This window comes from Tachypleus tridentatus, unplaced genomic scaffold (assembly GCF_004210375.1).
Source record: "Tachypleus tridentatus isolate NWPU-2018 unplaced genomic scaffold, ASM421037v1 Hic_cluster_2, whole genome shotgun sequence".
In the NCBI taxonomy this organism is placed as follows: domain Eukaryota; kingdom Metazoa; phylum Arthropoda; class Merostomata; order Xiphosura; family Limulidae; genus Tachypleus; species Tachypleus tridentatus.
Genome location: NW_027467782.1, coordinates 27996809 through 28053219, shown reverse-complemented (window position 1 = coordinate 28053219; position 56411 = coordinate 27996809). Strand labels below are relative to the sequence as shown.

Here is a 56411-nt window from a genome sequence, read left to right as displayed (position 1 = left end):
GTAGGTGTATAAGCACAATCCAGTCCAGTTATGACTGAATAGAACTATTGTCAATGCCTAAGGGTGGGTTACTAGAGACCAAAAGGCTGGTAGTTGAGTGTTCCAAAGAAAATGAGAAGTTTTAGCTCTGATAATAAATTCTATCTTTTTTGCTTTAGAGAAATAGTATCTGACTGTGCTGTGATGCTGCTACTAGTAGCAAGATGTCCAAGTAATGGTGTGTGCACAGGCCCAGGGTATGGGGTTAATTAAAAAAGATTTGTAAACTTTAATAGTCAATAGCAAGAAAAAAATGAAAATTGTTAATCATTTTATTTTTATGTATATTTATAAAAGTAACTAAAGTGTAAAAATAAGTATCCTTTTAGTTTAGTTTAGGCAAAATAAGTAATAATAATATTTTTTCATGAGCAAGCAACTCACGAGTAAATTTAATTTATTAATGTAACGTGAGCTGCATGTTTCCCAGGTGATTAACATCTTATAATGGTGGGATAATGGTTTAGTTATAAGTAGATTTATTCTGCTATGAGCTTAAAACTTCTTGGGATAAAAGAATGTAGGTTTATGTTACAATTTGAAGTCATTCTGGAAAGAAAAGATGGGTGCTTTTTTGGTTGTTTTTTTTCTGGTGCTTACGAGATAGCTAATATTGACTGATTCCATTTTGAGATAGGGTAAAGAAAATAACATGAACTATAAACTGTAAACATATGGAACCAGTGTGAGTTTAAAGGGCAGAGAGATGACCTGCAGCACCAAACCCTTGTGCACAAAACATAGATAGTAGCAGGATGACTTCACCATGGAAATGTGTAGATAGGCATTAGCAACATTAAACATGGTCAACAACATTCCCAACAAAAAAAACACCAATATAGAATGAGGAATGACTCCACCGTGAACTGTGGAAGATTTAGGAATTGATTTAAATGAAAAGACTGATGACAATATGGGCACAACAAATATACAGAAATAAACCTTAGTAAGAACTGAAACAACTCTCTCAATCACTCCAATGACCAACACATCTCTGATAACCATGGATGGAATGAAGTTAAAACATTTGAGGACTTGCAGGAAGTGAAATACTATAAGATGATGAAAAAATGGTAGTGGATATGAGAAATGAATGATCAATTCTGATGCAAGGGCCTGTAGTACCCATGGATCTGTGGTAAAGGTTTTCTACATGTACAAAAATTAATGTAGATGAGTCCCCACAGGACACAAAGGAATACAGTAGTCATTTACACTGCTGGCAATACTCCAATCAATTGAACATGGAACCCTGTAGATAAGGGCATAAAATATTGTAAGTAATGATGAAACAAGGGGTTGTTGTTAGGGTCAGGACAACATTGGAACTAGACCTCCTGTAAGAGCTGAGGAAAGTCAAGCAACCAACAACTAAGACGAATGCAGATTGGTGACATAAGCCCTTGAATATGAAGGGTCTGGAATCCCTGCAAAAATCAAGAGTTTGAGAAAAAGGACTCATATAACACATGGAGGTTGTCAGTAAGTAGACAAATGCCCTCTAATATGTTTCAATGAAATACCAGCCACGAAATTCAGGAAAGTGTTGAAGTCGACAACTGAAATGAGGAGAAAAAAAAGTGTCCATACAGTAAATATTACAGTGTTAGTTAAGGTCAAACAAATCCTACAAAACTGTGATATATTCAGATTAAGCATAAACTTCTTTATGGAACTTAACATTTTCAGGAGCTGATCTATTCTCTGAGAGTCTAAACGTGTATCTACCTCATGATAATGAGTTAAACGTGCTGTTCTGACAAACATGGCAGACAAGACATAGCTGTCCCTTTACAAAACTGAGCAATAAACATCTCTTATATGAGCCTCAGTATCAGGGAATGGAGGGAGGACTAAGTACTCACCAAACTGAGCAGTAAACATCTCTATATGAGCCTCAGTATTAGGGAATGGAGGGAGGACTAAGTACTCACCTTCAGACCTTTCCACCCCCAAGGAAAACCCACCAAGTAATGACAAAAACATGACACACTGAATGAACTAAGTAAAGAAAAGAAGTTGGTAAAAGGTGATCAAAATTAGCCTCATTAGAAGCAAACAGATGAAAGGAAGGCACAAGAAAAAGCAAATCTAAATTCTCTCCAGAATGTCCAGGATCACCTAAAAGTTCAGCATCACAGTCCCCTGGAGACCACCACATCAAACCTATGTTTCCACCTTACTACAGATAAGGTCATGGACAGCCTCAACTAAGAGCGACTCCTTTCCCAATTTGGGAGCAATGTTATATATCAGAGGTGAGATAGGAGAGGCCTAATTTGTTTCCATGCTGGATACATTAATTCATGAATTCAAGCTGTAAACGTACATACCAAACAATTTTTTTTTTTACTTCACGAAAGTCAAATATATAACCTGAAAAAATGCATAAAATATCTTCAACAACTGTACTACATGCACCTGTTACAAAATGCTTATATACAGTTTTAAAACAGAGATCACATTGATGTAGGTGAAAAGTGTGATGAGACAGATTTAAAGGTGAAATAAAACACTGGAGCAAGGGAGAAAAAAATCAGACCTATACTTAGATGGACAAAGGAAAAGAAACCATAGCAGCTGAATAATAACTGTAAGGTAAGAAGATATAAATATATTTTGGAAATTTTATTTTTGATGTAATGCAACTCACATTTGAACTAATTGTTTCTTTTTTAAGAGGTATAAGATACTAATACTGCACTGATGTGGTTCTAATTTGAGATAACAATCATATGCATAAATAAAATTTATTTATTTACTATTAGTTCAAAAAATGCAAGTTGACAGAAAACTGTTATAACTAAACACTAAAATTTGCCAGTAAAGTGCCAAAATAAATAGACTGCTGTAACATTTTTGTTAATTACAAATTCATCATTATAATCTTCACAAAACTCAGATTCAAAGTAAATATTACAGTTTAGAAATACCAAATGTTATGGTGTTTGATGAGAAAACATTTTTACTGCCTCAAATATAAAAATTTTTCACTTCAAGGTTAAATTCTTAATGCTTTTAAGTTCCAGAATCTTGTACTTCAAATGTATACATTTAGAACATACAATGTTCATAATTTAACAGTTTCAAAGTTTAAAAAAAGTGACATTTATAAATTAATAATTTTCAAATTTACTACATTATAACATAATAGTTCAAAAATTTTAAATCACAGCAAAATCCTGGAGCTTCCAATTTCACAATTTTGGCATTTCAAAATATTAAAAGAGGTACTTTAAATAATTTCATCAAAAGTTTTACAAACTAAGAACAGTATCTGCTTTAATAATTACAAAAAATATTACCACTGAGATTTATATTTACTTTATTCCAGTGCCACTTAGACTTTTCCACAAATGTCTCAGGTATGTTTAATACTGAAGCTTCTAGCAGACAACTATAAGCCCTCTGTTGATGACCACTTCTAAAAAACACAGGTTGAAAATACTATTCTGAAAATTAATGGACATGATTCATTGTACAGTTAATGGGTTCTAATCATAATGTATGCAATATAATAGTGCAATTAATTATTACATAATTAATATAATTATGCAATATAATTATTACACAGATACTTCTTAGTTTTTAATAACAGTTAAATCTAATGAGATAATTTAATTACAACTCATTCTTAAATAAATTCTTCACTTAGTGTATGGTACTAATTCTACAGTTATCAGATGAATTACTATCAAATATAATATTTATGCTAATGATTCAAATCTAGTACCAGTTCTGGACTTTAGCAGTGAACTTGAATACAAGCTATTAATATGCACAAGATTAGTTGATGAACACATGAAAGCTTCAAGCATGTCAAGAACTTGAAGTGGCTATAAAAATACACGAGTTAAAACAAAGAGCATTTATTATCATAAAAAAAACAAACCTAGATACAGCACTTACAGATTCCTGTGCTAACAAACTTCCAAAACAAGCACTGAGAAACTAATGTCCCCATAAATTAAATCAATTATAGAAAGCATGGTGTCCTGAGACTCGTTGTTGAATGTTTATGCAAAGCTACACAAGAGCCATCTGCACTAGCCTTCTCTAATTTTGAGTGATGAATTATATAGAAAGCAATTAGTCAATACCATCCACCACTAACCTTTGTCAGACTGAATAGTGGGACAGACTGTCACAATATATAATGTTCCCACAGCTGAGAGGGCAAACATGTTCAGTAATGAGGTTCAATCCTGTAATCTGTAGATTACGAGCTGAAAAACCTAATTATCAAGTTTCAGATGTAATTTCTACATGACAGTTGCATGAAAGAGCCTTCTGTAATGGAGACTGTGCTGTCAGAATATTGTCAAGATGTACAATCGTAAGACAGAACACAACTATGTGGCAACATGAGCTGCAGCACTCCAACAAAATCATTGACTCATTCTCTGTGTTTGAATATTTTTAATAGGGGTATACAAGTTTAGATTGATTGATATCCTAGGTAGATTATGTATGATATCAGTAGTAACCAGATGTATACATTTATTTGTATTACCTTTTGTTATATGGGGTTCAAGTCCTATTATTTTAGCATTACTCTAAGAAGAAAACTATATGTCAGAGATTTCTCTAAAACACATATACAGGATATGTACACAATATTAAGTCAGAAAAGCATTTAGAAGCCAAAAAACAACTGTAATTAATTTGCATCAAATCACCTAACAGAGAGAGATCATATACAGCATCTTCTGTGGATTCCAATATGCTGTAGAAACATCAAGACTAAAAAAACACTAGAATTCAGAAATATAAGAGATACACAGTAACTGGTAAAAGTAATCTATTATAAAAGCCCACCATGCCACAGAATAATTCCACCTTAAAGTTCAGAAAACTGCTAGTGGGGTAATTGTCAAATTATCAATACAATATCATTTTCATATTCAAACCCAGTTCTGCACAAGAACCATATCAATCCACACATACAAAATGTTATCCTCATCACCTCTTATGCCGGACTTACAGTCCCCTGAAACATGTATGTTGTATTTATTCACTTATGTACAGAAAATGTGAGATAGAAGAACATAATCAAATATCTATCAGATCAACTGAAACAAGCTTTAGTTTCATTACATCCATCAGTAGGCCTCCATATTTCTGTAAAGTTTGAGGTCTGTACCCTCACGATTTTGGACATTTTGCTACTCTGGTATCAAGCTAATCCCTAAAAATTAAGCTACTTCATAAATAATCTATTCTAGACAAAGTTCAATGGTTCTTACAATATTCTGAGTAATGGCACACATTTAAATCTCCATTATCATACTGTTGACAAAAAGAGAAATAAAAGCAATGCCAGATGGTAAACAAAATTATTTTTGAAACAGTATGATTTGGTTTGTAATGTCCTCTTTTGTTTGATCATTCCTGTATAAAACTTATGGACCTTACCTATGAAGATAGAATCATTTTAAATATGAAGTTTTCTTTCAAAACTTATAACTGGGTTACAAATAATACATGTCTTTTAACTTGACATAATTTTAGGCTAAAGTGACAATGCATAATTAAAATATATATGTAAAAACGGCTGGTATGGGCAGAGAAAAACTCTATGTAGCAGGTTTTCTCACCATCATGGATCATAAATTATTTCTTTAACATTTTACTATGTGACACTAACAACAGAATCAAAAAGTCAGATTTTGATGAGAAATACTCCCCCAACTTAACTCAGTAAACTGGATTACGAATTTGTTTTTTTTAAAACTGCATTTAGTTTAAATTTTCATCAGAAGCTTACAACCAAGGTGTGCTACTTGTATAAATTGTGAGACTAATATATAACTTTACTGTGATTATAAATTAAAATATTTTAATAAACATTAATGATTCTGTTAATGTGAACAAAGTGTTAGAAGAAAATGATACCCCATAAACACATTATATAATATTCTCTCTGTGAGAATGTACATAAAAGCTCAATAATGTCTTACAAAGAATTAGAAATGAGTAATAACTTCTACATGCATGCACTGACAGGTTTAGGAACTTATCAATGTGATATCTTCAGTATTAGTGGTGCAGGAAGGAGAGAAATAGGTGGAGTGCTTGACTAGACACGCAAAATGTACAACGAGGAATTTAAAGTATAAGAAGCTGCTAAAAGTGTTTCCCCCTGCTGTCAAAGTCAGCTAAGTCTGTAAAGATTTAGGGCATGTCCTCACCAGAAAATTGATATAATAATTTACAGTTGCTATGCATGTAAAATATGTAAAAGTGGGGATGTTACAACACCTCAGGTCTGATGCCTCTGAAATACTCCATACACATTTCAGAGAAATGTATGTTACTATATGATATTAATGAAAGAATAGATCAGATTAATAATTGACTGAAAAGTTAAAGGAACAGTACAGATGAGGTGATTACAAGAATTTATTTGCAGTGTAATAAAACCTACTTTCTGGCAAGTTTTGCACTTTGTAACCAGCAAGTTACGATTTCGTAATCAATCTTTTTGGTCTGCTCAGGAATGTGGTTCTTGGCTATTGTAAGGAGAACCGGTACAGATTAAGAAGAGGTTCCTGATAATGAAGTGAGGACTGTAAAACAAAGAAAAAAAAAAAAAAAACACTCATGAATACAAAATATTATTTCTAATTCAAGATCTCCTCTACTAGGTACTGTTTAAAGGGAAGTTAAATACAATTAACAAACATTTATAATCATAAAATATAATTCATCTAAATTTTAGCCTTTAAAATAAAGAATTAAGTAAAAATAGACAAATATTATATGAAAACCAATGAAACAGTTGTTATAATTAAAATGGTATATCTTTAAGTTTGGGTCATGGTATTTCAGTAAATTTCATTTCTATATTACTTTTAATTATTTCTAGAGAGACAAACAGAACTATAAGTGCCTGTTCAAGGTTAGATTAATAAAATTTTAATCTTTGTTTTAATGTAGACTTTGATTATTAGTATACTAATTATTTTAAAACGTTTGTGTATATGATCATTAAATGATTCTTTATTATTTATATTGTATAATCTGCTTTAAACAATTTATGTTTTTAAACTCAGAAATGTGTTCTCGTACCTAAAAAATGTACAATATCAAAGATATAAATGTTGAAGTTCTTATCATTAGAGTAGTTGCTCCCGATATATAATGAGACACTTTTTTTTTAAAACAAGAATGATAAGTGCTTTCTATTTTTCTCTTCACATCTCATTTGGTATCTTTAAAGCTTTAAAGAAATAATCAGTAATGTATACAAACTATAAGTTAAATTATCAATATCATTAGATAAAAAAATCATTCCTAGCTTTTGAGACTGCAGTTTTATATATTCTATTTGCAATAAAAGTAAAACCTGAAACACATACTTGAACCAATTTTCTTCTTCCTCTTCACTCTTCTAAGAGTGGAGTTCAATCTACTGACTGAGGAGTAGCTTCCTTGAAATGAAGGGCAGAGACCTGTAAAAACTTAGACTGCTTTCTCCATATCTGTCAACATGTGTAGTCTGGAAGAAAAAACAAACACATACTCCCTAAAATCTTAACAAACTACATTTCAGTGTCTGACGAATACAGAAAAACTAGTATATATATATATAAAAAGTAAACTAACAAAAGAAAAACACAACTGAGATAGAGAATCATGTTAAATATCTTTCTAAACCATTTAAACATTTTTTAGCATGAAAAAGAAAACACAGCTGAAAGCAGCATAATAAAAAACATACTTCTAATTCACTGTTACTAAGATAAAAGAATAATATCTGATGATATGATGATACCCCCAAATATAATGTAACATTTCCATGCAACTAGACATGGAAACAATTACATGGATGGCTGGTTGATTTGGTGTTCTAGCAACCAGGCTATGTGCACCAAACATCTGGTTAAAAGTTAAAAGTAAAGTAAAATTATTAAAATTCATTAAAGGAAATTAAAATAAAGCAAAACAAAGTTACATTTTTGAATTAAAAACACAAATAGCATTAAATCCAACTTTTACATCTAGTCTACAGCAGTAAGAAAAAAAAAACTACAGTAATACAAGTTGTGAAGGACTTTTTACAGCATAATTATAATTATCATAACTTGCCAGAATGACCAACAGGTAGTTAAAAAAGTAGCATCAGTCACCTGAAGTTGGTCTTTCCATTCCTGGTTTCAAGTTATTGGATGTTATGGCCATTTTCTAATTTTAGATCGAACTAGATGTACTTTGATTCTTAAAAGTGAATCACATCAAAAAAATGTCAAATATATAAAGTAAAAAACAAACAAACTTAAATAGCATTAAAAAGATTAATAGACTTTAAACAACTAAAAACATTTCAAAGGTGGACAATGTCACCATTGCCAATAACAATGTCTAACAAATAAACCTTGGGACAAAACATGTTTAAAATGGTGCCATAATTAAGTCGTAATGACACCGAAACAGTAAAATGTGGCTTAATGTAACAGACAATACATTGGTTCATCAGTCCCAGATAAAAGAAAACGATGAATTAAAAAACTGTGACCAATGTGTAGTCTAGTTAGGACATTTTCCTCTTTCCATTTTTTGGTCCTTAAGAAAGCAAGATAGCCAAAGTCCAATAGCACGTTTTATTTAGAAAAGCTTGTTTTCACGTTGCTCACTCCAAGTCGACTGCTAACTGGCATGAAGCTGAGCCTTGAATACAGGACCATAGTCCACGTATGGAACAGAAACAGCAGTGATAGAGCCAGAGCAGACAGATTTATCTGCAGTGTCACCAAGCTCGTTCCTGCAAATACCAATGTGGCCCAGTATCTAGAAACACTGGACAGAAGTAGATGTTAAAGAGAAATGGGCCAGTCGATTTTGAATATCAGTAAGAACTAAGATGAAACAATTCAAGGACCAGTAGAGAACTAAGCGAGTCAGTATAAATAGTACAATTTGAGTACTGCTTAGCTTCTGTGTGATACAGGACAAGAGAAATGACATACAGTTCAGCAGTGAACACAGAAACTGTAGAGAGGATTCTGTGCACAACCACCAAACCATGGCTGAGCCCACAGAGTCACCTGATTTTGAACCATCTGGAATGGAAGGGTGGTTTGAAAGATGTTCTGCAAATAACATACAGTATTTCCAATCAGGAGTGTCTGCTTTTCTCAGATGACTTAAAGAAAGGTTACATCTTGGGACTGTAATAAGCCATGGTAGGATGAGCTGACCAGTGGATACAGCAAATGTTATCAAGGATAGACCCAATTCATCCAACTGTACTTGGATACAAAGGCCAAAAGGAGCAATGGCTGACTGTCTGTTTTACAAAAGCATGGCCCACTGAGGAAGGAAAACATAATCCCAGGTGGAATGTTATGGTAAGGACTGAAGTTTTGAAGAATACAGTAAAGACAGTTGCAAACGGCAGAGGTGCAAAGAAGGTTCATGAGATTCTACGTATAAGCTATGAACAGGGAAGTGCTGAAAGCCCTGGTGCAGAGCTGAAGTCCCTGATGATGATCTTGAAGGCCAAGGTGCTGGCAGAGCCATAGACCAGTGATCCATACTCCAGTTTTGAACAAGTAATAGCCTGATATATCTTTAGCAAAGAACATTGATCCACTTCCCAAGATGTGAAAGAGTGGACATGGAGGATGTTCAGTGCTCTTGTACATTTGACCTGTAGCTGTTTGATGTGTGGTATGAAGCTTAGCTTACAGTCAAAGATAAGCCCAAAGAACTTTGTTTCAGGGACCACAGTAAGCACAACTTCACCAATATTGAGTTCAGGATCAGGGTGAATACCCCATTGGTGGCAAAAGTGCATACAAACAGTTTTAGAGAGAGAGAATTAAAACTGTTTGCAGTGATTCACTTCAGAAAACAATTGAGGGCAGTTTGTAGCTGTCGCTCAATATACTGCATGTTTGATGATTGACATGAAATGTGAAAGTCATTGACAAAGAGACCGTATGCAACAGTAAGAGGGAGTAGTTCAGTGATGGCATTAATCTTTATACTGAAAAATGTGTCACTCAAAACACAGCCCTGAAGAACTCCAAGTTCCTGTAGATAAAAACTGGAATGTGTTGAACCCACATGAACTTGGAATCACCTGTCCATTAAAAATTTTTTAATAAACATGGGTAAATGGCTAAGTAACCCATATATATGGAGGTCTAGCGAAATGCCATACCTCCATGTTGTGTCACAAGCCTTCTCAATATCAAAGAATATTGATACAAGATTTTGTCATTTGAGAAAAGCTTCTCTGATTAATGTTTCAGGTCGAATCAAGTGGTCCATGGTGGAGCACTGTCGTTAGAACACACACTGGGTGGGCGAAAGGAGGTTATTGTCTTCAAGGAACCAAACAAGACGAGCTTTAACTATCCTCTCTAAGGTGTTACAGAGACATTTCATCAAAGCAATTGGATGGTAGTTTGAAGGAATCTTCGGATCCTTCCCAGGCTTAGAGAAAGATAGGAATATAGCTCAGTGCCAGGCATCAGGAAAACATTCTCCTGCCACATCTGGTTGAAAACAATCAGAAAAACAGCAAGAGAAGCAGGAGAGAGATAGCACAGCATTTCATAGAGCACATCATCAGGTCCAACCGAATGTACTGACAGACTGATGAAGAGCCAGTGTAAGGGGACGATTATAGTCACAGAGACAATCAGCTCAAAGGAAAGAAGTAATCACTCTGCCCAACTGGTGATATGTTGATTGTGAACTTAATCCAAGAGTCCTTCTGGCTTTGACATATTACCCACCAAGCATGTGCAGGGCCTGTTGGAAAGCGATGCGATTCGAGAATGTGGGATACCTATGAAAAGTATCCCACGTCCATTTTTGAGTCTTCTGTGCCATGTGGCAGGCAAGATTCCACCACAGATGATGATATTGTGGAAAACATGTCAAGGCTTCAGGAATACTTTGAGCAGCTTTCTGTACAATACAGTCAGTTATTGCTGTCACACAGTCGTCTATTGATGGCATACAGATGATGGCAGGATCAAGTTCTGTAAGAACAGTGAAAGAGAGCAAGTTTGCTTGATCCTTTTTCCATTGGTGCACATGGGTTGGGTGGCATTGACCACAGCCAGTCTCTCTCAAAATTGTAGAAAAATTATCACTGCTGCATGGGTTATTGTCAACCCTCCACGAAAAGTGGGAGAATAGTGAAGGGGAGTAAATGGAGAGATCAAAAGCAGTAAAGAACTGACTAGATGCATGAAAATAAGTATAAGAACCACTATTGAAGAGAGAAAAGTTGTGATCTGAGAGCATACACTCTATGGGTGACCCTCCCATCAATATCAGCACTTCCTCAGAGGGACGATTTCCATTAAAGCCCCCAGCATTAAAATGGAGATGGCAACTGTTTAATGAGAGCATCAAGGTCTGATTGATCATAGGTCTCTCTAGTCAACAGGTAGAGAGAACAAACAGTGATGGTACGACACAAAGAAACACAAATGGCTACAGCCTCAAGGGTGTGTTGAGTAACAAAGACAGGGTAAGCACATGCTGATCAACCAACAGTGCTACCCCTCCATGCACTTGTCCATCACACAGCCTGTCATTTCTGTACAAAGAAAACTGCTGAAAGGTGATTGTATCAGCAAGTTTCAGAAAGATTTCCTGTAAGGAAAGACATACAGGATGGTAGAAAGAAATAAGTGTTTTGATGTCACCCAGATTAGAATGTAAACTTCAACAGTTCCATTGTATCAAGGTGGCTACTTTTATTTACGTGTAGGCAAATTGGGTGCAGACCATGTTTTATTTCTTTATTGTCTTTATTCGAGGGAGGTTTACCAACCTCAATGGATCCTACCCTGGGTTGATTGGGCAAGTCTTTGTTGTTAGAAGAGGATTCCAGTGACTTAGGGTGCAAACAAATGATCATTTTGCACCTTGGGAAAGGAGAAGAAAGTGTAACCAAAACCAAAGGAAGCAGATATTGGGGTTTGCTGAAATTAATGTTAGAGACAAAGATGGGTGTTGACATTGATTCATTAACTTTTTTAACCATGGATGTCAGAAGACTTTCTGTTTGTTTTGAGAATGATTCTTTTGGAGGTACAGAGAGATCTGTCTGTACTCCCACTGTAGTAGTGGAATGAAGTGCATCAGCATAAGTCCAACATAAAGTGGTAGATAGCAATTTTCAAGCCTCAGGGCAAGTAATATTTTGAATCGTCTTTAAACACTGTACCTTTTATTCCTTCCAACCATTTAGGGCAAGAATAAAAGTAAGATGGGTGAGAGCCATTGCAAGTGATGCAACAAGGGTCTGTTTCATACTCATAGACACCATAATCCTTGCCACTGCAACGAGCACATGTAAAGGAACCAAGACATGATGTCTCCAGTGATCAAATGGCTGACACTGGAACTATCCGAGAGGGTTTGGAATGTATGGCCGTACCTTGCAGTTAAAATAACCTGCCTTGTTGGTAGCAGGTGGATGCTGTGATGTAAATGTTAAAATGAGGACATTGATCGGCATCATAATTCCATCTTTGGGAGTGGAGATACACCTTACTGAAGAAACTCCTTGTGGTGGGAGAAACCAGTGGGAATCTCTGACTCAGGATGTTCTTCAACTCCTTTTATCAACAAAAACTTCTTGTTACGAATTCAAAGTTGAATGAGGCATAACCTCAATAGGTATATTGCCTTGGAATGTAAAAGGAATTCACTGTGCTCGAGATGTGGATATTTCTACCAATATGTCACAAGAGCGAATCCTTCTGACCAACTTTGGAGAGCCAGTGAGACCTTCTGGTCCCTTCTGAATGAAAAAGGGAGACATTTGCCCTAAAGGTTTGTCTGAAAGAAAATGTAGTATAATAAAAGAAGGTACAGAAGTTACAAATGTTAAAGATTGCTGCTCAGAATCTTCAAAATGTGATTGTTTACTCATAAACTGTTTTTCACTATTTTGGTTAACTTTTTATTTGGATGGTCCATAATAAAAAAAGAATTTTTCGGTGTCCACTGTCCCCACCCACCATAAAGCCCTATGAGTGGATGCATTACAATGCCAAACAAGAACACTGCAGCAACACCAGGGTTTCATGAGCACTATACCCAAACACCAGCATCAGGTACAATGTCCACAACACCTGCTGAGAACATCCAACACTGGTACTTGGTTAACCCTAGGCCAAGTAAACCAGCCAACTGACCCAAGGGGAGCAACCCAGGGATTGCCCATCTACAGAAATTCAAGGCCACAGTGGTATGTTAAGGTTGGACCCCTCAACCATCAGGATCTTCTCCTCCTCTTCATGGGTCACCATGCACAACACACATGTTGGTGGATCTTTAGATCCCAAAAGAGGTAAACTAAAAGAACAGAACCTCCCCTGGGAGGTCCCCTCACAAATCACAGGAATCCAGAATGAGGGGAACAACTACCTGAAGAAATCCACAATGGTAAATATTATTCATCATGTAACTACACATGAAAACAATTACTTCAAGATATCCACAATGATATGTGCCTTTCTCCTTGTAATTAGACATTAAAACAATTACTTCAAAGATATCCACAATGATATGTACCATTCTCCATGTAATTAGACATTAAAACAATTACTTCAAAGATATCCACAATGATATGAACCTTTCTGATGTAAGAACATTAAAACAATTACTTCAAAGATCTTCCATGTAAATGATTTGTACTCGTTCTCCATGTAACGTTTTAGACATAAAACAATTACTTCAAAGATATCCACAATGATATGTACCATTCTCCATGTAATTAGACATTAAAACAATTACTTCAAAAATATCCACAATGATATGTACCATTCTCCATGTAATTAGACATTAAAACAATTACTTCAAAGATATCCACAATGATATGTACCATTCTCCATGTAATTAGACATTAAAACAATTACTTCAAAAATATCCACAATGATATGTACCATTCTCCATGTAATTAGACATTAAAACAATTACTTCAAAGATATCCACAATGATATGTACCATTCTCCATGTAATTAGACATTAAAACAATTACTTCAAGATATCCACAATATGTACCATTCTCCATGTAATTAGACATTAAAACAATTACTTCAAAAATATCCAGTGATATCTTCCATTCTCCATGTAATTATACATTAAAACAATTACTTCAAAGATGTAATTATATATGGTGAACCTGATGATGACCGAAGAAGGTCGAAACGTTGTTCTCTCTTCCATGTAAAATATTTTCTCAACCCAAAGGAGACGTTTTTGCATAAAAATTACTTAAAGATATCCACAATGATATGTACCAATTCTCTATGTAATTAGACACTAAAACGATTACTTCAAAGATATCCGCAATGATATGTACCATTCTCCATGTAATTAGACATTAAAACAATTACTTCAAAATATCCACAATAATATGTACCATTATCGATGTAATTAGACATTAAAACAATTACTTCAAAGATATCCACAATGATGTGCCTTTCTCCATGCAATCAGACACTAAAACAATTACTTCAAAAATATCCACAATGATATGTACCAATTCTCTATGTAATTAGACACTAAAACGATTACTTCAAAGATATCCGCAATGATATGTACCATTCTCCATGTAATTAGACATTAAAACAAGTACTTCAAAATATCCACAATAATATGTACCATTATCCATGTAATTAGACATTAAAACAATTACTTCAAATATATCCACAATGATATGTACCATTATCCATGTAATTAGACATTAAAACAATTACTTCAAAGATATCGACAATACATACCATTCTCCATGTAATTATACATTAAAACAATAACTTCAAAGATATCCACAATGATATGTGCCATTCTCCATGTAATTAGACATTAAAACAATTACTTCAAAAATATCCACAATGATATCTACCATTCTCCATGTAATTAGACATCAAAACAATTACTTCAAAGATATCCACAATGATATATACCATTATCCATGTAATTAGACATTAAAACAATTACTTCAAAGATATCCACAATGATATGTGCCATTCTCAATGTAATCAGACACTAAAACAATTACTTCAAAAATATCCACAATGATATGTACCATTATCCATGCAATTAGACATTATAACAATTACTTTAAAAATATCCACAATGATATGTACCATTCTCCATTAAGTAGACACTAAAACGATTACTTCAAAGATATCCGCAATGATATGTACCATTCTCCATGTAATTAGACATTAAAACAATTACTTCAAAATATCCACAATAATATGTACCATTATCGATGTAATTAGACATTAAAACAATTACTTCAAAGATACCCACAATGATGTGCCTTTCTCCATGCAATCAGACACTAAAACAATTACTTCAAAAATATCCACAATGATATGTACCAATTCTCTATGTAATTAGACATTAAAACAATTACTTCAAAGATATCCGCAATGATATGTACCATTCTCCATGTAATTAGACATTAAAACAAGTACTTCAAAATATCCACAATAATATGTACCATTATCCATGTAATTAGACATTAAAACAATTACTTCAAATATATCCACAATGATATGTACCATTATCCATGTAATTAGACATTAAAACAATTACTTCAAAGATATCGACAATACATACCATTCTCCATGTAATTATACATTAAAACAATAACTTCAAAGATATCCACAATGATATGTGCCATTCTCCATGTAATTAGACATTAAAACAATTACTTCAAAAGATATCCACAATGATATGTACCATTCTCCATGTAATTAGACATTAAAACAATTACTTCAAAGATATCCACAATGATATGTACCATTATCCATGCAATTAGACATTAAAACAATTACATCAAAGATATCCACAATGATATGTACCATTATTCAGGCAATTAGACATTAAAACAATTACTTCAAAGATATCGACAATACATACCATTCTCCATGTAATTATACATTAAAACAATGTGCCATTCTCTATGTAATCAGACACTAAAACAAATACTTCAAAGATATCCAAAATGATATGTACCATTCTCCATGTAGTTAGAGATTAAAACAATTACATCAAAGATATCCACAATGATATGTACCATTATCCATGCAATTAGACATTAAAACAATTACTTCAAAAATATCCACAATGATATGTACCATTCTCCATGTAATTAGACATTAAAACAATTACTTCAAAGATATCCACAATGATATGTACCATTATCCATGCAATTAGACATTAAAACAATTACATCAAAGATATCCACAATGATATGTACCATTATTCCAGGCAATTAGACATTAAAACAATTACTTCAAAGATATCGACAATACATACCATTCTCCATGTAATTATACATTAAAACAATAACTTCAAAGATATCCACAATGATATGTGCCATTCTCCATGTAATTAGACATTAAAACAATTACTTCAAAGATATCCACAATGATATGTACCATTATCCATGCAATTAGACATTAAAACAATTACTTCAAAAATATCCACAATGATATCTACCATTCTCCATGTAATTAGACACCAAAACAATTACTTCAAAGATATCCACAATGATATATACCATTCTCCATGTAATTAGACACTAAAACAATTACTTCAAAAATATCCACAATGATATGTGCCATTATCCATGCAATTAGACATTATAACAATTACTTTAAAAATATCCACAATGATATGTACCATTCTCCATTAATTAGACATTAAAACAATAACTTCAAAGATATCCACAATGATATGTGCCATTCTCCATGTAATTAGACATTAAAACAATTACTTCAAAGATATGCACAATGATATGTACCATTCTCCATGTAATTATACATTAAAACAATAACTTCAAAGATATGTACCATTCTCCATGTAATTAGACATTAAAACAATTACTTCAAAGATATCCACAATGATATGTACCATTCTCCATGTAATTAGACATTAAAACAATTACTTCAAAGATATCCACAATGATATGTACCATTATCCATGCAATTAGACATTAAAACAATTACATCAAAGATATCCACAATGATATGTACCATTATCCAGGCAAAAAAAACAAAAAAACATCGTGTATGATGTAACAATCTGAAGAAACTCAAGGATCTGTTCAGAAAGACACTGAGCAGTGAGATCTGTGACTCAAGAAGTGTTTGGCCACCATACTGACATTTGGAACTTCTTGAATAGTCTGTATGGAAGGAGTTCATCACCCAAATGAATCATCAACCACTTGCAAAGATCCAGAAGTATAAAACTGACTGTGCAATAATCATGAGTTAGGTATTGTACCCCAAGAACTTCTGGTCCCACATTGAATCCAACAAGAGGACTGCAAATGTTGGTGCAAGACTGTATGAGTAGACTTTTTGGATGAACTGGAAACAGTCTTTGTATATAGTACAAAAAATAATTGTAAATACGTTTCTTAAAGAGAAGCTTATTGTTATATCCACACAAGTGTTTAAGTTTAATGTAAGTGTTATTACTTAAGTAGTATAAGAGAGAGTGTTCAATTTAATTATTTTTAGTAGCAGTAGTTTATAATTACTTTTCTGTGTATGAATCACAGACTGTGATTTATACTTGCTGTACTATTGCATTATTTTGCTTGAAACTTCAAAATTTTTCTCATTGTTTTGATTGAATATTATTTTATCACAATAACTCATAATGTGAAGAATGTTTAAGACCTCTGTGAGGTTATAAATGTGTGTCAAAAATGTAGTTTGGGTTAGTTTGATTGAACAGATAGATCTAGCCTGTGTGATTGTGAGTTTAGCCATAAAAAGCATATATTGGTGATTTCTAACTTGAAATTATCACAAACTATATTGTAACAACATAGAAGACAAGAATTAATTTGTTTTGTGAATTGGATTCTAAAGTAACTGGACCAGGCTATGTGGATTTTGATGAAAGAAGATAAGTATTTAATGCTCTAGATACAACTGTGCTAGCAAATAATGAAAAAAAACATTTGTTTATACATTTTAATTGTTTTAATACATTATTACCTGAAACAAGAGAACTGTATGCTGTTTGTTTGTTATTGAAATTTGTTGCCAAGTCCCAGACACCAACTACAAAGAATCCAGCCCATATATACATATATATATTTATATATACAATAAACTAAAACACCCTGACAACAAACAAGGTAAACAGATGCAAATCTCTATGTCACCTGTTCCAAATAAATAGCTAGATTTAAAATAAAAGCCATAACTAGGATAAACAAATGCACATACTTATTTTAATCTGTTTCAAATAAATAGCTAAATTTAAACTAAGAACTATTACTATGATACAGATACACATACTTATTTTCATCCCTTTCAAATAAATGACTAGATTTCAACTATATACAACAACTACAATAAGTAGATGTACATAGTTCTTTAAAGGGAGCCATTTTCTTTTCCCATGATGTAGATTTAGTTTGAATATTCATACAGTGTAGATAATATATATACATACATACAATAACAATTACAAAATATGATACTTTTGTTGATATTATATTTTCTTGACTAATAAGTAATAGCAAAAAAAGACGATTTGTTTTTAAAATTACAAAATAGTTTTCCACTACAGTTTATGGAATCAATGAAATGGACAATCTTAGCTTAACTTTTACTATGTAAGAGAACTCATAATTTTTCAAACTGTGTGACTTAAAAAGGACATGAACTCAAGTGTTCTTGTTTTAATATATATTATTTATTATTTGAATGTTTACTCACACAATAATATTCCAAACATAACTCATAAACAACTTGATATATCTTATATATGAGTTCTGATCAAAAAGATTTCTTCTGTTACAGGTGCCAGTACAGAGGCAGTAAGCTTTACTGAGGTGTGTACAAAGTACAAATAGTGATCTACCTCACGGATAAACCACTTATCCAGACCTTATACCCGTGTTCAAAGACAGAAGCATCTCTTGCTTCTGTTGAAATATAAATGGACAGAAAATAAAAGCAACATGTTTGCATCAAATTTTGCATCATGAAATTGCTGACAAACTGAACATTTCCTCTGCATTATGTCATGTGATTTTAACTGAAAAACTCTGCATGTGTCAAGTGTCTGCAAAATTTTTCCAAGGCTGTTGATGGTTGACCAAAAGTTTCACCATCAACAAGTGTGTGAGGATCTGAAAAGAAGGCCAGAAATTGATCCAAATTTCATCAACATCATTATCACTGGTTATTGAGTCATGGGTACACAGTTATGACCCTGAAACGGAATTTCAGTCACCCCAGTGGAAATCTCCATCATCACCACTTCCAAAAAAACATGACAGTCTTGATCAAATGTAAAGACAATGTTGATCGTGTTTTTGATGTTCAAGGTATTGTTCATCATGAATGCCTGCCTAATGGCCAGACAGTTAACCAAGCATTTTATAAAAAGGTCCTAATTTGCTTGAAGGAAGAAATTAGAAGAAACTGCTGCGAGCTGTGGAAAATGATTATTGGTTTCTCTGTCACGACAATGCACCTTCACATAGTGCTGTATCTGTTCAAGAACGTTTGGCAGAAAGAAACATTCCTGTGATACCACACTCCCTGTAATCTCCCAATCTTGCCACATGTGATTTTGTTCTGTTCCCAAAAATCAAAATTAAGTTGAAAGGAAGGTGATTTGATGACATTCCAACCATCCACAATTATGTGAAAGCAGAACTTAGTCACACAAAGTTGAAGGCTTTCGAAAATGGCAGGAACATTAGGACAAGTGTGTATTAGCTGAAGGGATTACTTTGAACGGGATATAATATAATACTGATGTATGTACATTGTTCTGTGCAATAAAAGTGAAGTCTTAGAACTTTTTGACCATACATCATATATTGCAAATAGTGGTCTCTGTTCAATCATTTGCCTGTCTCCAGTTTGAAAAGTTGCACAAAGAAACAAAACTCAACATTTACTTTTGAAATTACAGAAGAACATACATGGATAATGTTGATGCCAAATTTTATTTCACAAACAGGATATTCTACATTAAATGTTAGAAAGTAATCATACTGTCATTCAAATTTCAAAATGTAACATAACTTAAAGAATAAAAATGTACATTTACCATATGTTATTGCTGAGCACCACTTAGGATGACTAAAATGCTCAACAATTACTTTTGCAGTGTGTGGTACAAATATGTTAGAGGCTTGACACTGAGTGAAACCAAGAGTGCAACACAATAAACATTTTCTTAAAGTCTACAATATAATTTAAATTGAAAGATCCAATGGGTCATTTAGGTTGGGGCTAGAAGAGGCTCAGCCCTAGGGCTTATGGTCTTAATGTAGGCCCATTGTAGGACCCTCAAAGATTATTAGCCACTATGCACATACAACCTTTAATCCATCACTGGAAAGATCAACATAAACGTTCTTATTATGTGAGATAAGTATGTTTGTTTGTTGTAAATAAGCTAACTTTAAAATTTACTTTCTTAATTAGTAATTTTTACAACTACTAATTAAGAAACAAGGGCACTTGGCAAAAAAAGTGTCATCCATAAGTTACTACATATTAAACTTGTTATATAAATGACTATATATTAGTTATTAAAAGTTTCTCATACCTTTTCTTTAACAGAAAGAAGAATTTTTCCAACTGCAACTCCCCAGTTATCAGAAGAAATCTGCTAAAAATTTGATAAATAAAAAACGGAGTTACAAAACTGTACTAAGGTACAGGTAACATGGAACAATTAGCAGGCAAAAATATACACATTCTTAGAATGAACTTCATTTATTACCTTTTAACTGAAACTATATTGACTATTAAAATACACATAGCTGCACCAATTATTAATCTTTTGTATTTTCTCCCTTGTTTATAATGCCTTAAAGTGTTCTGCAGAATCAAGCAATTTTCACTTTTCAAAGTTAAATGTAAAATAATAAAAAATAAACTTTTCTAGAAAGTTCATCATTGAACCACTGTCCTTTTTAGTTGGGAAATTACAGCTCCACAATGATTTACAGATACCAATCAAGAAAGAGACTACCTAAATGGCACCTAAAGATACAGTTATGGTTGGACCTATGTTAAAGAGTTACCATTAAGATAACTGATCACCAAATTGTTTCATAGTTCCTCATGTTAAATAAACATCTGGTACCACTGGAATCTGTGGTAATTAACCTGAACAGAAAATAGAGAGAGAAGACAAAGAGGGAATCAGAAAAATTTTGTCAGCAGTTATTTAAAATGTAAGCAGTGATCTGTCATCGCACTCACAAATGGTCCCTATATTAAACAGAGAGACGACTGGGTACTTACTGTCTTGCAAAACAACACATTCTTCTTGTGAAACTTAAAGTCTTATACAAGAAGTTCAAGAACAGAGATGGAAGCCACACAACAAGCTGTTTTCTGGATTATGGAAAACAATGAACTGCAAATAGAAAGTTCCATGACATAATATCTGATAACAATTTCCAGGCAGTACTGTATAAAGTTAAAATTTTCCAACACCATAAATGTACTTGTAATAAAACTTAGATCCTCTCACATAACAATTTTTCTTTTCAGGTCATACTGCCCTCCACATGCACAATTTGTTACTCTCCACTAGCCTTGAGACTCATACCTCAATTCACATTTCCACATGCTATTGATGAACTGTAGTATAAAAATGAGCATGAGACAACTTTCCACCAATAGGGGTGTGATGTACTATCCTAGCACAGCTGGCATAATCTATAATAATTATTCAATTATCACTTTAAATTACTCAATTAAAGATGTACTGGAAGTAAACAAGAAGGGTGGGAAGTGTGACAGAGGTAAGTACCTATACGAAATACATTTTCAACATTGGAAAACCTTAACATTCAATACAATATCTTACCTACCCTCACATTAGAGCTTAAATCCCACACTAAAACAGTGGAGAAACCAAAACAAAAGCAACTTAGGTGAACTCCCTTCAGAAAGTGCCTGAAGAAAACAATTGGAGCACAATACCCTATACTACAAAAGCATAGGAACACACATGCAGGTATAGTCTTCACCTGTAGTGAAGATACGTGTCACCAAGAAAACAAGTCCAGTATGGAAAATGGATATGCTTGATGGTGTAGTAGCTAGGTGCAATAGAAAGTACATGGTAGGTTAACTCTAGTCCAAAACCAGGTAGTATTGAATACATGTCTTCTAGTCTACAGAAGGAGAAGGGTCCCAAAAATCTTCACTTCAATGGCAGGAAGCAGAAAGGAAAAGCAACATTTTTCTGGCAACTTAGTTACGACAAATGTTTGAAGACCCAGTACACAACTAAGAAAAGGCCACCTGAGAACTTAACACCTGGGAAATGGTAAAAAAAAGGGAATGCAAACATGGTGGGTCAACTCCAGTCATAAACCATGTAGTGTCAGGAATTTCTGTCTGGTCCATGGTAGGTGTATGGTCCCAACCATTCATACTTGGGAGGCCGTATGCTGACTGGTTATATGTGACTCAAACACAAGACTGCATGAGAACTGATATTCAAGTGATAGTAAAATGTGGAAAAAGTTAGCCAGGAGTAAAATGCATGAGGCAGACTTGTTTAACAGAAAACCATACAATATTGGGAATTTTTCATCCATTGCTCAGTAGTAAAAGGATACACACTATATGCACTAGCAGAGCACCACCACCCTACTCTCTACTGATTGAAAGTTGTCATGCACTTGACGAAGCCTTCATGGTCCACCACTCCAGCAGTTAGAAACTGGTAAGTTGCAAGAACTTCCATACTGCACTGAAAGGGAGATATACCATGTAGAATACAGAGAAATGAAACACTTTACAATATTTTAGTAAAACTACACAGGCAGATGAAAACATATGAGAACAAAATAGGGGTGGGGTTAAAGGACTTAAGTAACAAGGGCATTATGCTCCTAACAAATGGTAGCAACAAATCAACCAAATATGAAAGGATAATGCTGAAGAAGATAAACACACAACTGTTGAAAAGATAAGTAAAAGAGCATGCACCAAAACACCAATGTAAGATTGAGATTTCTACAGAAATAAGGTGAATGAAACAAACTTGAGGAAACTAAATTGTACAAAAGAATAAAAAAGGTTTAGGTAGTTTCAAGCCAGCATTGGTACATGATTAGGATGCAGGTAATAATAAAAAAAACTGACAAAATTCCTTCCATCTCAAACAAGAAACATAACTGGAGATATGTCGTGTACAAAAGAAAGGCAGAGGCTTCATGAACTTGTCCACCACTTGCTGTACAAAAGCTGTCACATCTGCCAACAGACAAACCCAATGCTTATAAACTGCCCAGTCATGAAATGATGATTGTATACTTCAGAATGGAGGAAGTCAGCTGTGCTAGAAAAGTGTGTTACTCTCTTACTGTTGGAGGGTTGTTGCATACTTATTTGCATGGAAACATGAATCTGGACAGAAGTCTCAAGGCTAGTGATAAGCAAAATTTATACAAAGAGAGTGTAACGCAACTCTAGGAAAGCAATTATGTTAGTATAGGAAAGGTATCATATCAGTAATTCAGTATTTTCCCATATGGATGACAGAAATAAAGAAATTGTATAGTAAGACCATCCTCTGTCACTGTGTGCCATACCACATAGGGGTAAAAGTAAATGAGACAGTTAACAAGCTCCGCCATATCCACTCAATTCTAATGAAAGAATATGGCTCCACGTGCATTAATATGGCAAAAGTGACAACCATAGAAAGTATTCCTCACAACATTCAGAAGAAAGGAAACTGTATGATACAGCAGTAAAACTAAAATATGAGCTTGTCAACAGGACAGTAAATAAACAGAAGTCGATTGGTAAAGTAAGTAAAGGATTCCTCCTCTACTTGCTGCCAGACAGCCAACTCTACAAGAAGGGTCATTAAACCTGGTATTATTAGCAAGTGCTATTCTAAACAAATTTCTAATAAAAAAAACAAACAAGATTCACTGTTATTTATATTACAGTACTACATCTCTAGTGAAAAGACTTTCAGTGAAACCACGAATTTCCAGTGAAGTGGCAGTAATGAGTTTTTCAATGTGTTGTATAAAACATTATTAATTGAAACTTTAATCAATAAAAGTTTGAATATAAAAATGACAAACTTTAATCTTACTACTTGTAAAACAATGTTTTATTCATTTCTGTAAATTGTACAAATTATAGTTTATTTTATCATGATGCAATTTTATTATACATGTTGCAGGCACAATAGTTTTTTTATATTTTTTTTCCATAGTAAGAGATAAATAAACACTCACTGTTTTAACAAATCAAACTGATATGTCTCTTGGGACAGTTTCTTTAGATAAATGAGGACTTACAATGCTCTTCTGTATCAGAAGAACAATTAAACTAGTACAGAAGTATGAATAGAGAAGACATTTATGTGCAGAAGTATGAATAAAGAAGACATTTATGTACAAAAGTATGAATAAAGAAGACATTTATGTACAGAAGTATAAATAAAGAAGACATTTATGTACAGAAGTATGAATAACGAAGACATTTATGTACAAAGTATGAATAACGAAGACATTTATGTACAAAAGTATGAATAAAGAAGACATTTATGTGCAGAAGTATGAATAAAGAAGACATTTATGTGCAGAAGTATAAATAAAGAAGACATTTATGCACAGAAGTATAAATAAAGAAGACATTTATGCACAGAAGTATAAATAAAGAAGACATTTATGCACAGAAGTATAAATAAAGAAGACATTTATGCTCAAACAGTTGTGCCAATGAATGTAGCTAACAAATCATCCTAGCCACTACATTAATTTAAAATTTGAAAATACTTTTAATCTTATCGTACTTACCAATTTTAGGAACTCAGAAAGGCCGTCCCAGTCTGCTAACTTCCATGCTGATTCTACACGAAATGGATTTATCTCATTTGACCATTCTGGTCTATAAAAATAATGCAACAAAGAAAATTTATCTAAACTTTCACATTTTTCACCAGAAAATGTCGAAGTTTATTTAAGTTAGTGCTAGTACAAAGCATTATGAATATAAGAAAATAATTATAATTAACAAATGAATCTTATTTCCTGTCAGGTGTATAGCTAGACAAATTATAAAAAGAAGAAATACCCATGTTTAAGAAAGCAACTCTATCTCCTGTTGGATGAAAATAACTTAAAAAGTGTGCATAAAACAAACAAACACAAACCTCTCATTTAGAAGACCAGTAGCTTAGGTAAGTGCTGTGTTTGACTGATCTAAACCCATCAAGCATCAAAGAAGACCCTGATGGTGACTAATTGTGTCTGATTTAACTTTTACAGCTCTTTCATAACAGGAAAATGCATCTTGTAGTTGACCTATCAAACATGATAACAGAATTTGAAATTCAGCAATTTGATCTTGATGAAACTTTGTAGAATTGATAGCTACTGCCTGTTGTGGAGACACAAGTGTAGAGGACAACGTTTCGAAAGTCTTCTGCTTTTTGTCTTTAAGACTAAAGGCGGAAGACTTTTGAAATGTCATCCTCTACACTTGTGTCTTCACAACAAGCAGTAGCCGTCCATTCCACCAAGTTTCATCATGAGTATTCTGCCTAAACAATCTATCAAACAATTTGATCTTATATTTAAGTACTTCAAGCAATAAAACAACAAATTTATTTTTAACAATAGTAAGAGTTCTAAAGGTTACACCTAATGAATCATTTAAAATTTAGATATAATGATGACAGATTTTGTTTATATATATCCACAAGACCAAGGAGAAAAACTTGCTATTTAAATAATTGTTAATTAGAATGTTCCAGAAGTTATCTGAAATACATGTGAAATGATATCTTCACTTGTCTTTGGTGACTTCATGTATTCTTGTTTTATCACAAGGTTAAAATAGCAATGTGGGGATTAACAAAATTAACAAAAGTCAAATAGCTTAAGATAAGAGCACCCATGTATCTATACACATATATGAATTTATGAACTAAAAACAAAGAGACCACTATATAAGAATTACCAAATATATCAACATGTAATTTTTTACTTTAAATACATCTTACTATTAAAAACAGAACAAATACATTCATTTCATAAATTATCAGTAGTAATATTAAAGCAATGTAAAGTAAAAATGAGGTATAGTCTGAAAATAAAATAATAATTTTAAAACACTAAAAAACAATGAAATTTGGTTTGAATGTCCAACTGGACTTTCAAAATGAGCTGTAGTTTCAAAGCATTACAAAAGATTCAAGTAAATTTGATCTAAGTGTGAAACTGTAACTCTGGTGCCAAAACAATGGTACAAGGCTTCAATTTTAATGTCAAAATGACAATTATGACTTGTCTGAAGCTTCAAGCTTTATTGTCAAAACAATAAAGCTGGTTGAAAGATCTAACTTTTGATGCATAACACTCTGATAAATTTTGTTTTAAATTAAATTTGAAACACTACACAGTATAAGAAAATTATATATGTAAAAACTGTTGGTATGGGTAGAAAAAGCATTATGTGGAACAGCGAACAATGTTTCAACCTTCTTCAGTCATCGTTGTACATAGAGCTTTCTCTACTCATACCAGCCGTTTTTACATATATATTTTTCTCTACAAGTGGGTTTTGTCGTCATCACAGAGTAAAATAAAATTGTTTACAACAAAATAAAATAACAGAGAAATTCAGCCTAAATATGAAATTGTAGCTTCAAAACTAATACAATACTTGATTTCAGAATGACATAGAAGAAACATTCCCACACTAGCAGTACCATTACAGCAGAAAGAAATGTTTGGTTAGTAAAGAAAATATGAATTCATGTGCCTGCAAAACTTTGTTGATGAGAACTTAGCTCATAAACAGCAGCAAGAGAAGTATTTCAAAGACACTGAAATTATTCAAGATGCCAGTTTTCCAGACCTTTTGTTGGATGTGAGCAAGAATATACATTTCATATTTAAGACACAAAAAACTGGTTGTTACAGCCCAATTACATAATGAATAACTAAACACATTAAAAATATAAAGTGCACAAAACCTCTCTTTAGTGCACACAATGAAGGATGGAATAACAGGGGTATGTATAAACAGTTATTAATAAAGATACACACTTAAACAAGATGTTTTCTGATTTCACGTACAGAAGTACCATTTGATAATCACAATGATCCCCTTGTCGGAGTCTCATTAGATTGACTGTGGATTTTCTTTGGCAGAAGAGAACCTGTCAAGTTAGTGAATTAAAATTAGGTCACTATATCATAATCAGGAGCAAGTAAATCAGAAAAACCAAAATATAAAAGATGTTAAGATAACAAAGCCTCAGCAAATGTTTCCCTGATGCTAGAGATTCTACACCAGCCTTAGAATGTTGGCTTTCTATTATTTACACATAATGTGGTATTAAACATCACAGATAACTACTGGCAATTTCTGAAACAAGAGGATGTGATATGTCACATTGGGTCTGATTTACAAATTTACAATTTCTGGGATGTGTAACCAAATGAGATCGAAGACTATAAAAGTTATGCTTTGTGTGAGTGATTACAACATTATAAGAAATTATGTTAACTTTCATAGCTCTTGATGCAATGGAAAATGAGTAAGAGAAGAGGGTATTACCTACTGAGCAAATGTCAATTCTCACACTATGATGCTTGTTCTGAAAAAGACAAACCGATCACCAAAGTATTACTTACTTGGCATGACACAAGATCTTAGTGTCTCACAATCAAAATTTAATTAATTTGTTATAACAATTAGAATAGCATAAACATCTCAGCTAATAATGCATATTATAACAGTATACAAGTTTTAAGTTCTTAATTCTAAAGGCAATATTTAAAAAAAACAGGATTTGTCAAAGATACTTCATAAGCTGTAGCTAAAATTAGCATGTAAGCATATTTCTTTGATGGAATTAAAACATTTCCATCATCTTTATGTCCATCACCAATAATCCTCTTTAGATTACTTGTACCTACATTGCCAAAGCTCCCAATGTTCTGTAAGGCAACAACAGAAATAAACTGTAAAACATTGCTTCACTGCTTTAGCAAAAATCAGTTTGTTTATTTTTAGAGCCAGTTTTCATGTGTAACTACCACAACTAAGCATTGCATAAAAGTACTGCAACTTGAATGGCTTCAACAATAATGTTAATTAATTATTTCTTTCTATTGGCATTATCAAGATCTGAAATCAACTGTACCCCATTTTGCTTTTATACTTTACTAGAGTTTTGAATGCTGACAAAGTATGTCCATCCACAGCAAACAGGTAAGCTGTTTAAGAAGTTTTCAATATGCCTCTTTAGCTTGTACACCCAGAGTTAAGTTATCTGAGGATGAAGAGAGATGCTGAAAGCAAAAAGATCATCATCAGTAATACCAGTGTTGTCATGAAGACTTCTCATCATCTTTGGACAACTTTTTAAAACATTAAAAGCACAAGTGTATAATTGTATAAATTTTATGTTGGATACAATGTAATAGAATAGATTAATAAAATAGCATAGCTTGAATTAATAAAATAAATGGATAGTATATCTGTGTAAAAGAAAATCATAGTGATTGAGAAAACAGAAATTCACCAAAAATAACTAGGTTATAGACTTACCAGTTTATAAAAAACAACAAAAATCAATTAGTGTGTGTGTGTGTATGTTTTCTTACAGCAACGCCACATCTGGCTATCTGCTGAGTCTACCGAGGGGAATTGAACCCCTGATTTTAGCATTGTAAATCTATAAACTTAGTGCTGTACCAACTGGAAACAAATCAATTAGTAGATAATACTATACACAGGATAAAATTTAATTATGTTTAAGTTAGTACTCAGTAAATAAAGACCACAAAATCAGTTCTCTAATTACCTTAGTATATGCTAATTTGAATTACTAACAAATAACCAAATTTAAAAGTTCACAGATAACTCAAAAATCAGATAAAACACATATATTAAACACATCATGACACACAAAAATCGATGTTTAGGTGTCTTTTTAAATAACGTATAATATGAAAATTTAAATATTAACATACAGTTTGATACCAAACTTAAGAAGATAAAGTTATAAAATAGTAGTTCAATAAAATTTTGAATGTAAGTTGACAAGTGCAATGATGTGGCCTTTGACCCATGACCCATCTGGAAAGGGTTAACAGTTACATACATAAAGAAATATTTAATTTTACATACCAGTTGCTTCATGACCTAGAATCAAATCATGAAGTGTGGGGTCTTCTTGACGAGATGCTGCTACTCCTGCCACTCCATCTGGTTCATCAAGGAGGATGTACAGTTTCTAAGACAAAAAAATAGATGCATACTGATCACAACTGAAAAAAGTAGTAACAAAAAACAATGCATTCATCCTATATATAAATAAAAACATTTTTTGCATTTGAATATTGAATATTCTTAGATTCCTTATTCTTATAAAGAGTGATTCTGAAGTTCATTAACAGATAAGGAGAGGCACAGGATCAGAAATAAGGTACACTGAGTCTGCCCTGTGACAGTACCACTGAAATAATGGGAAATTTTGTTGATATGAACCAAATAACCAAATTATCAGGAGAAAAGGTGTAGACAATAAAAAATAAAAACATTTTAACATGAGTACTCTGAAAATATTCTTTGAGAGCTATAATTTTATGTATATGTGCATGTAAAGTTGTACTACAGAAGATGTAAGTCTGACAGTAGCAAAAGTTATAGCACAAATCTGAGTTTGAGGTACAAGCCCAGAATTTTATTATACAATTAGCTCATTGAAAGATTGTAAGTATTAAACTTTACACAGTTTGGTTTCTTTTCATCTCATGAATATTGCAACTTCACATAACACACACTGCAGATTCACACTTAAAATCTGTTTCAATGCAAAATTACCAAAATCTATTGTTTTCCTTAAACTATTATTTTGTCATTTGAAATCAAACAGAATATTCTGGCATGTGATGTAATCTTAGTAGTATTAATATTTCATTATACAAAATTACAAGAGATATCATTTCAAAATTATTTACCTGCAAGAAAGGCAACTGTAGCCGTGATGATTCTTGGTTATTCTTGATTGATAATTCTAAATACATTAAAGCCCGAGCATAAGCTTGACAAACAAAGGAGCTAAAAGGTCTTCTGGAACACTCTTCAGGAAGTCATAAACAGACTTATAGTTGGGATCATTATGTGGGTCCACTAGAGAAATAACAACTTTGTCAATTCATGCATTAGCAAAAGCAAATCACAAAAAACGAAAAATACATTGTCTTTACATGTAAAACATTTATTATAGATTAAGGAAAGTTGGTGCATTCATTCTATGCATGAGCTTATGAACATACAGAACCACAACAGTCATCATGAGGTCTTAGTAATGGGTCACATCTCAATAACTGTGAATAATTCTATTTAACAACAGAACCAAAACAGCCATCTTGAGGTCCTAGTAGCAGATTACATCTCAACAACTAAGAATCGTTTTTATTCTGTCAAGAACAAAACCCATAGGACCTCCATTAGGTCACCAATAATCACAAACCATGTCTTATTATGTAAAGAATAGAATCACTCTATTTTCTACACTCCAGCTGTGGGGTCTGTCACTTAACTAGCTTTGTAACTATCATTAAAAAATTAGGAAATAAATAATTTTTTTTTTTAGTGCTATGATGATGACATATTGTAATATGAAAATACAAATGTTTAGTTTAAGTAGACTAAGTCTCATAATGCTACATGTTACATATATATTTATTATGTTACTGACCTTCCAGTCATGCCTAGCTAGCATTGTGCAACTTGCATTGATCTGATGCTCTCATATTACATATCCAGTAACATAAAACTGACCTTTAGTCCTTTTCTGTCTTGGCTGTGTTTTAGTGGACTAGTATTTTGTAATATACAGACACATTTAAATTATTATACATTATATATATGTATATACATTATGACTATTTAGAAATAAATTATTAAACATTTCAGCTGGGTGCCTTCAGGGTCAACCACCTCAGCAATTTGGAACTGGAGTTGTAAGGATGCCCATACTCCACTTGAAGCAAGGAAGGTGACAATGTAGTGGTGAAATCCAAAGCAGTATCACCACATAACCACAAAATCTTATTTTGAAAAATCAGACCATACTGAGTTATTAATTCTAGGAATGATTAGGATGGACAACAAACCCCTTCTGTTTTCCCATTCAGTCCAAGGGTGATACAGTCTGGGATGGGCTTGGTTATGAAACACAAAATATCATGAAAATCATGAACCTATATGTGATTTTGTGGAACACCCCATCTCAATGGTGAATGTGTGAAACCATGGAAGATAAATTGAACACATCATGGAAGTACAGTGTGGATTTAAAGTTTAAAAAAATCCTGGTGTCTGACCACAGAACAGGATCAAAATAATGAGGAATGAAAAGAAGACCTGTGAAAAGAAAAAGGAAAGTATAAATAGAAACTTAACAGTCAGTCACACAGAATTATGAAGAATGGCTACAGGTGGAAGATGAAACCCCAAACAAAGAGGAAACTGCAATATAATGGAAGACTTAGAATGGATAACAAAGGCAAGCAAGGGAAAAGTGAAATTGTCAGATCTGATAGGAGTATACCTAGAACAAATTCCAAGAGAAATAGACCAACTGAAACAAAAGATGGACCTAACTGGCAAAAAAAGTAGGTAAAAGATCATGAACAGAGGAGGATTGCCAGAGGATAAAGAAAACGTATCCTGGTAGGAAGCAGTATGTCAACAAAGAGCTCTCACTGAGTACAGAAGCCTACACGGATAGTCAAGGGGAAAGATGGAAAATGGAAGAAAAGGAGGAATCACCATCTCTAGCTGCTAACAATAATGCCATATCCCCAAAAGTGATAGAACCTTGTGAGCAGTAAATACAACCTTAAAAAAGAAAAAGCTCTTCCAAACCTAAGCACTGTCAAATGAGAAGTGATAGTTCAGTAGAGGGAGTGTAGAAGGAACCACATATGTCAAATGAGTATGTCACACGACGATTCGGATGAGAAACGCATTGAAATCTTACAATTCAAAGTGAGGAGCAGAAGGTTTGTAGCATGTGTAAAGTTCACATATGTGAGAAAAGATAATCATTATGTTGGAATTTCATATTTTTTAGACCTAAATACAGCTTACTTACTAAGCTTGATAAATTATAGTGGAATTCTACAGTACTGATATTGTAACTTATGACTATTTTGTTTATTTAAACTGTATATTTGTTACCTGTAAATAACAGTATTGTAAATACGTATATAATGTATAAAAATTGAAATGTGACTGTATTTTGTACAATCCTTTTCTACTACAACACAGTCAAAACAGGTCACTCTGTGGATAGTAAAAATTAGTTCCATATAACTTAATACAGTAATGTGACACACGCGACTGCTTCACTGTAGCTTCTGTATTGTTAGGCATGCATGGATGAAAGGTTGTTATAATAAAAATAATAAATATATATGAATGTTTAATGTTATAAGATTTAAGCTATTTAGTCTAAACATTTGTGTTTTCATGTTATACTCTGTTGTCATCCCAGAATGAAAAGGGCAAAATTTATATATATATACACACACACACACACATATTTTGTTTTTTGGTTACAAAATCAGTAAAATCAACCAAACCTACACAGAGATTCATTAGTAAAAATAAAGGGCAAAACATAATGTTTTTCCTTAATAAACATTGATAAGTTTTTTGAATGTTATATTTGGTATGTGAAAGTTGAAAATTTTCTGATGCATGAAAGTATTTTTCATCTCAAAATGTTGGATAAGAAACATGCAAAAAAGAAAAAAAGGCAAAAGGAAAGCTTACGACTTCATAAAAAAAAACAATATTTTGCATAACAAATCTTGTAATATTTATTGATAATATACCAAGTTCCATCAAGATATATTTATTAATTTAAAAGTAATAGCTTGAAAATTGTATCAAACACAAAATGATTATAAAGCCAGTCCCAGAGACTAAGCCTGTGTTAAAAAAAAGTCACATATACAATCAACATAGATTCGTTATACAGTACAGTTCTTGAATTATGTGTACACCAAAGGTCTCCTCAAGAATAATTACTTCTTGTTACAAACTTTAGATATTGGCACTTTATTAACAACCCTATAATCTCGAGTGTGTCTAATATTTTCAATATCTACAAATACATGAAGCTCAACAGGTCTTTCACTCACAATAATGAAAAGTCCAAAGCAATATTGCAACTTTATCAATGGGTGCTTCAAAACACAGGATACAAACATTCTCAGTCTACAAATAATTTTATTTCAACACATTAAGTCTATTTGTAAGTAATGAATGAGCTTATAAAAGTGAAACCTGTTAGTCCTAAAATTATGCAGATGTAGCTTAACACTGTTTCAGTGAAGAAATTCCTTCACTTTTAGAAGTATTTTCTCTTCTCTAAATACATTTCACTTAGAAGTGACATTTCTATATTTTTTTACTGAAGGAAACACTGACTGATGGAATCTCAAATCACAGGTAATCAATAAATAGATTAAATTCTATAAATATGCAGGTTCATCATTTGAACTCGTTACATTTTAAGGAACCTTAGAACAATAGATTTGTGACAGAGAACGTAATCATCCATGTAGAAACATTCCTTTATTTCAGGGTAGAGGAAATTTGAATAAAATAGTCTTTGAGCCAGGTGACTTGTTAACATATTGACTGTGAGAATCTTTCAATCAGTGCCTTCTGTTGGTAATTACTTTTGGCATCAAAATAACCTTTCACATACTCTCCTTAGTTCAAGTACTAAATATTACAGCTCTTCAATGCTATTTTTTCAAATTATGAACTTTATGATAAGTCAACTAACTTTGTATTAATCTTGGATATCAAAAAACTTAACTGTACCTCCCATTGTCAATGGCTCCCAGTTCACCAATGCATTCAGCCAAGGCTAATCGAATTATAGGATCTGTTTCTCTACACCTTGAAATAATCTATAAAATATAACAAAATCAGCCAAAGGAAAGAGCAACAATTCAAATAAAGTACAAACAACACACTGGCTGCCTCAATGTTATAAATTTGTTATTACAGCTGTGCCATTTGCATTATAAAGCAATTAGGCTTAAGTAATTTTATTCTGTGGTTTTATCTGATAGTATTTGACTATCTTAGACTGTCAGTATATATATTTATACCATGACCTGCTATGTGGCCCATGATCTGCCAGCAGGTCACACTGAAATTCATCATATATTTTATACAACGGTTCAACTAATTCACCGTTATTTTCTTTTTATATTGGAATGTCTAAATGAAAAACATTTTTATATTGGAATGTTTAAATGAATATATGAAAAAATTTACTTCTAAATCATGTTACAGATTAACACCTCAACAGATAGTGATGAGTCATTTAGTTATTTTTCTGATATGAATAGTTAAGTGCCAACTAGTCCTGACTCTAATAAATCCACTATGTCAGATGATCATTGCCAACTCTCAATTATGCCAGATGCCTGTAGTCAACTGGAATCTACTAGTCAAAATGACAATACTGACAATGAAAGTAATGATGCCATACTCCCAGCCAATGCTTGGCATAAAGTGGATGGAACTCATTGCAAAAACTTTCCTTTCAGTAGTAGCCCAAACATATTAGGAATAATCCATTCAAAAGATATAGAGAGAACATTATAAGTGGTAAAAGATGAGGCATTCCTGATGTGTCATATGGCATTGGAAACAACTTTAGACTACGACAAGGAGGCAAATTACAACTGAAACTGGCAGGTGGTGTGACCCACGAGCTGGTTACATGGCACGCGTCAATACAAATTAGGTGTGACCTACCAGCAAGTCACACAACAGCTAATGTATTAAAATCTATTCAGCATAACATTTGATTTTGCATCCTTTAACTTTTGTAATTATTTAAATCTTAAAATTACAAATAACTATGAATGAAGATGTTAAAATTCATTCAAATTCAACATCTGATAACAGAACATATGTCTTAATACAGATATTATGAATAAAAAAAGTTAAATTTGCAAAATAATAATTTTAATGAGACTTAAAATGGAATATCTGAATTTTACAACTTGCAATAAACATGTAAATCAGGTCAGTAGATAAAAGATTAAATTTCAAAATAGTTTAGTGAAGTTAAAGACTATTAAAATTTACAAAAGTAATCTCAAGCTTTAGCAAAAAAAGAAAAACAACCAAAATACAGATAATCAATAGATGCATATTATTTGGTAACTCTTCAAATATTTAACGTATACATACATTCTAACTGCAAAACATTCTATAAACAGTATTATAAATAACAATTACACTAACTACATGAAATTACTTACTACAGACATCAACTGTGATATAAGTGGATCTGCTGATTCTTGCTCCAATAGATACTGCAGAAGTTCACTCTGAAACAAAACATCTCAATTTGTTTTTAATAATTATATTACATATTACTTGTCTTAACAATTTATAATCATATTTTATTTTCAAAGCTCTATGCAAAATTTTTCCATTTATTTCCTTATTTATTTTGTATTTATTGCAAAATCCATCTCTTAAATGAAATAATATTATAGCTTTAAACTATCATACTTTTTTTAACGTGAATACACCTTTACTCAGCCATAAAATTTTGGTACATGTTCTTTGTACTTGACATTCTAGACAAATGTGACATAGGCAGCCATTTTATTTGGAGTAGCCTGTTTCTGTATATGATCAGTATAATAAGCATGCCTTTAATATTTTCCATTGCCTTTGGCATACAAATTATCTTCAAAGATTCGCATAATGGACAATTTTAGTTCTCCTTTATTAATAATGAGAAAGGTTTCCTGATTTTAGTGATCATAATTATGGGAAGTCTAACATAGTTTGAACTCAATAGTTTCAAGTGAAGACAGTTTTGTTAGAATAATTTCTGTTATTATAATCAGCAACTGAATTTGTTTACTCAACCAATTGTTTTTCATGCTGTTGATTGCTGAGAAAACTTGAGCCTATTTTATACTTATGGTAGTAATACACTGCATAGTTTTATTTAATTAAATAATGCACCAAATAACATGCAAAAAGCAGACTACTTCCCTAACAAATTCATCCATGCTAGTTGTTAAGTTTCTCATAGAAACACTGCTTGTACTCTGTGTGAAACTGATCCTTCTCTATTCAGAATATAATACATTATTTGATAAACAAAAACCTTGACTTTCTACTTGTTATAGGTAATATATAATTAAATGTAAGAAAAACTATTAACAAACAGGATGTGACAGGTGGGTCTGATTTTCTATTTGATAGCTCTGTAACCAAACAAAACTGAATGCCATAATAGTTATGGTTTATCTAAACAATGACAATTTTATAGTGAGTAGTTCAAACTTACTTTAGCACTTTTCGAGGGCCAGTGGATACAATACATGAAAGATGGGTTTTGGATAAAATATGCCATGTGCATCACACTAGGAGGAATTTTGAATTATTTCTAAATATTGCCTTGTAGAATTAAAACTTAAAACTATTAAAATACAGATTATTAAATAAACTTTTATAATATACTAACTAGTATAACATAAGCAAAAAATATTTTAAAAGTTAAACTACATTAAAGGGTACCTGGGATGAGAGGGTTAATTAGAGTATTTATTGCATGATAACATATAACAGTATGTATGAAACATTCTAGAATACTGGCAGGTACATGTTTGACTTGTTTTAATATATTATTTTAAAATAAGCGGACTTTGTGCTGTTTGTCTATTGTTGAAATTTATCACCAGCAAGTTACAATTACTTATTGTAAAAATATCCTACCAGAATAATACAGTAGTAGGTGTAAACAACAACAGGAAAAGTATGCCTGTAAATGCACAGCTGTAGTGGTGATCACATGTTCCTCTGATATGTTATTGCTCCTAAAAGATACAGAAACACAAGATAAGCAAACTGGCAGAACAGTATATGGAAGTTCATGGAAAGGGTAAAACTGGCAAGTCCAAGAATAACCATTCAAAGGCAAAACCAATGTTGATTGACCATAATCATGATGGCATCAAAGCTGATATGTCAAAAGAAAATGAAACAAGAGATACATTACTTGTTATAAAACAGGACACACTGCATATGAGTGCAAGCCTGTCACCAGTAACCAACTGCAAAAATCTCAATAAAAAGCAGCTGGAACTACCTAGAAATATGGTACTCACAAGAAAAAAAAAAGGGTGACTTTCACCATGCGTGCTGCTGTCAGAAGAAACAGAAAGCAAACAGCTCAGAATATTCATCACAAGAAGGAAATGCTATCATCATGATCAAACAGTGCATCACTGATAGTCAGCTCAAGTTAGTAAATATTTCAGCAGTGCCAGGAGTGATTAGAGAATCTGATAAACATCGAAAGATATCAACAAATTACAGCATGCCAAAAGTTGAAGACAATGTTATTGACATGAAAGTAAAATTCTACAAGAAACATGGTGCAGCATTGATAACCAGCCTAGTATCTAATTACCAGGTCATGGGAAAGGTATATTTGTGGGTGCTGATTGATAGTATAGTGAGAAATTTCCACATATCGAGAATAAAGATGGACATTCCATACTACTTGGGAGACCTTGAGTCAATGTATATGACGGCACCCATCTAGAACTTGGTAATCAGCAATATATTTGGCAGAAAAGGTTTACAAGAATGAGGCAGAAAGGAGACTTATGAGGTATTGTGCAGTCACCAAAAGAGCTCAAGAAAAGCAGAGCAAGCAAGACATCAAGCTTCTGCAAGTATCAACAGATGAAGCCCTATATGTAGGTCTGTGAGAACTGAAGGAAGCATAAAAGAAACTTTGGGACAATGTCAAGAAGAAAGTTAAACATAAGACCAGAAGGGTATGCTGTATTAGAACTATCAAAAGAGCTCTACTGGGGAATTTAAAGAGAACCACAGTACCAAAAGAGTACTACATTCAAGTGATGAAGTTGGCTCATGATATGATTGTGTGAGAAAATTTAGGAGCAGAAAAAGTGGCAGAAAAATCACCAACAACTTTCATTTGGTGAGGGTCATCAGAGATGTGACCAGTTTCTACAGGTCATTTGACATCTAACATAGGACAGTAACAAGTAGAAAGGTAGCCAAGATTCCACAGGGTGAAATGTCTCTCACAAGATAGCTATTCAACAGAGTAACTGTGAATGTTATTGGACCACCTGTGCCTGGCAAAGGAAACTGGTATCTTAGGTTTATGTTAGTGGATATAAAGGGAAAATCTCTTAGTAGGAATCTATTACAGTCCACCAGATGAAACTGAAGAAATTAAAGAAAACCTTTATGGCAAGATTAAGATTCCAGCTGTTAATGAAGTCATAATTATAAGTGATCTTAACTTCATACATTGAGAAGTACTAGAATCAAACCATGAGGGAGAAAGGATCCTGGAAAATGTTCAATATAATTTCTTCACCAAATGGTCAAGAAACTTACTTGAAATAATGCTATTTTAGATTTACTGTTAACTTCAAATACAGAAGTGGTTGAGAAGATAAAAATTTGGGAACATCCAGGTAAAGTGATTTTGCAATATTAACTTTGGTGTTTTTCTGCATTTGGAAATTGGTAATAATGATATTTTGACTCCTACTTTCAAAAGCAACTTTTAAGGAATGCAACAAGAATTACTTGTTGTGTATTGGGCAGTTGAGCCATTTGGGGACATTGAGCAAATATAAAAATTTCTTTAGAAAATTTTACAATATTCAAAATAAATATGTTTCATACAGAAAGAAAAGAGCAGATGCAAGTAAAAAAAACCATGTTAGCTGACAAAGGATAAAACAGATAAAATTAAAGAAAAGCATCACAAATATAAGGAATTTAAACTGATTGTTATTATAGAAGATCAAGAAGGTCAAATAGGTAATCAGGACATCAAAAGAATGTAAAATAATTTTTGCTTAAAACATAAAATTGACAGTAAATACATTAGAGACAGACAAAATGTAAGGATGATGATCGGACCCTTGAGGGATGACAAAGGAAGACTTGTATCTGATTATTATGAAATGGCTAAGTTATTAAATTCTGCTTTTTCTTCAGTTTGTACTAATGAAGACTTAAGCAGTATTCCTCATCTTGAATAACTGATAGACAGAAACAAAGATAAACAACTCAGTAACTTTCAATTTCTCAGGGAGTGTACTGAAAGGCAGTCATCCTTTGGAAAGTTAATAAACATTGATAGCCCTTCATAACCCAGCAAGTACTTTTGGTACAAAAACATCTAACTCACTCACTAAATCAAAAGAATTTTTTTTAAATACATAAATTATTATCTATCTTTAAACTCTGTCTGACACACTTTTATTTCCCACCTTCTTACTACCAAATTTTAGGTCACAGCCCATGTGCTAAGAAACCCTGTATCATCTCAGACTGGGAACATTATCAGTCATGCCTCTGTTCTAGTACCAAATTTCTTTAAAATAAAAATCATAGGTTGTTGCTTGAATTTTAGACAATCCTGCCAGGTGGAGAAAGTGAAGCAGTCAAGTTGATGATGATGCTTTTAGCACAGATAAGGCCTGAAATTATGAAGTCTTACCTCTCATGCTTTTACTTCCTCCAAGGTATGACCGAGATGAAATACCAGGGAAAGGTAAGGTGCCTAATCTGATGAGAAGACACCTAGAAGAAATTACTGGAAGAAGATGATAAAAAAATACCAACTGAACTAAAGCTGAACCCAACTGGTCAGGAAGGTCATAAACACAAGATGTCTGCCAAGGAATGAAAAGGTACTAGGGAAGGAAGTTGTGTGGGCAACATAACAATAAAGAGCATGGAAAGGACAAAACAGATTATCCAAACCTGACTGATAATATAAAGATGGGAAATAGAAAGAAGTGAAATTGGTGAAAAGAAAAATTAATCTTCTGAAATGCAGAAGTTTTGGGAAGGAAAACAGATTCAAGAAAAAAAGAATACATGTGTAATGATAAAGAGTATGTGAAATTTCAACAGTAAATAAATCTGACAAATAATGTCAGCATGCTAAAAGGAGAAGTAAAATAGATTTAATCAATAAAACAACATATTGACATCCCAATCCAGAAGAATAGCATGCCATGGTGGATGACATATCTGAAAGGAATTTGACAAGAAGGAAATCACAGGAAAGGTAAGAAATTTATGGTACTGGATAAATAAAAGTGAGGGATAAGGAAGCCAATAACCCACAATCAAGGAGACAGAAGGCCCCTGATCAAACAGCCAAGTGAGGAAATTTGTAATATAAGAAATAGCAAAACCTCTAACACAATGATCAATAGTGGAAGAGATTTCACTTATGCTGATAAACATCCCTAGAGGAATGAAAAATGGAACAAACTAAAAAAAAAAACCTTTTGGGATAAACCAGATCAACTAACCAAGGACTGAATATAAATCAGCCATAAAGATATAACCTATGGAAGACTGGATGAAACACCAGTGATCAAGGTAAACATAGAAGGGATTTAGAAGAAAGGAAGAGATAATGGAGGGTAAACTGAAGCTGGAACAGCTACAGAAACTATGACTGTGTCAGCTAAGAAGGAGCAATCATAAGAACTTGACACATAGTGGTAAGGATGATTGAAATCACCTATGAAAAAGATGCATGGAAGGATAAACATACAAGTTTTGTTGGTCCAATCTTCACAAAAATGGCAATAGGATGAGGAAACAGAAAACAAAACAGAGGTAATTTGGTACTGATGGATATGCAGATGCATTCAGGTGAGGAGTATCCCACTGATGGCATATCCAATGGTAAGCAAGAAGATCAAAAGACCACACTATTGGATAAACTTTTTTTGTAAATGTTGGGTGAATGGTTTGACCACCCAATAATAGACATATGGGGCCAAAGCTAACTTGAAGGGCAGAGTGTGAAATTTATAAACTACTCTGTCATGAATAATCCAAAGATAATACTTCAAATGAAGAGATACCAAGATATGCAGGTAAGCATTAGTAATATCTACCTTGGCCATCCACAAACCCACAGAAAATTCTTAAGTAATCAAGGCAGAGGCAATCTCTTGAAAAAAAAACAAACCTCAGGATCAATTTGGATTACCTGAGAAAGGAGGTGGATGGTAGACAAGCACTGCAGGAGAGTCAATAGGATATGAAGAATAGAAAACAAATTGTGGGATAAACATGATCTGCCTCCACGCTTATTCTAATTGTTCAGAATTTATAAATGAACATTCAGCCTGATAGTAGACCAAGGAGGTATCACGTAACAAAGAAGGATAGAGAACATGAAATCAGGTAAATGGATAAAATAGAACATGCCCAAAAAATAATGTTGAAAAAAGCCATATTAGGTCTAGCTGATTCTGCAACAGGGACAAAGGATTTGTGTGTTTGGAGTTAAGCAGAAAGCTACACAGTGTTCCATCTGTGCTCTGATAACCACAGGTATCACAAAATGGTTTCTATGAGTGTAGGTCCACAGACATACTGTTGTGACACTGGAAGGCAGGGGTGAAGGAAGACCAAGCTAAATCATATAAGAAAAAGGCTGTCAAAATCCTCATCAACCTGAAAAGGTTTGACATGTTCAGGAAGAATAAGGGTAGGATGAGGAGAAGCAAGTTAATTCACTCAATGAACAGTTTCATGGCAGATGATAGTTGACAAATCCAAAGATATATATATATCTATTAAAGGATTAGATACTGTAGCATGAACTATAACATCCTATGATTATTAGAGTGAATATGTACCTAAACGATAACCTCCTGTAAGTATTAAAGGAGTGAATATGTATCCTAAATGATAACCTCCTGTGTGTATTAAAGGGTGAATACTGTAACCTAAACTACACCTCCTGTGTGTATTAAAGGAGTGAATACTGTAACCTAAACTACACCTCCTGTGTATTAAAGGAGTGAATACTGTAGCCTAAACTACACCTCCTGTGTGTATTAAAGAAGTGAATACTGTAACCTAAACTACACCTCCTGTGTGTATTAGAGGAGTGAATACTGTAACCTAAAATACACCTCCTGTGAGTATTAGAGGAGTGAATATGTAGTCAAGACTATAACATTTTGTGTGTTTCATAACATTATCATTGCAATATCTATAAAAGATGACAATGTTCCTATTATGATTTTCGTTAATAATTATTCAACATCATATAATGTATTGTGAAAAGAACATTCAGGACTGAAATGTGTTTTAAATATTTTTCAAGTTATAATGCATTGCTTTTATCATAGTGCTTACCAAATTGCTAATTCAATTTAGAAAGACAAAAGTTTACTATATAATTGGTACACAAACAAGTGAATAAAGTTATAAATCTTAACTATCTCAACTTAATCGTTTTAAATGTTGAGAAAACTTACTTGATGTGAGCAGAGAAGCTGTTTCACTTTCGCAGTGCATGGAAGCATACTTCCAGGTTTTCATGACTGACACCTTTCAGTGAATGGCTTAGTAATGAATGAAAATCTGCTTGCCTATAACAGAAAGAATAGCTAAACATAAGATAATGTTTCATACTGAAGTATTATATATTTATTTATTGAAAGATTTAGTAATGCAAGTTTTTAACTTATGGAAATTAATTGGTTTTCCTAAGCTTTCTAATCTTACCATAAACTGTTCCTAAGCTCTACTCTACAAAAATATTCCATGCATTGAATTTTTAACTATGAACTCATCAGAAAATTATTTACCATGTTTATATTTACCAATACAAGTTCTTGAACAACTTTAACTTAAATCTAATGTACAAACAGATATACATACATATGCATGCGTGTCTGTCTGAAAATAAGAAAATGTTAAAACCTCTTTTGTTATTAAAGTACTTTATTTTCTGCTATTTTAACTGCAAAGTTAATAGCACATTACACAATAACTTAATCCAAGAATTATTGATGGGTTCCCACAAGTTGTCAACACTATAATTAATTCCACTAACTGCTCCGAGTATTGTAGTAGGTAAAATCAAACTAACTCAAGATCATGTAACATACAAATCCCACCAGTAATGAACACCATATAAACACCTCAGTAACCTGAGGTATAAAACAAATTAAATTTATAAAAATATATATTTACTTGGAGGGTCTATCTATGTACTCCTTTAAGACAGTGTTAACTTCAGTCAATTCAGCCAATTCTGGAATGAAGTATAAGTCATGGAAGTACTCATTCAGATTCATCCTGTATGGATTGTAAAACAGTAAAATGTATTTCAATATACAAAAGGAAAATATTTTTTGTTATACTTCAGAAATTAACTGTTTTTGTGCAAATAAAATGTAATCAAATTAATCACTACAAAAGCAGTTTTTATCAACATTTACTATTATGGAAATAACACTTAATACTGTAATCATTTGTGTCAATAAAAAACTGAATTTCAATATAACTAATAGGCTCCTTTTTCTTTTCTAAGATGACACTTGAGGGTTAGATATTTGAGTCAAGATCTACAATAGTGTTCATAACAGGGATTGCAAAGGAATTTACTTAAAATTCTGATATAAAACCACTTTAAAAATCAAACTTATTCTTCAAACAACATTCAAAATCTTCATTTTGAATAGCTAAGATCACCCAAACATAAATTAATTAAGTGATTTAATGACTGTTAAAAATTTGTTCATATTATTCTTTCACAAGCATATAGCAAAACTGGGCAGGTATTTTGAACAAAAACTAGACAGGTTTACTATATGAAATGCCATGAATGTCCATGATGTATTTAAAGTTTATTATACTTCACTAGAAGTTGATTTACACAGTTATAAATACATAATAGAAGCAATGTTGTTACAAGCACCTGTCTTTGTACTCAACACTTGTTAAATGTGAGTTTATACAAAACCTCAGGCACAAAACTACCTGGCTTAATCAGATGGGAAAAACAAAAGCCTATGCAGCAATAAACTGGTGGAAAATATGTAACATTCAACCGAATGCATGTAGACATATGTGGCTGACAAGTTATTCTTCATAAATGGAAATAAAAACTTAAAAAATAAGATTAGTAAAATTGTTAATGTAAAAACAAAGGAATGGGGATCAACAAAAATCTACAGAAATAGGTGGAATCAAATTACAAAGGTTATGTTTTCAGACCTACAACTAGAAATGCCAACAAAAAGTAATAAAGAAGACTAGAAATAGTGTCCACATTATTTTCTAAAGCTATATTTACCTATTTTAACTCCATGTTTACAGCTTATCGATTTTAGAACACCTGTACTATTTTGATGATCTCTATTCCACTCTTTTAAATTAATAATTTTTACAAATATTATTCATTGAATACGACTTTAGTAGAATCTGTTCTTCACTGTATAAATAAAAGCATAAATATTCTTCACTTCAATAAATGCAAAAGGATCAGCCAGAAAGTGTTCTGGACTTGGAAGGATGTAAATAGGCCTTTACAGTTACAACATATCAAGAGTGTTCTTAAAAATGAAAGAACCTACAACATCAAATTACTATGAAAGTGGTGCATTCAAAAGGACACAATGTTACATCCTTATGAAAATAATTTTGATTTTGAACACCTTTGGTAGACCTGTAACATTGCATCACCATGAAAGTTTTCTCAGCTCTAAATGTTACAAGACCTGTAATATTAGGTAGTCATAAAAATGTTTTTGGTTCTAAACGATGCAAAAAGACCTGTAATAGTCATGAAAGTGTTCTTGGTTCTAAATAATGTAACAAGACCTATAATGTCAAATAGTCATGAAATTATTTTTGGTTCTAAAATGATGTAACAAGACCTGTAATATCAGATAGTCATGAAAGGGTCATTGCCCTTGAAAGAAGCAGCAGGATCTGCATTATTATATCTTCATGGAACTTTCCTTGGCTCAGAAAGTTGTAATGGGACTTGTAATGTTATGATTTGATTTAACCCTCTCATCATGAATTCAGTTAAAATGACCAAACACAGGACCTCTTTGCACTCATTTCAAGTCTTAACGAAACTTGGTAGTCTTTCAGTTAACATTACAAGTCTTTCACACACAACAAAATCATATTTTTTTGAAGTATTTTTAACAAACTACAATAAAGGTTTGTCTGTAAATATATTATGTATTTGTTTTGAGGATGCAGTGTGTAAAGATTAAAAATATTTTTTCTCGTCCAAAAAAGTTTCAGTATTCCTTTGTGCAATTTATAAAACCACTTAAATACATTTCAAATGTTTTTCCCAGAAAACTTCATATTTCACCTTTCATTTTCTCTACCCTATCTTAAAACCAGATCAGTCAGTTTGATTAATCTCTAACCACCATTAAAAAAACTAAATTACCCTCTTTTATTCTTAGAATTGTAACATGAAACTGCTTTTGTTTATCTGATGTAGTTTTAAGCTCATAATAGTGCACATACATTTATAATCAAATATTGTTTTCTTGCACTTTGAACCTTTCCTAGCTACTATCTGTGCCATTATAAGGTTTAAATCACTTGGAGCACATGCAGTTCATTTGGGTGCCTTGTGAAACACTTTTATCATATTATTTATTTTACCTAATTTAGTCTTTACTAACCTAAAAGATCCCTACTTTAAATTTTAGTTTTTTTTATAATAATAAATAACAAACAAACATGAAAATCAAGAAATAAAGTATTTACCAAAACTTCTTGTTTCTTGCTGTTGATTGTCAGTGAAACTTAAGCCTGTTTTTATACTAATGGTAGTAATGCACTAAACCATTATTATTTATTTAAATAATATACTGAAGATCACAGATTAACTATGTGACAAAAGACTTTACAATTTTATCCAAGCTAGTCATTGTGATTCCTGTGGGAACCAAAGTTGTATTATAAGTGAAAATCATGCCAACCTAATCAAAACATAATTTAACACATCAATTGACAAAAGAAAAGCGACTTTCTACTATCTACAAATAATATGTAATTAAATGTAAAGAGAATTAGTAACAAATTCTGAAAGGAGGATGTGACAGATGGCAAGGGAGGATCTGATTTTCTATTTGATAGCTCTGTAACCAAATAAAATTGAAAGTAACAACAATCACAGTTAGTGAGAGATTTGTTTTAGAATTTCGTAAAGCTACTGAGGGCTATCTGTGCTAGCCATCCCTAATTTAGCAGTGTAAGACTAGAGGGAAGGCAGCTAGTCATCCCCACCCACCGCCAACTCTTGGGCTACTCTTTTACCAACGAATAGTGGGATTGACTGTCACATTATAACACCCCACGGCTGAAAGGGCGAGCATGTAATCTGAGGGTCATGGGTTAGCATCCCATTCGCACCAAACAGTGCATACATGCTGCGCTTGGCCATGCCGAGCCGTTAGTGAGAGAAACAACAATTTTATAGTAAGTACTTTAAGCTTAATTTTGTACTTTTCAAGGGTGGTGGGTAAAACAGAGAGAGAAGGAAGAATACTTAGGAAAATTCAGGATGTCTTTAATATTACCTTGTAGAATTAAGAACTTAAAACTTACATACTATTAAAATATGAATTATTGGTCAAGTTCTTATGTTATAATAATTGTTGTATCATAAACAAAAAGCAGTTTGGTAAAAGTTTGAATGTAAAACACTAAAACTTTGTATCATGTGCAGTAAAGGACACCAGGAGAGAAATAGCTAACTCTCTCAACACAGGGTCGATTTATATGACCAACCATGTGACCTCTTTGTACTTGTTTAAAATATTTTTAGATTTAATACTTTTAACTTTCAATATAGTGTGTATATCTTCACAAAATATGGCAGTGTTTAATTTTATATTGTAAGTCTTTAACATACAAATATATCATATTTTTAGAAGTATTTCTAATAAAATAAAATAAATATTTATCCATAAGTATATTGAGTATTTTTTATTTTTTTAAAGTCCATGTGTCAAGTAATTTTCACATCTAAATTAAAAATACTTTTCCTTATCTCAAAGTCTCAACATTCCTTTATTTAATCCCTAAGACTTCCTAAATACATTTGAAATGGTTTCTTTTCACAAAATTTGATAATATATGTATATTATTTCTCTAACCCACTTCAAAATGAGATTGGTAATTACGATTAACTGTGCAACCATAAAAATAAAATAAAATCTGAATTACCTACTTTAATTTCTATAATGACTTTGTATAGTAATATAACAACCCATTTGTTTATCCTAATTAGCTTTAAGTTTGTAACAATATGCATTTATTTATATTTAAATTTAATTGTTTTATTGATTTTGAGACATGACTTACTACTCTCTGGATGCTTGTAAGTTGTAAATAACTCCGTGTGCAGCTCCATTATGCTATTGAATTACATTACCAACGAGCTACTAAAGCTAGTAAAAGCAGCTTACATGTGAGCCTCAAGAAGCATCTTTATTTTATTATACATAAAAAATAACCATGAAAAACAAGAAATAAAATACATCACAAATATTTTTTTTTTCTTTGGTTGTTAAAGAGAGTTAACCCTAATTTTTGTATACTATTTATTCATTGTATTGCAATTAATGAGTTGTATTTAATTAAATACTACTCAAACAATATAAACTAATAACATGCAAAAAGTATACAAATTCCATTACCCTCAAAATTTTTCTGGCTTTCTGACTAGAACAATGGTCATTACAAATTAATCCAAGCTAGTCATTAAATTTCTTAGAGGAACATTGTTCATACTCTGAGAGAAACTGACATTTAACTGTTCAGAATAGAATGTTATACAACCACGACATTTGATAGATGAAAAACCTTGAGTGTCTGCTGGTTATAGGTAATATATAATTAAATGTATGAGTGAACTACTAATGAATTATGAAAGAAAAGATGTGATGGGTGGGTGTGGCAGAATGGGTCTGATTTTATATTTGATAACTCTGTAACCAAACAACGTTGAGGACTATAATAAAAGTGGTTTACCTGAGCAATGACAATTTTATGGAGAATAGTTTATGTACAATTTCATACTTTTTAAAGGATGATGACAGGATAGGGAAAATTCTGTATTTTTTCAAATATTACCTTATAGAGTTAAGAACTTAAAACTTATATGCTATTAAAATATAGATTATTAGCTAATATTTTATGCTATTCTAATTGGTATAACATAACCACAAAGTTATTTAATAAACATTTTAATGTATGACACTAAACCCTCGTGTTATGCACTGTAAAAATACCTCAGTGAATAGGGTAAAAGGATGCAATGGGATACATAGCATCATATCCTCATTAAAATGTTTTTTGCTCTGAAAGATGCAGTAGGGCTTATATTATTACATCTTCATGAAATTGTTTGTGGCTCAGAAAATGTAAGAGGAACTTTGTTCTAAAGGATGCAACAAGACCTGTAAATCAGATCTTTGCAGTGTATTTGACTCTGAAAGATGTAAAAGGTCCTCTAACATTAATAGAGAGTGAGAGTGCTCTTTACTTTTAAGTATGTGACAAGAATTGTTTACCTCACCATGATTCTGAACAATCATCAGATCAACAGGAAATTGCTCTTTACTATAAAATTTAATATAATGTCTAGCATTAAATTTTTAAGCAATCATACATTGCTCTAAAGTGCAGATCTGTTATTAATTCATACCAACCATCAGTTAAATGCTCTTTTATTAGATATAAAAAAATGTTTGTACAGAATTGCTCTATCATAGAAGAAGAGAATATTAAACATTTATCTTATAAAGATATAACAGAATATAATCCTCAAAGGTAAAGTGCACTAGTAGATATATCATCAATATTATATTTTCATAATGTGTATTACTAAAATTGTTTTAGTACAAAAAACATGAATATATTTATGAAAGCTTTAATTGCACCTACAAAAATGTTGATCTTGATTTGTGTCTCTAGCACAGATGCTTTGTTTTTGTTTTAAGATATTCACAGAAACTTATTCATTGGCCATCTGCACTAGACACCCACAATTTTTAACTGACAATTTTGAGGAAAAACAACTAGTTATCAAAATCCACTGCTAACTCTTGTCTGACTACTCAGTATGATTTGGTTGTCATGCTTACAATGCATGCACAGCCTCAAAGTGTAAAGCATGATTTTTTATTTCTAGTAACAAATGGTGGACAGGCATATGAAAAAGTCAAACATATTAACCAATAATCTAAAGTTGTAAAAGAATAACATAAATAAATATGAACTTCATACATACCTGTTTTCAACAACTAAAAGTGGAATATAGCAGCAACTCCTTGTGGGTGAAACTGAAGAAGGGGCAGTAAAGCAGTCATCACCTGGTTAAGAAGGGATCCAAGAGATTGCAATTCCACACTGACACAAAGAAACAAAAGGTTAAATTCTGTATTATATAATTTTTAATGATTAGTCATACTTTCATATGCCTGAACATGCAACTATGACCAAATCCCTAAAACCATGATATTTTATGAAAACTGAAATTAGGATGCCATATTATAAATATGCTAATAAAAAACTAAAACAAAAACATAAACATGTAATGCACATAAACAGCACTTATGAAAACCAGATTTTGAGTGAGAACTGATAACAAAATGGACAATTTCTATTTTGGTCCTAAAAGATGTTATAGATTCTTAACTTTTAACTCTTTCAACATGGGCTCGGTCAATTTGACCAACCATGTGTCCTCTTTGTACTCATTTAAAATCTCTTTGACATAATACTTCTAACCTTAAATAATAGTGTGCATATCTTCCCATAGTTTGGCAGTTTTCAGTTAATGTTATAAGTGTTACACAAACAAAAAAATATTTTTAGTGAGTATTTTCAATAAACTAGAGTAAAGATTTGTCAGTGAATATATGGATCAGTCCATTTGCAAAGTAATTTTTATGTTGAGATTAAAATACTTTTCTAAATCTCAAAATTCCAAATTTCCTTTGTGTCATCCCCAAAACCTTTTATAGACATTTTAAATGTTTGTTTCCAGTAACTATTTACATTTCATCTGTTATTTTTAGCTACCCTAACTCAAAATGCGATCAGTCATTTTGGCTGACCTGGTAACTGTAAATAAAACCTGAAATTTACATATACCTGATAAGAACAGAATGTAATATATCATTTGACACATAAAACCTTAATTTCCTATTGTTTATAGGTAGTATGTAGTTAAATGTACAAAGAGAACTATTAACATATCTTGAAAGAGAGGGTGTGACAGGTAGGTGTGGTAAAGGGTTTTCTATTTATATCTCTGTTATCATGCAAAATTGAAGACAATAAAAAATATGGTTTGCCTGAGCAATAACAATTGTATAGTGAGTAACGAATGTTTAATTTCTTAATTTTTCAAAGAATTGTGAAAAAAAAAGATGACAAGATACTTAGCAAAAATACATAATGTGTGTCATACTAGGAAATTCAGAATTTAAGTTAACATTGTCTTGTAAAAGTAAAAGCTTAAAACGTATACTGTTAAAGCATGGATTATTAGCTAAGCTTATATGCTACATTAATTGGTACAACATAAACAAAATTAGTTTCATAAAATATTGAATGTAAGACACTAAAACTTTGTGTCATGGTCAGTGAAGAATACATGGGTCAAATGAGTTAATAGTTACTGAGGAGATGAGATAGACAGATGGAATCTTACTTTCACATTATGACAACGAGATAAGTAGACTGATCCTAACCTTCATACACAACTAAAAGACAGATTTTTACATTTAAGATTGCCAGGAAAGTTTACAGATTTCAACCACTACAAATCATTCAACTTCAGTAAATTAACTTCAGACATTGAATATCTTTGTTGATAAACAATCAGCTTGTAAGCAATGTCAAGCCATCCAAAAATAAACAACTGGCTAGCTTAAGCAAAGTGCAACAATATCAACTCAAAATTAACTTGCTTGTCATGGACCTGGACTGTCAATACAATATTCAGTTCTAGACAGATAGAAAAGTCAGTATAGTTTATAAGTTTTAAAAATTCTTGTATATTGACTAATATTTGCAATAGCTACTATCATAAACTGTAGTTATTGTTTTGTTTTGTTTGTATATAAAAATATATTTGTGTTAAGAATTGTGTGTATCAATTTTGTTGGCAAATATCATAAATTTGATACATATCAAAATTCAATTAACTTCTAAATTAAAATTTCACATGAGAAATCCTTATAACATCTAGTTAGCTTTACCAAATGTTTCTTAAGAAGAAATATTTTATTTCATGTCCATTAACGAATTTCTACATGGATTCAGTCGATTTGACCAATTTCATAATCACCATATAAAAATAAAAACCAATATAAATTATGCTTTTTTTTACTCAAGAATGACTACAGATTATAAAACATAAATGTTTAGACACAACTGCTTAAATCTCATGACATTATACATTTATATAGATTTACTATTTTCATAATATTGACTTTTCTGCCTGTTTGGCTAACAATTCAGAAGTTACAATGCCACAGTGCATGTTTGCTAATGTTAATGTATCCAATAATATAAAACTGACCTTCAGGTTTTACAAAGTGACCTATCTTGGCTGCATTTTAGTGGACTAGTATTTGGTAAAATACAGTCATATACAATTATTATAAATTGTATATTTATATAGAACATTACTATTGAAAACAAATTTTCTTACTAATTTATCTCAAAACGTAGAGCAGTAAATAACAAAGTAAGCAAACAATTATCAGTTTTAGTTACAACCTATGTCCTCATTGCTGTTTGTCTTAGCTTGCTAAGCCTTCAGAAATGTCCCATGTGGAGGTTATGAAACAAAATTTTCTTTTTTGTTGTATATGTACATTAGAACAATCAAACAATTATAAATTACTATACTGATAACATAGAATTCCATTATAATTTATCAAGTTTAAAACTAAACTGTATTTGTATCAAATAAAACAGGAAATCTAGAACAGGCTAAAGACTCAAATTAGCAGCATGAAGGTTTGTTTGAAAGAAGAAGACACCATCACATTTGAAAATGGCTAGGAAAATCATTAAAAAATATTCTAAGCTTCTGATTGTTTTTTCAGATCATATATAGAAGTAACTGTATATACAGGACCATTTCTCAAAATGAAAAGGTACTATTCAACAAATATTGTTATAGTTTAGAAAATTAAAAGGATAAAAGTTTTTTTTTATATTTTAGCTTATCCATTTGAGTTCCTAGTTGGTACATCTACAGACGTTGTGTTTTTACATCACAAACATTTAATTTGAACCAGTGCTACATTCAACACAACACAGAACATATAAAATTGAAGTTTTGGTGTATTTGTTTAATACTTACTTTTAAACTACAAAATTAAATACTGTATAATATCAAAATTTGAATTATAATCTACAGTTTGATACCAGAAATAGAGATAAGTTCATAAAACTGTATTTCAATAAAATTTTGAACGCATAACTTAATAAATGTAATAAAATGGCCTTTGACATGTGACCCATCTGAAAAGGGTTAATAAAGTCATAATATTCCCTGCACAATGCAATGCAATACTGACTAGTCAAGTACACACTCCCAATAGATGTGAAAGATAAGTCTACAAAGATCATAAACACTTAAGACAACAAACCACATCAAATCAAAGTAGACATTATTAAAGAAATATTTATAAAATATTAGACACAATGAAAGAATATTATTTTCAAAATTGTTTTAGAGTTTTCTACACTTTTACCATTTTCAAGACCCTATGGAATCAATAAAATTATAAAGAAATATGTTTAAGTTAAGAAATTTCATTAGATAAGTAGATTAATTAAAGTTACTTTTCTTGCAATTGCAAAGTAAAGAAAATATACTTATGAACAAAAGTGTTCCAGGCTTGAGTACAAATTTGAGGAAATCTTCCTCAGTAAAACGAATAGCTATCTTTAGAGTAGCCATCACTTTCATCCTCACTGCAGTAATGTGCTTTGGACCCATTAGCTCCATAATAGAATTTAAACTTCCTAATGCCTAAAATAAGTGAAAATTAGTTTTAGATATAAAGTTCTCTTTATGTATTTAATGAATTTTGAGCAGTTGTAAAATTCTAGATTTTTGTTTTATGAAAAAAAAAGTGTCCAGGTTTTAAACATGAAAACTCAAATATATACTACCAAAATTAAGCACATAAGTGTCATACAGTGACACTGGTAAAACTTCTTACGTTTGTTTAAAATAAACCTGTCCAACAACAGTAATTAAATGAAATTTCTGATGATATAAAGATAGGGATGTTGCAGCTACAGTTTACATTTTAAAACTCGATACACTTAAGAGAACTGCTACAATCTCTATACAGAATAACAAACATTTAATGTTTGCAAAACTACAAAAATTCATTGATGTTGTATCACTAAGTTTAATACTAGCAAGTCAGTTCTTTAAAAACCTTAGAAACCAACAAAATTTCTTAATATTTCATTAATGTCCACAATTAGTTAAACAGGATGGAATACAATTATGTAACTACTCAAAATATTGTCCAATATTTGGATGTGTTGTTCCTACAGGCAAGCTTATCAATCCTTGTATTTAATGTATTTAGAGGTAGGAAATAATTAAATGTAAGCCTAATACTACAGTATGAAGCTGATTGGTTCCCCATATATAAAGCACAAACCATATTCAAGAAACACTTCTATGGGTAAATGGTACACATACCAGTACTGACCATTAGTGACAAAACATGCACCATACTCTAATTAACTCTAAAAATAACATATCCAAATATCCTACAAAATTAAACTATATTTTCTGTGAATAGATAACTGTGTTCCATTCAGTATTAAGTCTATAATTTTTTTCCTATGATAAATTCATGGGAGGATATGAAGAAGAGCTCGTTCTTTTATTGGAGCTAAGATGGTTAACTTCATCACCTTCATCCAGCATGATCAACTCTAGTTCTTATAACGCACAACCTATAGTTACTATTTTGGATGATTACATCAGTTTCGACAATTCTTAGGATAAATGATACATAACTGGAACAGCACCTTACTAACATACAGACTTTTACTTTCAACCATAAGAGCTTTGTCCAACTGTAATGAGTCAAATAATGGGATTCACTGTTACTTTCACAACAAACTCACAACTGAAAGCATGAAGAATGTTCAGTAGCATTATATGCCAAACCCTGGACCCGACAAACAACCACTGGGCAATGCCAAGCCTGTATTATTCATACAGGGATACTTTGTTCTTTCATAAATAATTATTTACATAAATTTCACTTTCATATTTTCAATATGACTTTAAGATTATAAAGTTGTTTTTTTTTACTAAATAATGATAAATGATAACAATAGTTTAACTTAGAAAACCAATCATAAACAAACATGTTTTTTTTTTCTTTACTAAATAATGATAACAATAGTTTAACTTAGAAAACCAATCATAAACAAACATGTGATATACATAGAATTTTATGGAACTGATTTTACTTTCTTTTAAGATAAATAAAATAAAATATACAAATGAATTACAAAACTTTCAAGCAATAAATTTAAATTTCCTAATATCATATAATAAAACACCTACTAGTTTTTTTTTCTCTAATGGAAAATTTGCATTAAGCAACTGGGAATCAAAGAAAGCAAAGAAAACCAAAAGTCGTGGCTGTAAAATTTGGCCTATGGATTAAAATAAAGCAATCAATTAAAGGTTATAATAACTTTTACTGATTTAAGAATGAATTTCAATTCCTCTTCACAAAAGTTATAACAAATACCAACTTATTTTATTAATGAAGCTATTTGCTCTGGTTATGTTTCTTACTCTACTTTTAGTTGTGTTGTAAAAATTATACCTGGTACTTATTTCCTACATATACAATATTACAATAATTGCTGTAATATAATGTTTAAGTATATAATTCTTAGGTAAATATACTTCTGACAACTTTAATTCTCATAAAGATTGCGACTCACAATTCCAGTAGCTTGTAATTATTAAAATTGCTTTACTTGAGAAAGATGTCCATATTACAGTTCACGAGAGTCTGTTTGTGGCTGACTCAAAAAAGTTTGTGCACCACTGCTGTAAATACTTTACTCTGAACAATGCTAAACTTATGTTATGTTAACTTATAATTTCCTTGTATAAATACCAAATTTTTAAAGTCAGATACAAGTAACTGACCAATCTGACTCATCAAGAGTAAATAACTGACAAATTTTACTCAAAACAATCATTTGAATATTTCTGGATACTTCAAGTCTCAAGTTTTTTGAAATATTAATATTCAAGGTGATTCTCAATTCACACTTTATTCAGCCAGCCTTTTAAATTTATTACTTTCCATACATGGCTGCATGCTTTTAATATATTCTGCATAATGTACTGTATTAAAAAAAAGTGCAAATATTTTAGTTTATAATGTAAAGATTTAAAACAAAATTGTCAAAAAGTACACTAGATGTGAATTCTCGATGTGTTTCATTTTTAACGTTTTCAAAGATTTAGAAACGTTTTTTACACAAACATTCACAAATACTTGTTTTTTAATTTATATTAATTAGATGAAGTTCTAAAACTTCAGGTTTCTTTTAAATATTTAAATAGTTTTTACTAATTCAATTAGCTCTCAGAAATTAGAATTTTACTAAAAGTAAATATATTAAACAGGTGGTTATTACTGATACTTCTTCACTTAATATTAACAATTCCATTTACTTTGAATGGCCATAATGTTTATTTTAACTAACAATTCAACATTAACTGTCCACAAAAGGAGATACAGGGAAAAATCTCAGTCAAGATACTACCAAAGAAATGCCAACTAAACTTATAATAGCTTGATACAGCATGCCAGTTTTATTTATCTTTATTGAGATATTTGCCCAAAATTTACATTACAGCACAGAATCAGATTTTTTATTTGTTGTAGATATGTAATGCAACTTTTTAAGTATTTCAAATTTCAACTGTAGCCATTACCATATCTTCTGGTTTTGTAATAGGCTTTGTTCCATCATAACTTTCATCTTTCCATGCCAACATTGCAAGTCCACTAAAGACTTGTTCATAGTGAGTGCTGATGTGAAGAAGTAATTCATTATGTATTCTCTGGTAATCACATCTCAACAAGCTGCCTATCTCAATATTAGTCTCAGTCTAAAATAAGAAATTCTGTTATAATCAAAGTCAGTTTAAATTAGATTTTATTAAATTAATACCATATATCTCACAGAGGTGCAAGTTTTTACAAAAAATCTACACAGCAGAACCCATGCTTTCCCATATAATAATATGTGAAAAAACAGCGGAAACTTTAATTTATAAGTCTTTAATTAATTGGGTCAAAATGTAAATAATGTATGGACCTGCAGATATAAAATAACATACAGTAT

At 31.9% G+C, this 56411-nt stretch overlaps 2 protein-coding genes and 1 long non-coding RNA gene across 14 annotated transcripts; all 3 read right to left on the bottom strand.

The window, feature by feature from the left end:
• Positions 1-3333: 3333 nt before the first annotated feature.
• On the bottom strand, positions 3334-7688 carry LOC143243007 (uncharacterized). Its single transcript, XR_013023664.1, has 3 exons — positions 7401-7688; positions 6467-6608; positions 3334-3463 (listed from the first exon to the last, which is right to left on the bottom strand). It is a non-coding gene; the product is annotated as an uncharacterized LOC143243007 (long non-coding RNA).
• A 12940-nt stretch (positions 7689-20628) lies between these two features.
• LOC143243002 (serine/threonine-protein kinase ATR-like) lies at positions 20629-30539 on the bottom strand. Of its 12 annotated transcripts, none has more exons than XM_076486624.1 (7): positions 30050-30242; positions 29217-29322; positions 28228-28375; positions 27639-27678; positions 25225-25375; positions 24869-24959; positions 20629-20691 (listed from the first exon to the last, which is right to left on the bottom strand). In XM_076486624.1, exons 1-3 carry the CDS (start codon positions 30113-30115, stop codon positions 28353-28355), a joined length of 195 nt encoding a protein of 64 aa, XP_076342739.1. In that variant the 5' UTR covers positions 30116-30242; the 3' UTR covers positions 20629-20691; positions 24869-24959; positions 25225-25375; positions 27639-27678; positions 28228-28352. The 12 variants fall into 12 exon arrangements, with proteins under 12 accessions (XP_076342739.1, XP_076342737.1, XP_076342738.1 ...); XM_076486622.1 differs by lacking the exon at positions 27639-27678 and adding an exon at positions 27125-27237; XM_076486623.1 differs by lacking the exon at positions 27639-27678 and adding an exon at positions 27155-27237.
• A 966-nt stretch (positions 30540-31505) lies between these two features.
• Positions 31506-43287, bottom strand: LOC143242249 (serine/threonine-protein kinase atr-like). Its single transcript, XM_076485620.1, has 5 exons — positions 43179-43287; positions 42458-42571; positions 35399-35467; positions 33939-34027; positions 31506-31647 (listed from the first exon to the last, which is right to left on the bottom strand). Exons 2-5 carry the CDS (start codon positions 42503-42505, stop codon positions 31506-31508), a joined length of 348 nt encoding a protein of 115 aa, XP_076341735.1. The 5' UTR covers positions 42506-42571; positions 43179-43287.
• Between the last annotated feature and the right edge of the window lie 13124 nt (positions 43288-56411).

Coding starts and splice junctions, on each gene's coding strand:
- LOC143243002 (XM_076486617.1), bottom strand. CDS start 30,115: ATGTATTTAGAATTATCAATCAAGAATAACCAAGAATCATCACGGCTA. Junction 29,323..30,049: donor TACAGTTGCCTTTCTTGCAG/GTAAATAATTTT, acceptor TTTTTGTCTTAG/AAACTGTACATCCTCCTTGA. Junction 25,376..29,216: donor TCTAGGTCATGAAGCAACTG/GTATGTAAAATT, acceptor CATGTTTGATAG/GTCAACTACAAGATGCATTT.
- LOC143242249 (XM_076485620.1), bottom strand. CDS start 42,505: ATGCTTCCATGCACTGCGAAAGTGAAACAGCTTCTCTGCTCACATCAA. Junction 35,468..42,457: donor AGCTTCTCTGCTCACATCAA/GTAAGTTTTCTC, acceptor GTTTTGTTTCAG/AGTGAACTTCTGCAGTATCT. Junction 34,028..35,398: donor TATCACAGTTGATGTCTGTA/GTAAGTAATTTC, acceptor TATATTTTATAG/ATTATTTCAAGGTGTAGAGA.